This window comes from Peromyscus maniculatus, chromosome 1 (assembly GCF_049852395.1).
Source record: "Peromyscus maniculatus bairdii isolate BWxNUB_F1_BW_parent chromosome 1, HU_Pman_BW_mat_3.1, whole genome shotgun sequence".
Lineage (NCBI taxonomy): Eukaryota > Metazoa > Chordata > Mammalia > Rodentia > Cricetidae > Peromyscus > Peromyscus maniculatus.
Window position 1 is genome coordinate 202,708,978 of NC_134852.1, and position 72,089 is coordinate 202,781,066.

The following is a 72,089-nucleotide window of genomic DNA, read 5'->3' on the forward strand; positions in this document are numbered from 1 at the left end:
AAACACAATACCACAGGGTATTAGCTGACTATTGGCCATAAGGCAGAGAGCACTATGTATTACATAACTAATGGAAAACCATCAAAACCCCTTTTCTGTAACATGAACTTATCCTTGTTTTTTTTCTCCTGTTTGTTGTTTCCAAAGCCCTGTGCAGATCTGAGGTCCACACCTTGTCCTCAAGGATGATATGATTCTAGGATGATGGTACCACAAAGTAAATGCCCACATTAACCAAATGCATTTGAGGTGTTACACTTTGGAAAAACATAGTAATCTGTGCTTGGTCAATGAGGTTCTCAGGAATTCAAGCTAAAATAATGATAGTTGGAAGGCAGGACTCTTAGCAGATAGATGGGTGACCAAAGATGCTTTGAGTAGACTTTTATCCATACAAGACCTAGCCAATAGTTCAGCAATGCATCAATCGAAGTTATAGGAAAGAAGAAGCATCAAGGGGAAGAAAGGCCACAGTATAGAAAAGGTAAACTAGTAGAAGAGGAGAATGCTGGGAAACTTCACTGGTTCAACCAGGCTGCTGGGCTGGCTAATCAATGGAATGAGTTTTTACTGAAAATTTGGAATATGCAGTGAAAGTGAGAATGATGTGGTTATTTCTCTTGAAAATCCTATTGGTGAAATGGACTGTAAACAAGGAAATAGAACACTTGGTTTCTTCTAAGCTTAGATCCAATTGGTGGTTTCTTTCATTGTATACTACCTGAATAGCTTCCTGGCTTTGAGGGAAATAATATTTGAAAATCTCCTTCTTTAAACACTCCCAAAATTTCATTTAATACTTTCACTCACATGATGTCAAAGGAAATAGAAAATTCCCATCTTTCTCATGCTTAACTCTGGGCATGTGCTGGGTAAAATGGTAACAAGACTATCCTCTATACTTGGATGTCTCGCTCCTCCACCTTCTCAGAAAGGTCAGTAAAATGCGATTTTCATCAATTAAATGTGCCTTTCTCAAGATGTGACCTGGATTCTCACTCCTATGCATGCTCATGCTCTTGAATAATCACAGACCTTAAGGAAAGCACTACTGTCTTGCAATTCAGAGTATCCAAACCCAATGGAGAAATTATGTATATTATCTTTTCATTTGCTCACAAAAATATAGAAAATGGAAGAGATGTAAAATTAGCTCTGTTTAGCCAGGCGGTGGTGGTACATGCCTTTAATCCCAGCACTTGGGAGGCAGAGGCAGGCGGATCTTTGTGAGTTCGAGGCCAGCCTGGTCTACAGAGAGAGATCCAGGAAAAGTGCAAAGCTCCACAGAGAAACCCTGTCTCGAAAAACCAAAAATAAATAAATGAATGAATGAATGAATAAATAAATAAATAATAAAATTAGCTCTGTTTTAAACTCATCAAGGAAAGTTCTAGAACATGCATACATAATAACCCCCAGAAATGAAAATCAGTGTGAAAGCTCACAGCTTTCTCAAAAATGATCCACTTTTTGAAGATGGTTTTGACTGTTATTAGTTACAGGTCTTCTATTGACCTCAGCATTTGCTTTGGATCACACTCTATGCTTCCTTTTCTATAACTTCTTACATTGAATTCCAACTGTTTGCTGGAACCATTTTTCAACATATGTATCAGGAAAGTCTCTTTTAAAGGAAGTACCCATCACTGCTCTGGCTTGCTGAACTTGTCCTTCTCTGGCTTTGCAGGAGATGTGAGAAGGCTTCTGTCAACCAACCAGAACCCAAGTATGAAAACTAGAAGTGAGGCATTCACATCCCACTGAGTACATCCTGGTCACCTGAGCAGGGTGGAAGGACATGCCCACAGGTGTGGTGGTATTGTGTTCCCCAAAATATTGTGCACCGTAATAAACTTATCTGGGGTCAGAGACAGAACAGCCTCTAGATACAAAGGCTAGAAAATAGTGGCACTCACACCTTTAATCCTAGCATTCCAGAGGTAGTAATCCCTCTGGATCTCTGTGAGTTCAAGGCCACATTGGAAACAGCCAGGCATGGTGACTCATGCCTTTAATCCCAGAAAGTGAGCCTTTAATCCCAGGGAATGAGGCAGAAAGCAGAAAGATATATAAGGCATGAGGACCAGAAACTATAGGCGTTTGGCTGGTTAAGCATTCAGGCTTTCGAGAAGCAGTTCAGCTGAGATCCATTTGGATATGAGGACTCAGAGGCTTCCAGTCTGAGGAAACAGGATCAGCTAAGGAACTGGCAAGGTGAGGAAGCTGTGTCTTGTTCTGTTTCTCTGATCTTCCAGCATTCACCCCAATACCTGGCTTCAGGTTTGATTTTATTAATAAGAACTTTTAAGATTCATGCTATACATAGGTCTAATCTTTGTTATGATCCTCTGGTATAGTTCAGAGGCCATTCAATGTCCTCATGAGATCACAGGTAGCCACCACAAAGAACTATAGTCTACGTCTTTTACACTTTCTTTGGTTTCCTCTCTCCAGCATCCTGCTCTTATTCTCTGAGAACACTTTCAAAATAACAGTTGTGGTATAAGCTCTTGTGCCAGTTCTTTATATCACAGACTCAAATTCCAAAGCAGATACTCACATTATGACAAATTCCAAAATATGAGAATCATGTAAACAATGAACACGTTTAGGCACACACTATGAACCTGGCGTGTAGCCTATGCCATCCCATTTAATCTTTTTGCCAGTCCTACATTGCCTATTTCAATTCCCTTACTCCAGTTTAAACCTCTAAAGTTGTTAATAGTGGAGTTTACAAAGGTCTGACCCTTTGATATGAAGTTCATCACTTTTTCTGTTGTTATTTCTACACGGCTGGCTGAAACCCAGAAGCTCAAAAGCTCTCTGGAACTAAACTGAAAATTTCAAACCTGCAATTGTTTTAAAGATAACCACAACAGACAGATTTTGTTTGGGCCACTTTAAGCCTGCTTGTTCTGCATGTCATGCTCTGTAAAACTGTGCCCAACATCTGCTTACATAGATAAGATGAGCCCCCTGCACAATAAAACCCCAAGCCTCTGCTGACTTCTGTAGCTCTGTGAGCCAAGGACCCCTTGGAATTTCCTGGTTATCCTTCCCTTTTGTGTGCCTCTGCCCCCAATCCCAGCTTCTGACTGGTCTCTCATTATGCCTGTCCCCATCTGTCAGAGGGTAGCCTAAATAAAGCTCGCATGTTTTACTGCCACCTGGTGGTCTTATTTTTATTTTGAACTGCCTCAAAAAGCCTAGCACACCCTACATTCCCGTTCTAGCTTAACTAGGTTTCTAGTCTTGGTTAATTTGATGAAAATTCATCTTACAAAAGGAAAACAGCAAAACTTAGCACTAATAAACACAAAGCTTGTTTGATAACACAGACTTTATCAAATGCATGACTATTAAAGCTGGTCCATGATAAATGTATAATCTCATGCCAAGAAAATTCAAATAAAGTTGACAGTCATGCTGCCTTGCTAGGATTGCATTTGCTACAAACACTGAATGTTTTATATGAATGATATTCATGAAGATAGAAAGTTAAAGGGAAGGATATATTTTGATTATATAAATAGCTATCAGGCATATGTTTAATAAGTTGAAAATTACTTAATAGATAGTCATTAAATTGAGAACATTACATATATTCAGCCAATACTTCAGTGTTACTGAAGCTAAGAGACCTATACAGCAGAACCAGTAGTTAATTTCAATAATTTGAGCCCATGTTGGGCTTAAATATGAAGTATACAATTTTATTAACTTTCATGAAACTCTTTTCCTATCCAAGACTCATTTTACTCAAGGCAATAATTTAAATAAATTTAAGCTCTAAGTATTGATTTTCAACATTTCTTTTACTGTAAATTTAAATATTCTAAATATGTTTAAATACTGTTCAATTGTATAACCTTGGTTTTGCCCACTTGATTGGAATAAGAAACACCTACAGCATAGGGAGGCACATATTTTGTTGTTGTGTCTGTGAGCACTTTCCAAAGAGGCTTAATTCAAGGGGAGACTCACCCCTTAATATTAGTGGCATCATTCCAAGGTCTTGGGTCCTAGACTGAAGTAAAAAGGCAAAAATTAGCTGAACATAGGAATTTTTCTGTTTCCCAGTCCATCTATATATTAGCAAGCAATCTCACACTGCTGCTGCCACTGACAATAGTTTTTCCCACTGCCACACCCTCCACCATGATGCATTGGAGGACAAGACAAAGGAACACTTCCTCTCTTAAGTGGCTTCTCATCAGAAATTTGATCAAAGTAGCAAAAGATGTGACTAACAGACCTGCCATATGTTGTGTGACAAAACTTTTCCTGAAGAAATAAAACATGAAGTCTACTCACCCCAGAGAAGGAGCCTATGACAAACCAAAGTCAGAGTACCACCAAAGTCCAACTTAGTGAGCCAGTGAGTTTGATTGGTGTTACTTAGAGGAATGTGGGGGAGGGGTTACTGACAGTAGCTGAAGTAACTCAAAGGCAGCTGCATCACCAAAGCCGACCCCAGCATGGGTGACAGCTCTCAAAGCTGGCAACATGGATCATACTACAGAGCTTGCAGGGAGCTGTACAGGTTGGGAGTGTCCTTTCCAGGTGCCACAGTTGTTCTAAATCTCTTCCAGGCAGCTCAGCTGGTTTGTGCCGCAAGTCTTCTTTGAGGTTGGCTCCCCTCAGAGTCTTCTTTCAAGGTTAGCTCTGCTCTTCTGAGAGGGACTCTCAGATCATTTACTTACAATTTACTCTGGCAGGGAAGTAGCTAGAGAATCTGGTCAGTTTCAGGGACTTCCTGAAATTATTTTGTGTTGTTTATCGTTCTGTTTAAGGAGCTTCCTACAGGATCGAATGTTTCAATCTCCAGAGGAAACTGTTACAGAACCCAAGTCAACAAGAAAAGGGGCAAATTACTCATTGAGAATTGGAACAATTAAAATGTTGTTTTAGAGTTAGGGAGAAGTGGAGAAGATTGAAATATGTTTTAGGCCTTCACACTGAGTGGAAGTATTGCTGGAATTGCTTATTTGGTACCTGCAGTGATGAGCTTTATCTAGCAAAGGTTATTGCCAAGTCCTCTATGAGCCTTTTTGTTTGCAAAGACATCTTGTTTCTTCATTTCTCTACTCTCATATTTTACTATTTACCTTGACAAATTTTGCTTATTTACTAGTCTTACATTCTTTTTCTGTTTTACATTCAAATATATAGAGTCGGCTAACAACAAATGCTTAATCTGACATTAGATTGCATTCTAGTATCTTCTGCTATAAATGTTCTTTAAATGTTCCAAGTATCTTGTGTAGGAAGGTTTTTAATTTTTCAAATACAATTGTTTTATTATAAGTAGACGCTGAAGGGTAATTAGCCCACTTGAGCATGTGGCTCTGGCAGGCCTTGCTCTTCTCCCAAATTCTATCTGCCTTGCTAAAAACAATTAGATTCCACTCCTACAGCTAGCCCCTAAGGTCTACTTTTTTACTTGGCCAATCCCTTCTCCTGAGGCTGACTACCAAGGTCTAGCTATAAAATTATTGAAGTCCAGCAATCCAAAGCCCCCTTTAGCTCACCTAATTAACATGTTAATTTTAAATTAAAGTTTAAAGTTAAAGTTAAAATTAAATACCTCATCCTAGTACAGGGTTTCTCTTGTACCTTTTAAAACTGCCATTTTCCTATGTGGCATCTCTGTCTACTCTCTATCCAGAGGCAGTCCTTTGCCCTGCTCTGGAATAAATACCCCTGCCCTCTCTCTCTTTTCCCCTCCCCTCCTCCCTTGTCCTCTGTCTCATGTCTTTGTCTCTTATTCCCTGACCCTTGTCTTTCTGGGGAAAACAAATCTCCTTTGTGTTGAGAACTTGGTCTTGGAGGCCATGAGCCAATCAGATGCCATTGTTAGTATTAATACTGTAGCCTCATGTAATCATTCACAGCCATCCACATAAAGTAAGCATAGTAGTTTACTTCTTCTTAAGCCTTTTATCCCTACACACCACAAAGTAGATTGTATATTGATTGATTTTGTTTTACATTTAAAAGTTCTATCCCTTGAATAATTTTATGGTGATAGGTGAATGCAAAAACATTAGTAGCATAGATGGCTCAGTGGTTAAGAGCTTACACTGCTGTAGCAGAGGACTGGAGATCTGTCCCCCTCTACTGTAATCAGAAGGTTTCTCCGGTCTTGCCCGTCCCCAAGGTCCCACAGTTGCTTATAAAATAATTACTCAGAGGCTTATATTAATTACCAATTGCATGGCATATGGCAGGCTTCTTGCTAGCTAGCTCTTATAACTTAAATTAACCCATTTCTACTAATCCATGTTTTACAATGTGTTCTGTGGCTTGTTGGTCTACTGGCATGTTCTTCCTTGGGCAGTAGGCTGGCATCTCCTGCCTCTCCTTTCTTTTTTCTGTCTAGCTACTTGTATTTCTGTGTGCCTCTAAGCTGCCTTGCTATAGGCCAATGCACCTTTACTTATTAACCAATCAGAGCAACACATGTTCATAGCATACAGAAAGACATCCCACAGCACTCCACCATATCAAGATGACCACAACCTCCTATAACTTCAGCTCCAGATCATATGATAACCTCTTCTGGCCTCCACATATGACTGTGTTCCTATGCACACATCCACACATATTCACATATACACATGCAGAAAAACATATTATTAAAGTAAAATTTTAAATTATGTTTGTAACACAAGGGGGTATTGGATTTGATGGATCTGAAAACCATGTTTTCGACTATGTTAGGAAAAAAAATCACCATATTGCTTTCTTGTTGTTTAGTCTCTGAAAATTAGTTTTATCCCTCCAAACCCATATATATCATACTTAGATCCATTATTCATAGTTTGAAATCATTCATTAAAAATAGATTTCCACTCAAAATCAGAACACAACTGAATTGTTAAAATGAGCAAGAGATCTAAATAGACATTTCATTACAGAAGACACACAGATAAGAAATAAGCACACAATAAGATGTTCAAAGCTTGTCATTAGGGAAATAGAAATTAAGACAATAATGAGATTTCACTAGTTACTTATTGGAGTGGCTCAAGTCCAAATTGCCATGATACCAACTTCTGGTGACATTGCAAAGTGATAAAAAAATTTCCTATTCATTGTTGATGGGAATACAAAATAGTGCATTGTCTTTGAAAATGGTTTGATCTTCTTCAAATCAATATAATACTATTGTAACAGAATCCAGAAACTGAATTTCTAAATATATCACCAATTTACTTAAAAAATTGCATCTGTATAAATCCTACACACTAAAAGCAGATGCTGATTTATTCAAAATCACCAATAAATTGGAAGTAGCTATCCTTCAGTAGATAAACAGATTGGCAAATTATGAAACACTAATCAACAAAATATTATTGAATGATATGATTTTCAATATAATACTAAAAATTAAACAACATAAACTATCAAGCCACTAAAAGCAGGGTCAATCATAAGTACACATAACAAGTGGAGAATACCTCTCGCAGATATCATAAATTATCAGATAGACCTGTGAGAAATATGGGTAACCTCTTTTCAACTTGTTAGTCAATGGAGTCCTATAGAACCCCCTCCAAACATTACATGCTTGTAATTATTCTTAGTTATGATTCAATCATTCAGAACTTGTTTGCATGACCCTAATGTTGAAAGCAACAGATATTTGAATCATCGGATATAGAGATATAACTCTGGTATATTGACTTCATTCCTACTGGCTAGCTTTCACAGTATCAGAAATTTCTATTAAAATAACTGGGATGGGGGAAGACAGTAAAAGTCCTATCCAGCTGTGAATCCTCCAAACTGCAATAACAAGTGGGCTAGTAAGATGTAATTACCACCTAGGTACATCTAGGTCATAGATTTTAGTGAAGAATATAGTATTATTTTGATAAACAAACATAACTTTGAAATGTCCCCCAAGGTCTTATCTTTATACCCATATATTAGTGCATCTCTCAACCCTCATCAGTGACATTTCTTTTTGTCGGGGATAGTGATTAACAAAGGAACCCACATCTAATTAAAGTTCAGAGGATAAAGGACAGAGAAAGGCTCAGCTCTAAATTAGATGCCTATATCATGCTTCTTTTTTCTAAGGCACAGTGATCGTTGTGGAAGAGAAGGTATAAAGATTGTAAGAGCGAGCAGTAGTGGTCATCTGCAGTAAAACAGTATTTGATGGACAGGGAAGTGCCATTGCACCCTGATCTCACAAAAGTTGCAATTGCATGCACAAGACCTGCCCAAGCTCAAGCCAGACAAAATGCCAGGATGGATTAAGAGGGGGCTCATGATGTTTCACCCCTAGCTGAGAAGTTGTTAATGATTGATGTCTGCTGGAGGGGCCTAAGTCAATTTTCTTCAGGGATTCAGTCCTTGAAAAGTTAGCTAAATTCCAGTAGATGCACACAGGGAGCAGCACTAAGTGGCCTCAGTAAAAGGAGAGAGAAAAAAATAGGGAGACTATGACTTTAAAAGCAAATTAATAGTGGTTGGGTGGCAGAGGAGGAACTGTAGGAAAAAGAATGGGAAGTACATTTATTCAAAACACAGAAAGTGTATATAAAATTCTCAATTTTAAAAAAAAGAAAAAACGTTTACTAATCATAAAGAACAAAATTCAGCCTGAGAAGCTACATGGTGGACTATGCCACACAGCATTCTTTTTTTTTTTTTGGTTTTTCAAGACAGGGTTTCTCTGTATAGCTTTGCGCCTTTCCTGGGACTCACTTGGTAGCCCAGGCTGGCCTCGAACTCACAGAGATCCGCCTGGCTCTGCCTCCTGAGTGCTGGGATTAAAGGCGTGTGCCACCACCGCCCGGCCTCTACATAGCATTCTTAAGTGTGAAAAACTGGACATATAAAAGACATGAGAAGTTGAACGAGATTGGGCAGATTTGCCTGTGAAGAGGGGATATACATGGTGTGCTGCATGATCTTCTGTGGGGTGTATGCACAAAAGATATATAGAACCGTATAACAGTCAATGGACTTATTTGTATGTATCTTTCTTGAGTAATTTGAATGACAATGTAATCTAAGCAAGGAATGAAAACAAGTAAGTCTTTTTAAAATATGTAAAGAATTATTTATAAACAGGATGAAGGGAAAGTAATGACTAACTATGGAAATCAGTAATCTGTAAGACGTAGGGAAATTACCAATAAGAGCAATACCAACAATATGTATATTGTATGTCAATTTAGACTAAAAATCCTTCCTATATGAGTTAGCAATCCTAAACTAATATGCATGTTTATATAATTTGAATTATAGTCCTATGAAAATGTTTTAAAGTTCTAATTGTCAATATATGTGAGTGTGACCTTATCTGGAAACAGGTCACAAATACAAACAATATTTGTATATATAACCAAGTCCAAGCCATTAAAGTGTTTCCTAACCTAATGTAACTGATGCCCTTGTAAGACAAGGACAAAGGGCTGAGAGAAAGAGACACACAGAGGTAAGACAGAGAGAAATTTGAATTATGCTGCCATAAGCCAAGCCATGCCTAGTGCTGCTACAAGGTAGAGGAAATAAGGAAGGAGTCTCTCCTAATGGATGGGAGGGATTATGGCCTTGCCAGTACATGCATTTCACATTTTTACTATTCTAGACATACCTTTCTCTTGTTCCATGACAGTGGTAAACTAACATATATACATGTATCAAATTTACCCAATTTAGTAGAAAACACATGATGGAGATTGAGAAGAATTGGGAATTTCTAGAATTGAGAAATTATTTAAAAAATTAAAGCAAGTGGCATAGATTAGAGTGAACCATTTGTTGCAGTCAGGGCTTTCAATTAGAGATAGTATGAATGCATATTTAGTTCAACCTAGTCATAGACATAGATCTGTTGGTAGAGACCTACATGAAGTTTAACTACATCAATCTGTAGATATGTATTTGAATAAGAAATATATTACTAATGGAAGGAGCAGTGGTGAAAATGTGGCCTTTAAAATAAAAATTTGGGTTCTAGGTTGCTTGTTCACAATGGCAGTCATTGTCTTTCATCTTTCTCAGCAGAAGACAGAAACCTATGTATAAAAGCTTCCAGATCAGTCCTTAACTAAGTACTAGTGAGTTCTCAACTCCAGTTCTCAGTAGTTACAAAATCTTTCCTCCTTCTACTATATTAAGAAGTCATATTTTGTTCATATTGCTATTTAACTGCTGTGGTAGTTTGAGAGTAATTGACCTCCATAATCTCATATGGAGTGGTACAATTAAGAGATATGGATTTGTTGGAGTAGGTATGGCCTTGTTGGAGGGAGTATGTCACTGTGAGGGAGGGCTTTGAGGTTCCCTATGATCAGGATACCACCAGTTGATTTCCTGTTGCCTGCAAGATGTAGGACTCTCAAACTACCACTCTATCACCATGACTGCCTGTATGTCATCATGCTCCCCATCATGATGATAAATAATGGACTGTTGCTGGAGGGCTTCTCTCCAGGTTCCCCAAGCCCCGCAGTCCCACAATCCACTTATAAAATAATCACTCAGACGCTTATATCACTTATAAACTGTATGGCCATGGCAGGCTTCTTGCTAACTGTTCTTTTATCTTAAATTAACCCATTTTTATAAATCAATACCTTGCCACGTGGCTGGTGGCTTACCGGCGTCTTTACATGTTGCTTGTCCTGGTGGTGGCTGCAGTGTCTCTCTCCTCAGCCTTCCGCTTCCCCGAATTCTTTTCTCTCCTTGTCCCACCTACTTCCTGCCTGGCAACCTACTTCCTGCCTGGTCACTGGCCATCAGTGTTTTATTTATATAGAACGATATCCACAGCAATGGACTGAACTGTGAAACTGCAAGGGAGCCACCCCAATTAAATGTTTTCTTTATAAGCATTGCCATGGTCATGGTGTCTCTTCACAGCAATAGAAACCCTAAGACCTCTGGCTAGACTGAACTCCCAGCATCTTCACTATCTGAATTTTGATTCATTCCTAAATTGCCTAACATTTTATTATCACCAATTCTTCATTTATAACATGAAGATAATAATAATATTATACACTTTATAGGATTTGTTGTAAAGAACACAATGTAATTAGTGTAATAGTCCAGGCTGGCACATTAAAAATCCCAGTCAATCTTAGCCAAGATTCAATCCTCCTCTATGTCACTTCTCAGAAACTCTCTCTCTCTCTCTCTCTCTCTCTCTCTCTCTTTCTCTCTCTCTGTGTGTGTGTGTGTGTGTGTGTGTGTGTGTGTGTGTTAATGTTTTTAATGTTTAAGGAAATAACATGTTTGCATCAACTAATTATACATTTCCTTCATCACCAATTTCTTCTTGTCAGGACAGCTGGATGTTGAAAATGTGCTCAAGATGTTTTTCAGCTTGTTATGTGACTGTTTCTATTGCTAATGACTGGATACAGCGATGACTCATTTTGACTAGAGTATCTTGACAAACTGATATTTTGAGGGCCACAATTTTGGAGGATGTTTCTTGATTTAAGTTTCTTTGGTTTTCAGAAGTGACAAAGCCCACTGAATCAAGAACTCTTCTATGGTGCCTAGTTTTCTCTGTGTAGGCTCATTGTTGGCATGAGAAGAAAATTATTCCAAATGGATGATGGTTTACCCATTTGGGAGAGACACTTCATGACTTTCTGTGAAAAATCAGCCAGCTTGTCAGACAGAGAACAATCATGAAAAGGTCTCCTGTGACTCAGAATGTCCTCTCAAGCAGCTGAGCCATACCTGGTGGCCAGCCTTTGACGCAGTCTTTCTACAAGAACACTTTCCTCCTATGATCTGCTTATGCATCTTAATCTTTTGAGAATCAATGAACTAAAACCAATATTATTATTTATGTTAATTGTGCTGGTAACTGCATAAATAAAGCAATTTTAAAACATTTGTGATAATATGCATTTAAACTCTGTCTCTATCTTCACCCTTCAGTGGCAACAGCATCCACATAATTTGTGAAAGATTGAAAATAAATCTGTATCTTGTGACCACCTTATAAATGTGACTGTGAAGAGTCATAAAAGACTTGAACAAATAGAAAATACTGAATTTGCAAAGAGGAATTTCAAATAACATAGCATCCAGGAAGAGATTAAGGGTAAAAAGGCAACTAATTAGCATGAATTCCTATAACTTAGACCTGGAATACCCTTGCCACTGTCCAAGTTGAATGTGTACTTAAAAATGGGCCACAGATAATGGGGAATTCATCATTATTATTAATATATCTGCTCCAATGGCTAGCATTTTGTAGGTGGCATTTGCTTTCATGTATAATACATGAAAACTCTGCTCATGTGATGAACTTTATTGTAAACTGAAAATGATCTCAGTTTATCTCACAGAAATCCTTCAATGATGAAGGACAACTATCCCTCCTGAGATGGACAAACCTTGGAAGAGGGAAACTGATTTGTGCAAGCTAATCGATAATGATTCTTCCAGAGTCAGACAATTGGCCTTTTCTGACTTAGCATTTCAGAGAAATGCATAAATATTTTAAAACGATTTCCCAAGCTGAATTCAGTGTTCTGCCTATTGACTGTACAGCAGCATGAGTAGCATGATTTTAGCGGCATTATTTTATTAGTTAACAATTGCTCCATAACATTATCATCACAGATTTGGAAGGTAAAACACTATACATTCATTCTCACACTCAGCAACCTGGACGTGGCTAAGTAGAATTGCTTGCTTAGTAAATTCATAGCCTCATCAAAGGCTGCTCTGCATGGAGTTTGTCTTACTTGAAGCTTGAGTGGAATGTTTCTCCTCTTCTAGTTCACTCTAACAGTGGCCAGAACTCAGCTGCTCTCAAATGTAGTAACGGGGCTTAATTTGGGGGGACAGCTGAGAGGAGTCCAATCTTAGCTACTAGATGCCACTAGAGTTTTCCAGTGTGGATTTCTCTGACATGATCACTAGTTTCCTCAAATTGTGTGAGGGTAAAAGAGACTCAAACTAGACAAGAACTCTAGCTTCTTTGGCTTTATCATGTGCCAAGCACCATATAAACTTTCCAACAAACAGAGACCCCACTATTAACAATGGTGTTCCTATAAGATTATAAAGGAACTGAAAAACTATCAGCTGATGACATCTTAAAGATTATAACATTACAGGTTTCTCACATTAGCAGTGATGGTGCTGGAAACAAGTCTTCTGCTTTGCCAGTTCCATGAAAGTAGAAGAGCATACAGTCATGCAACTATGAAAACACAATTCTGCTGATGCTTCCTTACATATTTCTATGATGTATTTTATAGTTGTTACTGTAAAAAGTTTTTGTAAAAAAAAATGCTATGCTAGCAGCAGCCTCATCCATATACAAAGACTAATTTATCTCAACTAGGACTGGGTAAATTTACTCTAATATGTTCACAAAATGACAGTGTCACGCAGTGACACACTTTTATCACATTGCCTTATGTCTTGGAAGTATCCATTATACATCCTGTTACTTCCATAACCTGGATATTGGCTATAACAAAGTCTCAAGTGACACCTACAGTAAGGGGTAGATCACCAAATAAGTATGAACTTTAGGAAGCAGTAATCATTAGCAATACCAGGAGACTTGATTTTCCACAAACATTACAAATTTATATTAATAATTCACTCTATTGTGCTTCTCCAAGGAGAAGGTAAACATTTCAATTAGTACTAATATTCACAATATTAACTATTAGGTTAACCAAATCAATGCCAAACTAGAAGTTTTCATATTAACATTTAGTTCTGTCTTATACAATTATAATTTAAATTGAAATAAAAGAAGAGAAGAGTTTTATTTGCCAGTGTGTATGCAATTTCAGCACTTGAATTAGTGAGGCAAGAAAATTCTAAATTTGAGGTTTATTTAGGCTATCCAGAAAGATCATAAATATCCTTGGTTACAAGGAGAGGTCTTTCTCAAAAATGGTAACTTAAATAAGAGTGAAAAAATGAAACTAAAGAACACACAAATTCTCTGTTATGGAATAGTCTTTTTGTATACTGTAAAGACGTATCTTTTTCAAGACACCTTCTGATTGGTTTAATAAAGAGCTGAATGGCCATTAGCTAGGCAGGAAAAGGATAGAAGGGACTTCTGGGGACAGAGAGGACTCGAGAGGAAGAAAGGCAGAGTCCCATCCAGACACAGAGGAAGCAGGATGGGCAGTACAGAGTACAGGTGACCAAGCCACATAAAAGAACATAGATTTAAAAATATGGGTTAATTTAAGTTATAAGAACTAATGAGGAACAAGCCTAAGATAGGGCTGAGCTTTAATAACTTATAATAAGTCTCTGTATCATTATCTGTGAGCTGGCAGCCCAAAGGAAAGACTGACTACACATGGCATCCAATATGGGGGCTTGAATACCCAAACATAGGGCCTAAGAAAGTTAAGAAAACTCCTGGACAAGGACCCATATGTAGCTTCCTATTCCTGCAGTCCTTGGGGTGGGCTGTTTCTCATTGGCATACAGAGACATGGCTATTAGCAGCTGACTGCAGGCTGCCATGTGCCAGGAACATGCACCAGTGCCAAGTGTCTGCACTATGCAATAAGCTGAGCCATGCAGTGGCTGAAATGGCAGTTTAAGATTTGTCTTAGAAGATCAGAAAATGCTGCAGATGCTTAGTAAAGCCAGATCCAGACACAGAAAACCTCTAAAAAGGTACAGTATGTTTTTAAATGTGCTTAGACGATGAAGAAAGGAAAGAAAATGGATATAGACTCTTATAGAAAAAAAATAGTTTAAAAATAGTAAAGTCTTTAAAGAGAGAGTAAAGTAATATAAAAAAATAAGCCATGTAAGGATGGATGGGATGATTTTCCAGGCAGCCAGATATCTCTGTCATTTCTTAGTTTTAGAAGTTGCTTGCTCTGCACTTCCTGTTTACTCATAATATTATAGCCTTCTCGGATCTTTGATGGGTTGAAGACTAGATAGTTATAGTTTTCCTTAGTCATGATAGAAAATAAATCAGATACAAAACTTTAAATTCATCAAATTAAGATAAATAATATTTTCTCCAAATACGTCAAAGACAAATGAACCAGACATTGTGAATGCAATTCTTACCTCATAACTTTTCTTATTGATTATAGTTTTATTATGTTAGAGTTAAAACTTTTCCTTTTTATTTAGATGAAAAGGGGAAAATGTTGCTGAATATTCCTTTATGTGGTAATACTTTATTTGGGTTAAAACAAATATAACTTATCTGGGAATCAGAGACAGTCACTAGATTAGACACAGAGGCCAGACAGTTGTGGCACACACCCTTAATCCTATCACTTGGGAGGCAGAGATCCATCTGGATCTCTGTGAATTTAAAGCCACACTAGAAACAGATCCAGCAGTAGTGGCATGCACCTTTAATCCCAGGACTTGAGATCTCATGTCTTTGCTTGGGAAGGACATGCCTTTAATCCCAGGAAGTGATGGCAGGAAACAGAAAAGTATATAAGGCACGAGGACCAGGACCTAGAAGCTTTTTAGCTGCAGTTCAGCTGAGATCCCTTCCAAGTGAGGACTCAGAGGCTTTCAGTCTGAGGAAACAAGATCGGCTGAGGAGTTGGCAAGGTGAGGTTGGCTGTGGCTTGTTCTGTTTCTCTGCTCTTTCAGCATTCACCTTAATATCTGGCTCTTGGTTTTTCTATTAATAAGAACTTTTAAATTTTGTGTAACACCTTTATACTGTGTGAAGATATATCACTGTGATTGATTTAATGAAGAGGTGAATGTCCATTACCTAGGTAGGAAGAGATTACACAGGACTTCTGAGTCCAGAGAGAACTTAGAGAGGAAGAAAGGCAGAGTAATCAGCCATAAATGGAGGAAGCCAAAAGAGCAGTGCAGAGTAAAAGTACCCGAGCCATGTAAAAGAACATAGGTTTAAAAATATGGATTAATTTAAGCTATAAGAACTAGTTAGGAACAATCTTATGCTAAGGCTGAGTTTTCAAAATTAATAATAAGTCTCTGTGTCATTTTTTTGTGTGTGTGTGAGCTGGTGGCCCAAAGGAAATTCAGACTACAATTCTCAATGTGGAAGATTGTGATTTGCTGGAGCTTTTGTAGAATATCTCTTACAAAGTATAGTATAGTCCACATGTGTTCCAATGTGTGTATAGTTATGATCTGAGATAAATTCTATAACGAAAGGAATACCACTCTTCAATAAATATTTCAGATCATGCATGTACTGGGTATATAGATAAACACTACTTATCATCTTAGCAATACACTATTACTTTTGGACTCTCATTCAACCATTTATCCTTCATGTGTATATTCTGGATACTTTTTCTGCATTCATTTCCTTACTGATTATTACTTACTAATACCCAAAGTATCCTTTTTATAGGAAAATCACACAGCCTGTAAATAAATGCCTTATGGAAGAAATTCATGGAATATGTGCACTACTTTTGGATGAGTGATTTTCTATCCATCAAGCCAAAAATTAGTAAAGTTGGATTGGCTAAGTGTAATTCCCCTCAATGATATGTGACACCATGCTTGAGATGTAGCAGATGATCAATAAATATGTTCAAAGACAGATCAATCAGCCAACAAGAATGATGACTAGTGTTTCCCCACTATAATTGACATCTCTGATTTCTTAATTCTGTTACTCTTGTTTGCCTCCCTTTAATACACTGACCATTATCTGCACTTCTAGAGGTCAACTATTGTTCTCTTCAAATAGAATTAAGTTGAATATTTTCAATAGGAGACTACAGAAACAGAATCAAGGATGACTATAACAATACAATCTTTAAAAACATTTTTATACAGCTGGGCAGTGGTGGCACACACCTTTAATGCCAGTACTTTAGAGGAAGATTCAGGCAACTCACAGATCTCTGTGAGTTGAGGCTTATCTGGTCTACCAAGTGAGTTCCAGGACAGTCAAAGCTACACAGAGAAACTCTGTCTTGGAATTTTTTTAAGTGATTTTATTCCTTATTTGTGAAAAAAAATAATAGAATTAAGTTTCTGAAAGAGTGGATGCTTTTAGTCTCATGTTATCATATGCTTAGGACTGAATTTCTTCTTTAGCTTTAAGTACTTATTTTAAAGTTGTTTATGCATCTATTACTATTTATTTATATATTTATACAGAGCCGTTGGCCTTGCTAGTTCCTTAGAGCCTTTAACATGAGGGATATTATGTGTGTGTGTGTGTGTGTGTGTGTGTGTGTGTGTGTGTGTGTGTGATTATTGAACACTGTTGTAAATCACAACAAAACAAATATGATGCTTATGAGTAGGAAACATATAGAATTTGTACAAATATTAAATGAATACATTAGCTCTTATTTCATTCATTTTAAGAGTAATAAAGGAAGAGAGTATGTGTCTCTAATGTATACTTAAAAATCCATATATTCATAGAAAGAAACAGTAGAAAGACTCATATAAATATATTAAGTATAGCTATGCCTAAAAAACATAGCTGTCAAGATTGGGATGGATATATTGTTCAGTTTTTTATGAGTACTTCTCCCTCTGAATTAGCTTTAGCTCTCAACTGGACATTGCCCAGAGTTAGCTGAGGCAGTCTCAACTGGGTGATTGCCCCATCAGATTGCCACATGGGAATGTTTGTGTCATTTCCTTAATTATGATTGATGTGGGAGTGCCAATTCCAGTGCAGCTGTGCCACCCTTGACAGGTGGCCCTGCGTGGTATAAGAAAGTTGGGTGTGCATGAGTCAGGGAGAGAGAGTAAGATATCAGCTTCCCTTCATGGTTCCTGCCCCAACTTCTGCTTGAGTTCCTACCTTGCTTTCCCTTGGTGATGGAGTGTAACCAGAAGGATGAAATGAAATTTTCTTTCCCAAGTTACTTTCGGCCATGGTGTTTATCACAGCAACTCAAATTAAACAAGAATAAGTTTTTAATATTTTTGTTTCAATGAAACAACAAACATCTTTAACCACAATATGCAAATCCATTTTTATTAAATAAGGGATATTGACAATAAACTAATATTGGCAACAGTCCTCATGGAAGTTATATAACCAAAGACCATGGTTATAACAAAAGAAAATTGCAAACAAGAAATTCCAAACAAATTACAAACAAAATTTTGCACTACAGTTACAAATTTAAATAGTAATTGCATTAACAATTGTGGAACTGGAAGTAGCTTGGAAGGCTGCTGGAGAAGAAAAGGCATACATGGTCTTCCCTAGCAGCAGACCCTGCATGCTACAAAATGGCATGCTAGTCAAGATATGCCCACTCCTGCCAGTAGTTCATGGCTGTTACTGGGTACCTAATTACTTTCTGATTGGATAGGAGGTCTGCTTCATGGAAGGGAATTTCATGCCCAGCACTATAATCTTGGTCAAAAGTCATGAGTGGGGAGTTCATAAACTCTAGAATAGAATCTCATATTATAATTTAGTTAAATGTGTATTCTGCTAAATTGACATAAATATTTATCTTTATATCCAGAGACCCTGGCTGCTATCAACCTTGATTACAGAAGCTTCTTTTTCTAGTGAATAGAGGTCAATGGAAAGTTGCATAACTGGCCAAAGTTCTGAGTACTCAACCCTAATGGGACACCTGTATCACACACACACACACACACACACACACACACACACACACACACACACACAATCTCAGAGAACACTGCAGAAGGGGAGGTTGAAAGAAGGTAAAAGCTGGAGGGTGGGGAGCAATGTTGTGAAGTACAATCTTCTAAATATGATATGGTTACCCCACCCATGAACTCATAGCAACTGTGGTTGCCTGAACAAACTCAAGACATCCAAAATTCTGATATTGATGGAGTAGATGCTTTCTAATGGGAAAAATATTGCTAGCAGTCCACGGAGTCTGCTTAAAGGACAAAGAATTTATTAAAGAAAGAAACTCATGATACAGAATAGAAGAATTGTCACAGGATCCTGGAAGGGTGAGACATAGTCCCATGCTGTTCTTCCACCTGAGATTGTCCCAGTATCCATGTCCCACAGTGAAGTGAAGAGAGAGCCACATCTGTGCATCCCAGGTATTAAGGGTCTAAGTCACCATGCCCCAGGGGCATGTACTTCAAGGTCATGGGCAGATGTTACCTCACTAGAGGCAGTGCTTCAAGGTCATAGCTAAAATAGCTACCCACTACAGAGCTCCAGACTCCAGCCCTTGAGAAGTGATAAGAGAAGGGAGAGTTATTATTTTTGGAGGGTGTGACCAGTGGCAGATTTCCCATGCTCTGGTAGATGGCCCCATACTCATGTAAACAAGGCAGCACTAACTGGATTTATTGGGTTATCTAGATGTAACCAATCATCTTATTAAATAAGAAACACAGAACCAATGCAAAGAAGAAAGCCAAGAGATCAGAGCTAAGAGATTTACCCGCCTGCTGCAGCTAGCCAAGAGACCTCTCTGAAAGGGACCTACTTCCTGTGTGGTTGTCTTTATATAGTCTTTCTGTTCTGCCTTCTCATTGGTTGTAAACCCAAACACATGACTGCCTCATCACTGCCTGTCTGGAGAGACTCCAGGTCTTTTATGGTATTGAGATTAAAGGCATGTGTCTCCAGTGCTGGCTGTATCCTTGAATACACAGAGATCTACCTAGCTCTGTCTACCAAGTGCTGGGATTAAAGGCATGTGCCACCACCGCCACACTCTTGCTATGGCTCTAATAGCTCTGACCCTCAGGCAACTTTATTTATTAACATACAATTAAAATCACATTTCAGTACAAATAAAATACCACCATAGGGTTATCAAAAGGAAAGAAGAAAGGAAGACATGAAGTTTGAAGGGAAATTTGTTGGGACAGCGGGATAGTTAGAGGAGGGAAGTAGGGAGTAGATACAATTATATATCATCATATACCTGTATGCAATTCTCAAGAATAAAGAAAAGGCTTTTAATTACGGAAAACAAGGAGATCCATAGTGATGCAAAGATGGTTTGCATAATCTATTCACTGTTATGTCTTTGTAGTCTCAACAAGGATTTCATTTGAAATGCCATTGAAAGTATTAAATACTGGTTATAAATGGATTTTGGGTGATCTGATGTGTTCTTATCATGAACTTTCTCACTTGACTTTTTGCCCCAGTGAACTCCTCCTTCCTGTCTTTGCCACTTCTTGTTGGTTTGTTGATTAGACTTGGGTAGATGAGTGTTAAAATCAAATGGTGATATTTCATGGGTACTTTTGGATATTCCCTTTAACTTTTAATTACCATCTTGTTGAGGAAATTTGACCAAACTATCTGCATTATCCCTAGAGTGGATGTTGACATCAAAATTAGAGAGTGAAGTCATCTGCTATTTAAAAAGAGGCAGTGGCATGTAAAAATCAAACACCCTCTCTCTTACATTTGCCCAGCAAACTGGAACAAAATATCCCCCATCCTGCCCATTGAAGCATCAATAGGACACTTAATCCAAAAATAGAAAGCTCTAAAAACTTCAAGTCAAAATGATTTTAATGTCATCGCTTCTGCTCAAAGCTTCTCTGGTTAGGCTTTTTTTTATTTCATTTTATTTTTTATACTGACCAGACATTTAAATTCCCAACCCATTTCTTGTGTAATTGTTCATTCTTAGATTAAAAGAATTATTTTAAGTGTCTGCATTTTAGTAAGAGATGTTGCAATTATGGCTAGGGTTTATAATGTCCTTGTAAGTAGGTTGAGCTAGAGCAATTGAGTGTTTCCATAAGGAGACATCAGTTTAATTTCCAGAAACATTGAGAAGCCAGAGGTTTCAATGGCCTCTAGTCACATGAAAGAAAACAGTGGGAATCCTATTTACCAAGGGTGTTCATTTCAGACAGGGTCAACTAAGCCCCAAGAACCTGTTTTCTTTATTAGTACACATGTTGCCTCAATTACCCTCATTATTGTCTCAACCCTTCCTTTTACTTTGCCTGTAGGGACAGTAAGCCAATATTCAGTGCTCCAACCAAGAATAACAAGAACCCACAGGAGGCTGCATTTGACTCTTGCCAGCCAAGGGAAGAATTAGAGCAGAAATGTGAGCCAATCGCTGCTACATTTTGCCATTGAGTTTCAGGCTCTCTCCTAAAAAGAAAAAATAAATAAAAAATAAAAAAAATACCTGCATAATTCTTTCACACATAAAACCCATCATTCACTTCCAATGTCCTTTAAGACCACCACATTTTAAAAAGCACTCAACTTTTACTTTTTCTCTTTTTTCTTTTTAAATTAAGAACTTTTTTCATTCATTTTACACACCATTCAAAGATCCCCCTCTTCCTTCCTCCCGCCCCCTCCAGACTCTCTCCTCCAACCCACCCCCTACTCCCCACCCCAGAAGAAGGCAAGACCTCCCATGGGGAGGCACATCCAGTAAAGGCAAGTCCAAGCCCTTTCCCCTGCCTCAAGGTTGCACAAGGTGTCCCATCATAGGCAGTGAGCTACAAAAAAAAAAAAAAAAAAAAAAAAAAAAACCCTCACGTACTACGGATGGATTCTGATTCTACCGCCAGGGGGCACCCCAAGCAAATCAAGCTACACAATTTTCTTCCCATGCAGAATACCTAGTCCAGTCCTATGCAGGCTCCACAGCCATTGATTCAGCTTTCATGTGCTGTGGGATGTTCTGCATGGCAAATGTGTTGCTCTGATTGGTCAATAATTAAAACACTGATTGGCCCGTGGCTAGGCAGGAAGTATAGGCGGGACTAACAGAGAGGAGAAAGGAAGGCAGGAGTCACTGCAGTCACTGCCAGTCACTGCAAGGACAAGCAGCATGTAAAGATGCCAGTAAGCCATGAGCCACGTGGCAAGGTATAGATTTATAGAAATGGGTTAATTTAAGATATTAGAACAGTTAGCAAGAAGCCTGCCATGGATATACAGTTTGTAAGCAATATAAGTCTCTGTGTTTACTTGGTTGGGTCTGAGCAGCTGTGGGACTGGCGGGTGACAAAGATTTATCCTGACTGTGGGCCAGGCATGAAAACTCTAGCTACATGCATGAATTTCCACTAGTTTGGTTTGGTCATCTCTGTGGGTTTCCCCATCATGATCCTGATGCACTTGCTCATAGAATTCCTCCTCTCTCTCTCTCCTACTGGACTCCTGGTGTTTGGCTGTGGATCTCTGCATACTACTCTTGGGCATATACCCAAGGAATGCTCAATCATATCAGAGGGACACATGCTAAACTATGTTCATAGCAACAGTATTTGTAATAGCCAGAACCTGGAAACAACCTAGATTCCTCTCAACTGAAGAATGGATTAAGAAAATATGATACATACACACAATGGAGTACTACTCAGCAGAGAAAAACAATGATATCATGAAATTTGCAGGCAAATGGATGGAACTAGAAAATATCATCCTGAGTGAGGTAACCCAGACTCAGAAGGACAAACATGGTATGTACCCACTCATAAGTGGATACTAGAAGTAAAGCAAAGGATAACAAGACAACAACCTACAACTCCAGAGAAGCTAGCTAACAAGAAAGTCCCAAAGAGGGACACATGGATTGCCCTGGGAAGGGGAAATAGATGAGATCTCCATGAATGAACTGGGGGTGAGGGGTGGGCAATGGAGGGTAGGGGATGGGGGATGAGAACATAAGGGAATGGGATGGTCAAGCTGGAATAGGGATGGAGTGGGAAAGCAATGAAAGAGATACTATGATGGAGAGAGATATCATGGGGATAGAGAGAAACCCGGTGCTAGGGAAGTTGCCAGGAATCACCAAGGATGATCCCAGCTTGGACTACTAGCAATAGTGGAGAGAGTGCCTGAACTGAACTGGCTTGACCCAGTGATCAGACCAGTGAATACCCTAACTGTCATCACAGAATTTTTCTCCAATGATTGATGGAGGCACCCAACTTTTAAATAAATAATTTTCTGAACCAACTTTTATCAATAACAGGATGCCAGTTTCAGGATGGTAAAAAGTGACTGGGTCTCATCAAGACATTTATTATCCAATACTGTCCTCTAGATTTTCTCTGTTAGCTATTATCCTCTAAGGAAATCTGTGCACATCAACATCAGTTTCATTTATACATAGGAGTAACTAAAGAGCAATGATTCTCAACCTTCCTAATTGTGTGACCCTTTAATACAGTTCCTCGTGTTGGGGTGATCCCTGTATTAGTCAGCATTCTCTAGTCATGGCACTTATAGAATGGATCTCTCTCTCTATATATATATATCCTTCTCTATATCTATCTACCTATATCTTTATCTATATATCTATATATCCAAAAAATAACTTATTGGAATGATTTACAGGCTGCACTCCAACTATTGCTAGCTGTGAACAGATATTCCAAGAATCTAGTAGTTTCTCAGTCCTAAAGGCTGAGTGTTCCATCTGCTCTCCTGTATGTGCTGGAATCCAGAAGGAATAGGCTCCAATGCCAGTGAAGAAATGGATGTGCTGACAAGACAAGGGCAAGCAGGTGAAGAACAAAGTTTTCCTTCTTCCATTGTCCTTATATAGGCTTCCAGCAGATAGTGTGACCCACATTATAGGTGTACCTTCCAGCCTCAAGATCCAAATCAAAAGCCTGTGTCTTCCAGAGTCAAGATCTGGATGAAAGGCATGTTGTTTTCTTGCCTCCAGATCTGGATTATAAGTGTGCCCTTCATTTCTGGATTCTAGTTCATTCTAGATATAGTCAAGTTGACAAACAAAAAAAATCCATCACAACCCTCAACCATAAAATTACTTTATTCCTACTTCATAACTGTAATTTTGCTACTTTTATGAATTGTAGCACAAATCTTAAAAGTTTGTATTAATAAAAACAAACCCGAAGCCAGGTATTGAGATGAATGCTGGAAGATCAGAGAAGCAGAACAAGCCACAGCCTCACCTCACCAATTCCTCAGCTGATCCTGTTTCCTCAGACTGGAAGTCTCTGAGTTCTTATCCAGAATGAATCTCAGCTGAACTGCTGCTAAAAGCCTAAAAGCTTAACCAGCTCTAGTTCCTGGTCTTCAAGCCTTAAATACCTTTCTGCTTTCTGCCATCACTTCCTGGGATTAAAGGCATGAGTCACCATGCCTGGCTGTTTCCAGTGTAGCCTTAAACTCACAGAAATCCAGACTGATCTCTGCCTTTGGAATATTAAGATTAAAGGTTTGAGTGCCACCATTTTCTGGCTTCTGTATCTAGTGGCTGTTCTGTTCTCTGACCCCAGATAAGTTTATTAGGGTGCACAATATTTTGGGGAACACACTATCACCACAATGAATTTAATGTAAATATCTGATACGCAAGATATCTGATATGCAACCCATGTTTGAGGTTGCCACCAACAGATTACTGATGGATTTGGGGTAAGCTATAAAGATATGGAATATTTTAAGTCTGATTCGTTTGCATTTTGTTTTTCAAGACATGGTTTATATGTGTAGCCCTGGCTGTCCTGGAACTCCCTGTACAAACCAGGTTGGCCACAAACTCAGACAATGGTCTGATTCTTCATCCCAAGTTCTTGGGAGTAAATGTGTGTAGCTAGTTTACCATTCTGTCCTTCCACTCTAGAGAACATAATTCTAGCAAAGAAAGAGCTCACATAAAACTATTAATTAAGAGACAAACTTTAAATAACAAACCTGAAAGATTTTGGAAGAAGTTTATATGTCAAAGGAGAGAAAAAAGGTATTTCTGTCTGTGTCAAACACCTAGGAAAGGAATCAGGAAAAAGTCAGAGGGATAGGTAAGGAGTTGGAGAATAGATCAGAAGAAAAGTGGGTAAGCTAAAATAAGAGCAAAATATTCAAAATTGTAAACAAACGAATAAAAGAAAAACAATTCTTGTTGTCCCTCAAATATGTGATTTAAAATTATAACAGTGACAAGCCTGAATACAGTGGTATAAACTACTAGGGAACACCAAGGGAACCATTGCTGGAGCAAGGACAATATAAGTAACAGTGTGATAAACAAAACCAAAGTACCTTGTAATGCATTTCTAAAAACCACTATTAATAAAAACTGAAAATGTGAGGTGTCTTTAAATACCACATAAGGATCTACAAATAATCATCTTTGCTTGGTCATATTAAACCAAAAACTGAAGATATTTATGACCTCACTCCCTCATAAGATCTAAAGTTCCCAAAGGTTGTAGAAACATACAGAGCAATGTTCTTTGTCAAGAAATGAGAATCACGGAATAAAAATTAAGAAAAGACTCCCAGTGCTCCACCAGGGGCCCAGCCGTGGATGTCTGCATTCAGATTCCTCAGTCCTTAGATGGGGTTTATGGCATAACTATCAGGATATCTGGCCATCCCATCACCAGAGTAGGTCAGTTCCTGCCGTCTCGCGACCATTGCCAGCAGTCTTTTGCGGGGGTATCTTTGTGGATCTCCGTGGGCTTCCCTAGCTCTCTGCTTCCTCACCTTCTCACCTTCTCATGTGGTCTTCATTTACCATGGTCTCCTATTCCTTGTTCTCCCTCTCTTTTCTTGATCCAGCTAGGGTCTCCCACTCTCTTTCCCTCGACCGCCGCCCTTCATTGTTGCCACTCATGACCAGGCTGTTCATGTAGATCTCATCCATTTCTCCGTGTCTTTCCTGTTGTACTTAATGACAACAGCCTAGAGTAAGACAAGCTCACTAAGCTCTGCTCTCATGTAGGTACCCACATACATGGAAGGCCTTGCTTAGACAGCACAAAGCATGCTGTGAGCCATTTCCCTTATTGCCCCCAGGAAGAGTATGTTTCTACAGTGTTCACAGCCTCAATGTTTGTGAGTAATTCAAGAGATATTTCTTCTTAATGTGTTTGCTATCTATGGTAGAACTTATGATTTGGACTGTCCACAAATATGTCCTTGGGTCTTTGCAGTGCAAGCTGGAATTGGAAAAGGGAGAAGAGGGTGTCAATATAAGAAACACAGTTCTCATCCTGGGAGAGGCTAATTCTCTTTCTCTCTTTGTTAGTTGCATGTAGTTTGTCTAGGGTTGTTCCTGTTAAACATTCCCCCTTCCATGTTGGCATAACTGCTGGAGATGTCTTTCTGTATGCTGTGAATGTGTGGTGCTCTGATTTGGTTGATAAATAAAATGCCAAATGGCCAATAGCCAGGCAGGATAAGCAGAGAGGAGAATTCTAGGAACAGGAAGGTTGAGTAGGGAGTCACCAGCCAGACACAGAGGAAGCAATATGTGAAGGCAGAACTGAGAAAAGGTACCAAGCCATGTGGCTAAACAAAAAGAATTATGGGTTAGTTTAAATGTAAGAGCTAGTCAGTGGTAGGCCTGAGCTAATGGCAGAGCAGTTTTAATTAATATAAGCTTGTGTGTTTACTTGGGTCCAAGTGGCTGCAGGACTGGCAGGTGAGAAAGATTTGTCCTGATCATGGGCCAGGTAGGACACAGGAAAACTTCAGCTACACCTAACTATTGATATTTCCATCTTACTTATGAGAGATGTATTTCTATTTTAATTTAACACATGTTTTCTTTAAAATCCACCTTTCACCTCAAAGGAAATAAGAGATAGATAATTCTGAAGGAATAAACCATGTCCTGAGAACATTGATATGGATTATTCCAAATACTACTTTTCAACATGCTAACAATTTTATAAGGTATTTATAGTAACTGAACAAAAAAAAATGACAAATCAAGACATTGTTCAAGTCCATTGGTGAAAATTTCATGTTGGCAGTGCTGTGGGATGGTCTGTATGTCAAATTCCTCTGATTGGTCAATAAATAAAACACTGATTGGCCAGTGGCCAGGCAGGAAGTAGGTAGGACAAGGAGAGAGGAGAATTCTGGGAAGCAGAAGGCAGAGGCAGAGAGACAATGCCAGCCACCGCCATGACAAGCAGCATGTGAAGATTCTGGTAAGCCACCAGTCACGTGGCAAGGTATAGATTTGTGGAAATTGATAAATTTAAGCTATAAGAAGAGTTAGCAAGAAGCCTGCCACGGCCATACAGTTTGTAAGCAATATATGTCTCTGTGTTTACTTGGTTGGGTCTGAGTGGCTGTGGGACTGGCGGGTGACAGAGATTTGTCCTGACTGTGGGCCAGGCAGGAAACCTCTAGCTACAGGTCAGGTTACAGCAAAGTGTGGGATCCTCTACTTCAAACTCAGATGCTGTGTGCTGATATTCTTAGCTTCTGAATTGGTGGGATATATGGTTCTATTTGTAAATTCCAAAGGAATTTACCTAATAGCCACAAGGATGTAAATATAAGATAGGTATGACCAGTAAATGTCTGCTAAGGAGCTAAGCCAAAGATTTATTGGCTCCCAAACTGTGGCACTTCAACTCCCCATCCATCATTGAAATTCTAATCCATTATCTAGCCCTGTAAAATGATTAGTGTAGGTACAGTGTTTTCTTTCTGATAACTTCAGTTAATAAGAGATCCTGGAAGCATGCTGATAATTGGCCACCTATCCTTGTACCTGGAGCTCCACAAATGATAGACTTTGGTCTAACTTCCTCTGGAGTATATAAATTACTTCTGATACAAGTACTTCAGTGTATTCCCATGCTGTCAAATGACAGATCCCTCAATACTTTTCCAAATCTCTGAGTGGGAAGCTCCTGTAAAGACAGAGAAATACAAAATACAAATGAACCTGGGAAAAATCCAACAACTGCAGATAAGGTGGTGGGAATTCCCAGAGGGGTTATGTAGTGATATTTTGTGTACCCTAATAAACTTTCCTGGGGATCAGAGGACAGAACCAGCCACTAAATTAGAAATAGAGGCCAGACAGTGGTGGCACACACCCTTAATCCTATCACTTGGGAGGCAGAGACCCATCTGGATCTCTGTGAGTTCAAGGTCACACTGGGCTACATGAGAGAAACAGGTCAGGCAGTGGTGGCACACACCTTTAATCCCAGTACTAGGAAGCACACACACCTTTAATCCCAGTAAGTGATGTCTGGACAGAGAAAGTTATATAAGACCTGAGGAAACAGGAACTCACTCTCTTTAGACTGAGGATTTCATAAAGGTAAGAACTAGAACTAGTAGCTGTCTGTTCTACTTCTCTGATCTTTCAGCTTTCACCCCAATATCTGGCTCTGAGTGTTTTTTTTTATTATAAGACCTTTTAAGATTTATGTTATAGGTAATGTGACACGCAATGACTAGAACACCTTAATCCTGAGCTACACATTTTAAAAGCAGTTAAAAGATGTATAGGAATCAGTAAGGATTTTTAACATAACACATGAGGAGTGCAATCAAATGTTGAGTATGAAACTCAAAAGAGACATAAAAAAAGGAAAGAAATTTGTCATGAAAACTTAATTATGGGAAATATGGTTCATAAGATACAGAAAGGCATCTTTACTGGATGTTTTGGTGCTGACTGAACACAAGCACACCTCTGTATCTTCTATTACTAGATAATTATAAGAGTCACATGTTAACATGACCCCTCAGAGGCTGTCCTGCCTGTTTACAATATGGCATTGGAGAAGTTTGGAACTCAACAGCTTTCTTCCAAATTTTTATTCTCCAACTTCAAGGCCCTTCCAGATAAACATCTGTGCTTCATATCATGTGTTGGGCACATTGTTACCAAACTGTTATCAAATGGTTTCTACCATCTCTTGTCTGCTGAGGTAATACTTGATTAAACCCTTTAAAAAAAAAAAAAAAGAAGTTCAGCTATATCACCATTTCCATTGTTTGATCCCTAAAGGAAAAAAAAAAAAAGTCTAGGCAAGAAATCTTTCAGAATTAATAGCACAATGGAATTTCTGAGAGTTGTTATAATTTGGCATCTTGAGAAATACGTATCAGAAGTGTGTATGCATTATGTACAATGCCATGACATATTCTTGTACGCAGGTATCCGGGATAGTGTTTATTCTCAATTTGACACAACCAAGAGCTGCTTAGGAAGAGGGGTCTCCACTGAGGGATTGCCCAGATCAGAATGGTCATGGCCATGTCTGTGAGGAATCCTCCTGACTGTTGATTAATATATAAGAGCCAGAGTACTGTGGGCATTGCTGTTCCTGGGAGTTGGTCTTTTTTTATAAGAAAGTTGACTGAGCATGGTGTAGAGAGAGGAGGCCAGTAAGCAGTCTTTCTCCATGGTTTGTGCTCCAAGTTCCTTCTCTGGCTTCCCTCGGTGATAGACTGTTATCTGGAAGTACATCTGAAAAATTCCATCTATCCTCTAAGTTGCCTTTGGCCATCCTGTTTATCACAGCAATAGAAAGCAAACTAACATACCAGGTATCTGGATTGTACTCTGACTTTGTCTCCTTAGTGTATACATACAAGAGTGTATACCTCACCCTTTACAGGCCATCAATGACAGGATCTCTAAAACAACTGTTACCCACTTCCACTAGATGACATCATATGCAGACTCATCAATAAACCATATGCCTGACTTTTCTTATTCTGTTAAGTAGCCAAAGTAAACTGTCTTTGAAACCATATCTATGTGCTAATGGAGAGGTCAAATGAAATTCCTTCCAACCTATATAAGTGGGGGGTATCTAAGCCAAAATGAATTTTAAATTAAGACTTTATCTCATTTCCAAGAGTTCTCATTATTATGCAAATTTGGTAATCTAAACTCTTCTTGATCCCCCTAAAATTATCTGAAATCTAAAAATCTTTTTTTTTCTTATGCACCAAATAAGGGATAAGCAACCAGCATTTAAGTGTCAATCCATCAACTCCATACAATATTGATATTGTATTTACAGGAAAAGTTGATTCTTTTTTCCAGTCACTTTATTTATGTATTAATTTGTTTATTTTGGGGAAGGGAGGATGAGCCACAGTGTGCATGTAGAGGTTAGAGAGCATCTCTCCAGAGTTGGTTCTCTCTTTCTCCCATGATGTGGGTCCTGGGTTGGAGCTTGGGTTGTCAAAGTTGGCAGCAGGCACCATCACCTGCTGAGCAATCTCTCCAGCACAGACCTTTAAATTTGATGAACATATTAATAGCTGTTTTTCTCTTCTGGATTTATATTCATTCAACATTTATTAGTATCATTGATTTCTTAATGAAACAATTATATAGCAAGTCTTTTATTTTTCCATTTCCCATAACTAATGATTTTTACTTGAATAAATGAAAAATGCAACCCTAATGAATTCTGAAAATTCTTTCTGAAGTTATAATAGCTTATAACATCTAAAATTTGAATAGCAAGTGTACCATATCACTAAGGATTGTTTTTACTTTTGCAATAGGGAGAATAGTTTTTGCATTTTTCTTGAAGAAATGTTCTTAGCAGGTCAAATCATCAAGACCTTTTACTGTATTTTCTGGTAAGAACAATCTGAATATAGTTTCCTTCTTGCAATCTATAAATACATAAAAAGGAAATAAAACATAGACAGCTCCACACCAGAGTAAAAAGTAAAGGAAGGTCAAGTGAAGGAACCTCCCTCATCTTCAGATTGTTCTCCTCACAACTCATATGTCTTTATTTCAACATCTGGAAGATATCACTGATTCTGAACTGCATCCACCAATCAGTTATGCAGGTCTTCTCTCAGTAACCCATTGAGTTTCTATGAAGCACTTGTTATCCTATTCATTGCTTGAAACAACCAGAATTTAAAAACTGTCAGCATAACATAAAAATACATAATATTTAGATTCTCATGGGATCCAGTTTTCTACTGATTTGTTTTTAGTGAAAAAAAAAAAAAACTTAACCTAGTCAAGACTCTTTGTCCAGTCAAAGAAGTTAAACTTAAGAGAGGTTTATTTAAAGGAACAAATACATGTAGGCAACCCCACTTTAAGAATAGAACATTGAGAAATCATACTATCTACTTTCATGTAGGTGTGCAGGCTTGAGTTTATGCTTTTCTTTAATACAGACTTACACCCCCAAATCCCTACTGTAATGCTATTTCCTTTTCTTCTACCTTATTATCAAAATTCTTGTAGCTTTATTTTTCTCAGAAGTTAGTTTCTTGACCTAATTTATATGATGTTTGGTTTCCCTGTCATCTACTGTCTGACTCTGATGCCTATTTTTGCCTTAAATTGTTATCTTGTAATTTAATTTAGTAGTCCATTAATGCAGACCAACTCTAAGCTGGCTCCCTATCCATATATCAATCAATAGTAGCCACTGAAGAGAGAATCAAAGAAAAATTGTATAGAGATCACTGAATACTAATCTGAAAAAATAATTTAAAGCATACTTCCAGAGGACACACTGATACAAAGCATGATGGCATTATTGTTGTTTAGGAAATATCTCTATTGGCAGAATTAACCATTTATCACATATAGAAAATGTTTCTGTAGAAAACATGACAGTCTCCCTGGCCCATCCCAGTTGAAAAATAGACAATTAAGTTTGTGTTCTCTAAACCTGGACCCAGAGGGAATAAGCAGTTAATAAGAAAATTCATATGTGATTAACATTTTACAAATTCCACCCCAATTTCAGTTGCCATATGGCAGGATGTAGTGTCAATCCTTCTGTATCCTGGCACTATACATTCCTCATGGCTTAAGTGCATGAAAAGTGTGTCTGGTAAAGGAAGTAGTCAAGAAATCGCAGAATTATAAGCATCTTATTCAAGCGAAATAGTACTATATTGATTTGTAATCAAAGTAATGACCAGTCACACACAAAAGATAATTTAAAAGGCATTATAAATATCATTATAAAGTATGCAAATCATTTTCTGGCACATACATTGCATTATGTTCTCAATAAGGACAATAGTATATCCAAAGTAGTTAAATACAATTTTTAGGAATGAAAATAAATGTAGGCATTATAACAGATTTTAACTCCCAAAGATTCATAGTATATAATTAGGTATATAGTATATTCATTATATTTGAAAAATCATGCTAAAAAAATTCACAAGGTACCAGTTGTGAAGAATAAACCATATCTGAAATGTTCATGCATTAAAAGAAAATATAATGGAAAAAGGGGGTACAAACATTATTGTGTAATCATTTTGGGGTACAAACATTATTGTGTAATCATTTTGTGCTAGTGATTATGTGGTTTAGAACAGTACTTCACATGAAAGCCAATAGTATAGAAGAGAATATTTCTGCATGAAGAGAATGATTACAGGAAAGATGTGTTGCAAGTTAATGCAATATGCATGTTAGTGAGCTTGTGGGAATATTAGGGCAATGGGTTGGAGATATTGAACATTTAATCTATGAAACATTTAGAAGTAATGTATGTTTCCCTTAAGAAACTAAGGAGTGGATGCAAATTTTATCATAAGCCACTATATAACCATTCCCATGGGAAAGTAATTGAGAAGAAATTCAAGAATTTGTTCCTGTGATGTTGTAACAAACTCAAGGAAGGATATTAATCACTCTTTCTGTGTAGTTTGTTTAGAAAGTTGTCCATAGGATTAGACAAACCCCCACTATTGCACTCTAATTTGAAAGAGAGAGGCAAGAAGGGAACCCTGGTTGAGACAGAGTCCTCAATAAGTAAGTCTTTACTATTATAGTCAGTAAAATCTTCTCCAATGTGAGGATGAAGAGCAAGGGGGAGTGAATTAGAGACAAAACCAGAAGATGCCATGAAGGATCTTGATGAAGCAGGGGTCCTGTCTAAAATAGCTATGAGAGAGACAAGATGAAGAATCTCATGATGTTCAAGCAGTAGGTAGCAGACATACCAAGGCTTTGGTGCTATTTCTCGAGGTAGATTCACATAACTTCCATTTCCAGTTTGTTTTTAACTACCAGAGACTCCCTTAGTAAGCTTCAAAAAAAGCATACATCAATTCTCCATCTATTTCCTGAACCACATATCTGAAAAATAAGAGAAATTAAAGAGAATATAAAAAAATGTGTATATATTAAGGACCATATAAACTTCTACTCAAACAATTACAAATATTTAGATAGGAACAAAACTCTGTATCTTTCACCTCACAACAGACTACAAAGTGACCATTAAATAATTAATCTGCTCCATAATTCAGATTTGGAGATGCATCTTATATCTAATAGACTAATTCACATATTCTTCTGAAATAAAATGAAGCATTGTGTGTTTCAGAAGCAACTGGAACAAATTTCTTCTACCATATATCTTACACCAATAGTTTCTCTGCCAGGAATAAAGGCTTTCTTATCACTTCAATCTGTACAACATAATAAATGATTTCTGGGGTTAGTTCATAAAGGAAAAAAAAATTCCCATTGGATATTTTGGGACATTAGGTAATTGAAACCATATTCTCATCAAAAGTACATATGGGCTGTCCTGAAGCAATAGCCCTGACTGAGGTTAGCAGTTGAGGGCTGGCATCAAATTCTCATTACAATAACAAGCCATCTTAGGGCCAAATCTTCTAAGTTATACACAGTAGCAACTCCTCAAAAAGCAGAAACAAACTGTCCTTACTGTAATTCAGGCTGAACTGTAGAGTTAGGAGAAGATGATTGTGGCATTCAGCAACAATTTTTTTTGTGCAGTCTGTGGAATTAATAGACAATTAATAAGCCTAACAGTTGTCAAATTTATACACATTAAATAGATATCCTCATCTTTATTATGATACTTAGAAGTTAAAAGAAAATATGTAAAAATAGCCCTATTATCCAATAATAAGCCTAAAAATGGAGAGAGCTAAAGTGCACTACAATTTACCTCTGAACTACTGGCTACTGATAGACTTTGTGAGAGGGAAAACTGCTGCATTTAGTTATATGCTCACTGCTGATCCCACAGGGTTCCAATAGATAACTACAAACTCCTATTCACACAGAGATCCCTGGTTAATCTCAGATGGGACACAAAAACAAAATAAATTGTAATGAATATAACAAAAGTTTGTCGAGAGATACGGTATTGACAAGAATGGTAGAGAGCAATTGAGAGTGGTCAGTAAGAGTCATGTATGTGTGGAAATTGTCTAAAAATAATAATTTTCTAAAATTTGAAAGTTAGAAGAGGGGGATGAAAATATGATCATACACTGAACATCAAAAGATTCGAAGTATAGATATTTTCTTCTTTTCAGCTATATCAGATTTTGTTTCATACACATACAGTCTTTGTTGCTCAGTGTATAGATTTTAATATTATGTATGTGTGCATGTGTGTTTCTCTCTCTCTCTTTCTCTCTCTCTCTCTCTCTCTCTCTCTCTCTCTCTGTTACATTATGTACCATCTGTTTTTTAATTGTTGTACATATTACATTTATGTAAAAGGTAGTTATTGGTCTGTTAATGTTCAATTATACTATTTTATTATTGATTTGTTTGTGTTTTGATGGGGCTGTTTTGTTTTCCTAGTTTTTCTGCTATCACTTTCCTGTGGCTTAATGAAACTTTTTATAATTCTATTTTTATTATAATTCTACTTTATATAATTTTGTTATACTTTTCTCTAGGCTCTAAAATATTTATATGAATAACTTACCACAATCTTCTGGTATTAACATAATAGCACTTAAAGTCATCTGTTTGTCCCTCACCACCGATAAATATGATTGTCTAAGTATTTCTCTTAAATATATTAAGTACCACCAGATGCTAGCCTAATTTTAATCCTACTACTGATTTTAATTTTAATCTGAAAGACAGAATGGCAGAACTACCTCTATTATTGTGTATTTTGATGATCTTCCCATTGTGAGTGTCCAAGCCTTCTGTTATTCTTTTCCTTATTTTTAAAACATTTCTAGTTGTCACTGTGGTTAGCACTGGTTAATCAGCGGTTTTTCAGCTTGATCAGATTAGCAATGCCAAGGACATTAGTGAGCCTCACAGCTTGGTGTGTCTGTGAATGTGTTCAGAGAGGCTTAAATTAGACCAGGGACACCATCCCTGGATGTGGATGGCACCACCTTATGGGCTGGGGTCCCAGACTGCATAGAAGCGGAAAAGGAAAGGCGACCTGAGTGGCTGCATCCATCTCTCCGTGCTTCCTGGTCTGCCTGGATGTGAGTCAGAGCCCCTGTTTCTTGACATTACAGCCAAATGCCATTCCCTGCTCTGATGAACAGTGTCGTCAATCTGAGTGAAACAAGCCCTGCCTCCTTTATGCTGTTTCTTGTCCAATATTTGATCATAGCGGTAAGTAAAACAACTATACCAAAAGAAGACTAATTTGAAAGAAATAGATGAGGTATTAGATATAAGGTCCTTGCTTTGTTATGAAGAACCAAAGCACCCCCATTTTCAAGCAAGCCCCTCACCCCATCTTGAAACAGGTCTGAGTTTCAAAACTCTCAGAGCTGCTGACATAGGTCCCAGGATAAAGTCAGGATGTTTGAAGAGTCATCTGGTAACAACTGGTTTACCATAGAATGCCCCAATGCCAGAGATGGTCAAAGTACAAAGGATGTTTGAAGGACTATCTGGTAGCAATTGATTAACCACAGAATGCCCCAGTGCTGGAGGTAATCTATAAAGTTTGACAAACAACCAGTTAAAACTACAAAGTAAGATAACACAGAAATTCTGAAAAGCCCCTAAAACTTGAGCCAATCAGAACTGTACTCGTACTAGCATCCCTTAATGATGTAACCTTGTGGGTTTTGCCTTTAAAACCTGAGCTTGCAGAGGGGCGGGCACCTCCTCCAGCCTCTACTGTGTTGGATGGCTTGATGAGGTCCCTGCTGCGTGGCTTGAACTGCTTCAATAAACCTTGCTCTTGCATTTTGGTGAGTTCGTGTCTCTGGTGGTCTCTTGGGGTCTCATGCCCAGGGAACAACATTTACACCTGGCTATGTGTCTTGTGTGGGCTCTGAAACTGATTTGTGTGAATAGAGGGACTACTATGCTATATGATTTACACATAAGAAAAGACCTAGAATGCTTCAATCAGAGCTTATCACCTCCACTATTCTATTGATTTATCCAGTCTTCTGTTTTTAATTTTACCAGTTACATTTTTCCGGTCTGTATTTCCATTAGTTTTTCAATAGCTTCTATCTCCATCCTGGCATTTTCCTATTTTGTGACTTAGTTCAAAGACTTTGTAACTATTTGCTAAATCATTATGGTGATTACTTTAAATTATTTTATTAGAAAATGCTAATATCTGATTGATATAAATATTTAAATTTAAAGATTTGCATGTCTTATTCACAGTTTTTACTTTCTTGGTTCTTATAAGTGATTTCGATTTTATCTTGGACTCATGATTTTGAGACTGTGGGTCTCATTTAACATTTTTTATTTGTCATAGAATCTCCCTGATGAGATGCTATGTAAGCACTGAGTACACATATTTATGCTCCTACATGGCCCTCTAATGCTATCTTATTTAAGTAGAGTGCTGAAGCACATAGCCTCATCTCAGGTAGGTGAGGTAGACATTCATGTTTCACTCTCAGTCTTGCTGATTTCATTTTGGTGGAAGTGAGATAACTTACACGATTACATTGTCTCCAGAAGGGACAGGAAATTGAGGTTCCTGATAGGTTCCACAAACAGCCACCAAAAAGGGGGGGGGAAGAACTGAGAATTGATTAGAGCTGCTTTATTGCTTCAGGGTAAAAGAAGCAGCCAAATTTTATTTTGATCTCCACTCATCAAGTGTTCCTCAAGGATGACAGATAAAGATAGGTTAGGAGCCTTGGAGTGGTAATTAACCTGTATCCCTATTTCCTTGAACCTAGTGATGCTATTAGGTTGAGGGCTCAAGTATCCATTAGGCCCTACTCACACAGTCATGATGAAACACAGTGCCAAATTAATGTTACTTTTAATGCCTTGTTCAAGATTATTCTGATGGGAAAAGGTAAAAATAATGTAGGGTGCTAAAAAGCACCAATTCATATGCCTTGTTTAGTTTTATTGATATGAGTAGAGGAGGAAAATGAGCTATCTGTGATTCCATCTGACAGTATGAAGGCAGGAGAGAAGCCCAGGGGGAATCATTGGATCTTGAACTGTCTTGCTAAGTTCCACTGCCAGGTAGTAATCCAGATTCATATTTCTGCTAGCTGTCTGTTGAGACATTACAGGGAGAAACTGGTAAGGGGATTGGATTATCAAAATATTGCCCGATTTCACTGGGCAGGAAATGGAGGAGCAGCTGCCATCCCAGTTTGCCTGACTACAGAGGGTCGCCTGCTTTCCCAAGGTTGGAGATTGAAGGTAAACAACATGCCCAGGCCACAGTGAAAGGACAGTGCTAGGTGCACTTACCCTACTGCTGTTCAGCCACCGAAAGCAGTTATTATTAAAATGGTTCCGTTTACAGAAGATGTTTCCTTTGAACATTTTTTGTCTGTCATTATTGGTGGTTCTGAGTTCAAGTCTTCTGATGTGACATGTCAGGGTGTGGAAACTTAGGAACACTCCTCCATGCCACTTACTAGGCATTTACCTCCAGGCCCCACTCATGAGTCCTTGCCATATGAAATTCTCCAAAAATGCCACTTGCTTTCTCTTCCATCTCTAGGATGGGAAAAAACCACAGAGACAGCTAACCAGAGCTAGTGGGGGCTCACAGACTCTTGACTGATGGTTGGGGAAACCTGCATGGGACTGAACTAGGCCTTCTGAATGTGAGTGACAGTTGTGAGGCTTGATCTGTTTGTGGGGCCCCTGGCAGGGGGACCAGGACTTATCCCAGGTGAATGAACTGGGTTTTTTTTTTTTGGAGCCCATTAGCTATGGTGGGATACCTTGCTCAGCTCTGATGCAGGGGTGGGGGATGGGAGGGGTGGGGGGTGGGTGGGTTGGCCCTTCCTCAACTTGGTATGCCAGACTTTGTTGACTACCCAAGGGAAGCCTTATGCCCTCTGAGGAGTGGATGGGAGGTAAGATGAGGGGAGGTTGTATAGGCAGGAGAAGGGGAGGGAGGGGGAACTAGGAATGTTATGTAAAATGAAAAAAAATTAAATAAAAAAGTCACTCGCTTTGTTGCAGACAGCTAGAGAATGAGAGACACCAGGAAGAAGTACATCAGCACAAAATGGCACACCATCATGAAACCACACAATCATATACACCTTGCCACTGGGCCATATTTATTTATTTTTTTAAAAGTAGAAGCAGATAGATGTCCTCCTCACACTCAAGAGATCACATGGGGCATGAGTAACAGGATTAAAGCATCGCAAAGGCCACCTAATGTCCATCTGTCACAGGCTGGCATAATAATTTATTTATTTTATAAGTTGAATTACTGGTGGTTCCCTCAAGGACGCTGACATTAGCTAATTTACCTCAATGGAAAAGTAAGGTTGAACACATTTTCTTCTTATGGCATGCAAAGTTTTGGGAGAAAACAGAGCAATTATAAAGAAAAGAGAATATTGGTTTGGTAAGTTATCTTATAAATTTATCTGCATATTTACATTATTGAATACAAAAAAGAAACTATGAAAAGTGAAATATTTAATAGCTTAGGTAGTTTATAAGTTTTTCTGAAGTTCTACTCCACTGTTAGCTCTGAGCATATCTGTCAATGTACTTGATTTCCTTCAGATGAGGGAGAAAACCTCTGACATTTCAGATGCACCACCCTAATCAAACCTCCATTCTCTGGAATGATTTCAAAGAATGTATTACAGGCCCAAGAAAAACCACGTCTAACATTTCAAGCACAATAGATGGATCAAAATGTACAGATAGAGGGGGGAAACAAGAGGCTGGAAGTATTAGATCTGACATCTTTAAGTTCCTCTCTGTGAAAGCAGGAGACTGTCCATATATACTTCAGAGCAAATGAAAGTATAAATCCACTTAGATGCAACAACTTTTTGAGTGACACATTTCCATTCTTGCCATATGTTAAGGCCAAACTCAAAACTCTCCTGGGAAGGCAGAAACATTGCATGTGAAATATTTTGTTAACCAGATGATGATTTTTCAACTAGCTTTGGGCTTCAAATTGTTGTGCCTCTGTAATTGTACTGAAGGTTTTTGGCTAAGGACTAATTCATTAAATCTATGACTGTAAATGGAAAAAGCCTCTTGATTCTTTTAGAACAATGTCACTTTCTCCAATATGAGAAAACAGATACATTTGTGTCTAGCATTTTCATTTATGTCTAAAGAACACTGACTTATATCAACCTCTCTGCAATGATATTGGTGAATGTATATAAAAATAAAAATACCTTGGTGCCTGTTTTGGAGATTCTGAGATAGCGTGTTAAGCTGCTCCAGAACTATGAGTTTTAAGAAATCTTTCCTGGATATTATAGCATAGACTTAGAAACTTCTGGACATTAAGTACATTTCACATCATTGTTCTATATATCTCCCATCAGTCGTATGGGAATTAGGGAGAAATGCAATCATGAGAGCTTGAATCTTAAGATAACAATATTTTAGGAAGTAATGTCATTGTTTCTTGTAGCACAGGGAGAATCAGGCTGGGACATATTTGCATAAACTTGCAGCTATCTTACCTCCTGTGTTCAGGGCTTTTCTTTATTTATCTATTTTATATCTGCAACCGTTAACCTGTTTTCAATCTCATTTTTATGGAGGAATATGTTATGTGATCTTCTATTTCCTCCATGACTCCTATTTCATAGTGAAGACCTGAGTCCTGGTCCTATCTCCGAGTATTCTAGCTAAGTTTATCTTCTACTATCCCTTATAGCATAAATACTGAAATCACCACTGGAAAATTTGACACTGGTTGAATCAAGTTTCACAATAGTAGTATCATAGGGGCCACAGACACCATGGTCTCTGTGTGGGGACCCACAGAGACTCCATAGTGTGGCCTTATTCCATCTTGACTGAAGTCAGAGAGTCTGAGCTTGTTTTGCCCCACAAAACTGCGTAATGGGATGTTTTGGCATAAGGCATGGTTAGCAGGTGTCTTATACTTCAAAGCCTAATTACAGGATGCTTTGCCACAAGGTGTGGCTACTAGATGTTTTGAGAATTAACAAAGTGTTTACACTTGCCTATACTTTGTACCTTGAACCATCGTGTCCTCGAGAAGGGGAGGTATTTTGCCTCTTCCCTTGCTGGTACATAAAAACTCATGAGAAATAAACTCAGAATGACTATGGTATTGACTCAGAGACACCCCCAAAAAAACCTATTCTGTGTCTCTGTCTTTTTCTTTTATGTCTATGTCTCTACTTTTCATATCTATTATTTCTTAATTCACACTCTCCTATACCAAGATATATCCAAACTCAGTATCTCTGGCAGGGAAATGAGTTCCTGATATATAAATGTTAGAAGAAAATAAATAAAATGCTAAGATCCCTTAAATTATGGAGGTATTTATCCTGTGATGGTTGGAGTGATGACTGTGATGATGCTTGAGTGGCTTTATTTTCAGATCCCCTCAGTGGTTCCTCATTCTCTTTCCTAGGATCTCAAGTGTGACCTCCAAAGGCAGTTATCCAAGAAGTTCTATTTTTAGCTAATTCATCTGCAGTAGGCAGAAAAATAGTCCCCACCTGAAAGATGTGAATATCTTAATTCTAGGAGCTATAAATATTTTTGCTTAGTATGGCACTTTGATTATACGGTTAAGTTGAAGAAGTTAGGAAAATCTGTCTGGGTGAGTTGCATATATCCAATCTATCCCTTAGAAAAAGGGGCCCAGACTGGTGGTATAAAGGGAAGGACTATCTCTCCTAGTGCTTGCATTAGAAACAAAGCTGAGGTTGAGGTAGAACTGGCCTCTGGAAGCTGCAAAAGAGAGCAAAGTACTTTTCCTCTTGGGGCCTCAGGCGAGATGCAATGACCTGTCAGTTGTTTCATTTTGGCCCCATGAAGTCTTCCCACCTTCAGAATGGAGAAAGCATAAATTTGTGTTGTTTTGCGACATCACATTTGAGGTCATTTATCATGGCAGTAATAGAAAACCAATACACCATCCAGGAAAACACACATCATTTCCTTTGAAGCCTCTTCTCCAGTTGAACTGGTTCCAGGCCATCTCTCCACTCCCAAATATATTTGCTGTCTAGAGCTTTGTTGCTTTCTGAACAGTTTTATCACTGTGGCTTGTCCCTTTCTTTCCATCCAGGTGATCCTGCATTCATTTAATGCATAGACAAAATGGTCCCTTATTCACAGCATACCACAAGTCGCATATATACTGCGTGAAATTTTACAGCACTGTACTCGCTATTTATTTCATCTTTATAAATATATTTCATTTTTTTTTACAATTTAACTCTTTAAATGATATATTTTTTACTGGCAAATACAACTTGATTACTGAAAAACACTGAAAATTCTTCTTGATACTTGATATAAAGTACAAATATAAGTTTAAAAGACTAACAAAAATTAGTATGCTTACAATCAATTGAAACACCAGGCCCAAAGAACAGTGGTAGCTAATGTGTTTATTCCCAACAAGGCTGTGTTCCTAGTCATTGGGTCTATATCTTTGTGAGTACATTTACTGAAGGTATAGAGGCTGTATTTTTAAAAATTGCAGTGACATAAGCATGAAAGTAATGTTAGACAAATGCATAAATGAATTAGAATCTTAAATGAACTCGCTGTTACTGCAGTGAAAAGACAAATATTCACATATTTATACCCTTTTAGAGTTGGAGGAAATTGTCATCCAAACCTTCATTTCACAGAAATCAAAACTAGGTTACAGGGAAATGATTTCATGTATCACACTAAGAGTTTATAGGAACAAAGATATGAAGATTATATAAAGCAATGTTTTAAACTTCATCATATTTTAGCACTGGGGAAAAAAGTAGAAACAAACAAAAAAAATTATAAAAACTCCAGAAGATCTGAAGTCATTTACAAACTAAAAAAAAAAATATTGTTAATGATGAGTAGGGGGAAATCAGTTACATATGTATTTCCCTTTCTTTCAGCATATTTAATGACAATAATGTAGCTATTCATAGGCACTAAAATGAGAAATATCTTCTATGTTAACCTTTTGTTTCTGAGGAAAATTATTAATATAAGACTGATAAAACATGTAGAGAAGGGTCTTTGGTACACTATGAAAAAATAAGTTTTTTGTGTTTGCAATATGGGTTACAGAAATGAAAATACAATGAGGTCTGAATTCTTAAGCAAGTCACCTAACCTATGCACTGTGGTATTTATTTGCTTTATTATAAATATAAAGTCAAACAATTTCCTTGTGTCAGTATGCTTTGGACTGGTTTGAAATTCATCAACATAATATATCATCATAAACATAAGAGGAAGTGTGGACTATAAACTCATGCTGAGAATGACTGACACTTCTACACCTACTCCTTCCTGGAGAGGATGTGGAGCAAGGGGAACACTCATGTATTGCTGGTGGGACTCCAAACTTGTACAGCCATTTTGGAAGTCACTGCGGCAGTTTATCAGAAAACAGTCTACAAGAGCCAGCTATATCACTCTTGGGCATATACCCAAAGGATACGGAATCACACCACAAGAATACTTGCTCAAATATGTTCATGTGCTCTTTCTTTGTAATAGCCAGAACCTGGAAACAACCTAGATGTCCCTTAACCAAGGAATGGAGAAGGAAAATGTGGTACATTACACAGTGGAATATTATTCAGCTGATACAAACAAGGACACCAGGAAATTTGAAGGCAAATGGATGGAACTAGAAAAAAAATCATCATGAGTGAGGTAACCCAGACTGAGAAAGATATGGTCTCACTCATGAGTGGACATTCAATATAAAATAAAGAATAACTATGCCACAAACCACAGACCCAGGTAGACTAGGTAACAAGGAAGGTTCATGGGGCGGGGAATGCCCAGATCTCCCTGGAAAGAGAAGATAGAAGAGATTTTTTGAGTGGACTGAATGTGGGTAGGGATGGAAACATGAGTGTTTAGTTTGGGGGTGGTGAGAGGGGAATGTTGAAAGACACTACTAGGAAGGTGGGACATTTTAGGGTCAGGTAGAAACCCAGCACAAGGGAATCACTCAGGAATCTACAAGGATGACCCAAGCTAAGACTCCTAGCAATAGCAAATACCTAACCTGAACTGGCAAGCTCCTGTGATGAGAGAAGACTTCAAGTGGAGGGAGTAGAAAACCAACCCAGTCACATAACTTTCAACCTACAGTCTGCCCTGCCTATGGGATGTGCTGGTTTAAGGAAGGCTGATAGAACTGGGCAAAAAGAGGAAGTGATATAGCTGGGCAGAGAGAGGAAGTGAGATGGCAGGGACATATAGACATAGACATGAGTATAGAGGAAGTAGCTCTCTCTTAGGCTGAGTTTTTCCTATCGCTGGTTTCTTTCTGTGTCTGTGATCTTTCAGTTTTTACTCCAATATCTGGCTCTGAGTTTCTTTCTTTCTTTCTTTCTTTCTTTCTTTCTTTCTTTCTTTCTTTCTTTCTTTCTTTCTTTCTTTCTTTCTTTCTTTCTTCTTTCTTTCTTTCTCTTATTATTTTTTAATTTTATAATTTAATTTAATTTTACATACCAGCCACAGATTCCCTTGTTCTCTCCCCTCCCACTTCCTCACTCCCCACCTTCCTCCCAGTTCACCCCTCATTCCCATCTCCTCCAGGGCAAAGACTCCCTTGAGGATTGAATTCAACCTGGTAGATTCAGTCCAGGCAGGTCCAGTCCCCTCCTCCCCGGCTGAGCCAAGTGTCCCTGTATAAGCCCCAGGTTTCAAACAGCCAACGCATGCACTGAGTACAGGACCCAGTCCCACTGCCTGGATGCCTCACAAACAGATCAAGCTAATCTGCTGTGGATATCATTCTATATAAATAAAACACTGATGGCCAGTGACCAGGCAGGAAGTATGTTACCAGACAGGAAGTAGGTGGGACAAGGAGAGAGGAGAATTCTGGGAAGTGGAAGGCTGAGAGAGAGACACTGCAGCCACCGCCAGGACAAGCAGCATGTGAAGACGCTGGGAAGCTACCAGCCACGTGGCAAGGTATAGATTTATAAAAATGGGTTAATTTAAGATAAAAGAACAGTTAGCAAGAAGCCTGCCACGGCCATACAGTTTATAAGTGATATAAGCGTCTGAGTGATTATTTTATAAATGGATTGTGGGACTGCAGGGCTTGGGGAACCTGGAGAGAAGCCCTCCAGCAACAAATGGCGCCCAACGGCTCGAGTTTCTACCTTAAACCTGACAATATTTAATAACCAATTCTAAACAGAGCCAAAAACAGGTTCCTGCTTCTTGTCTCATAGGGGCAGCTAGACGCTGCAAAACGCAGGTTTGAACACCGGCGGGTTCCTGGTGTGTGTGTTTGACCAGCAGTATGGCGGAAATGAGGCGTCTGCCAGCGGCACATTACGCTGTGTGGTAGATTTATTCTTTACTAGTATTAAAAAAAAAAGGTTTCTGGGCTACACGCTGCTTTGATAAAAGCGTAGACCTACTATTTCTGAGACTTGATTCCCAGAGCTGGTGGAAAACGTACCACCGCCATGTTGGGAAGCTGAAGTGGGCGGAGCCAGCAGTCACAGCGCCGTTTCAGTCTTAGAATGGTACAGTTTAAAGCAATAGGCTGAGGTAATATAAAAAATAAGCCACATAAAGATGGCTACCACACAGAGAATCTGGATTATGTTGTCTTTGATATTCGTAACTGAAGAAAAACATTTGATTGCAAAAGCTGTTGAGTTATGCCAAAATGTATATTTTAAAGGTAACTTGACTTCAAAATTTGGATTTAAGGATATGTTGCTTTGGAAAAGAGGTTCTGCTTTTGTTTCCACAGAAAGCCAGAGGCTGTGGATTTGTTCCAGATTAAGATACATCAGGTTTCACCAGCCAAGACTCCCTGAAAGGTCTCCGATGACACCATGGCCCAGATGATCCAACATCCAGAGCGGTTTCAAGGCAACTGGTTCACACAATACAGCCTCACAGACTACCCCATAGGCCTAAAGTTTTCTTTGCATCCCCATAAGATACATCGCCCCCCTCCAGCAGGAAGTAGTAAGAGATTCTACGCCCAAATTCCCAAATATACCAAGTTGGCTTTAGAGGTGGAATTGGCTCACTCCCCCTCTAAACCCAGACATATTGCTTTAAAAAAAATGGTTAAGAGATTCTTGTGTCCCAAATCAGAAGAGCCCTCTGGTGTGGGACAGAGAAAAACCAATATTTTTATTTAAAACAGGTTGATTATAAATGTGATCTCTTTCTAAAAAAGAAAAGGGGATATGAAATAGATATATAGGAGGATATAGAGATGATAAGATAAAAGGATAGATTAATCAACCTACTTTTAAAGAACAACTTGTTTAAAATGTTTTACATTGGTATAGATTTTAGTTTATGCTTAAAATGTTTTACATTGGTATAAATTTTAGTTTATTGATACAAACTTGAAATTAATTTTGTTGTACTGTATATATATATTTCTATTCTTGTTTGAGGTTTTATGTTTATGTAACTCATTTAAAATTGTAATGGATAATTAAAAATAGGTTAATAATTAGTCATTTATGATAATCATATTTGTAACCATGTTAGTTAAGTCTTCTAGGTATACATAGATATATTTCAGATAGATAGGTAATCTTCAAACACTTCATAGACCTAGAGAATATGGCATTTAAATAACTTAGAATTCTGTTGACATGAGACACAATTGCTCCTGGCTGCACCAATTTGATCCCGAGAGAATGTTGGGCTTCTAAGACATTTCCATTTGGAAGTTTGTCTTCTTGGCACAAAATGGCCTACTGGGCAAAGAACTGCCCTTGCCTTGACGGCTGACAGTACGAATGCAATGCTGTCCTTCCTGGACAAGCGGGACACAAGGAAAGCGACCACTGTACTCTGCCAAGACAGGGTAAGATGGTCTTTCAGAATTCCTGCTTCTGAAAATGGTCTGTCAGATACTCTAGGCCTGTAGCCAATTTGAATGCACCAATAATGCTGAGAAACATTAGGTGACTGTCCAGGCTGCCAGCTGTCTTGGTCTACTCTTGCAAGATTCCCGAAAGTTGCTTGCATCCATCTACCATTTCTCAGGTACCATTATCTTCCTTCTCAGGTCTTTGATGTGGTTAAAGACTAGATAGTTATAATTTCCTCAGTTATGATAAAAGATAAGTTAGATATAAAACCTTAAACTCACAAATATAAGATAGATAGGACATCTTCTTTAATATTGTAACTGTAATTCTTGCTTGATAATTGTTTTGTTATATGTAATTTTACTATGTTAAAGTTAAAACCTTCCTTTTTAAAAGAAGAAGAAAAGGGGAAGTGCTGTGGATATTACTCTATGTAAATAAAACACTGATGGCCAGTGACCAGGCAGGAAGTATAGGCGGGACAAAGAGAGAGGAGAATTGGGGAAACAGGAAGAAGGAGGGAGAGACACTGCAGCCACCGCCAGGACAAGCAGCATGTAGAGACTCTGGTAAGCCACCAGCCACGTGGCAAGGTATAGATTTATAAAAATGGGTTAATTTAAGATAAAAGAACAGTTAGCAAGAAGCCTGCCACGGCCATACAGTTTATAAGTGATATAAGCGTCTGAGTGATTATTTTATAAGTGGATTGTGGGACTGCGGGGCTTGGGGAACCTGGAGAGAAGCCCTCCAGCAACAAATGGCGCCACTAATCAGCTGTCTCACTAATCCAGAAGGCCTGATCCAGTTGGGAGCTCCTCAGCTATTGGTTCATAGTTCATGTGTTTCCATTCATTTGGCTAGTTGTCCCTGTGCTTTATCCAACCTTGGTCCCAACAATTCTCACTCATACAAACCCTCTTCTTTCTCGACAATTGGACTCCTGGAGCTCCACCTGGGGCCTGGCCGTGGATCTCTGCATCTGGTTCCCTCAGTCATTGGATGGGTTTTGTAGCACGACAATAACCACATGATCATCTCACTAGATGCAGAAAAGGCATTTGACAAAATCCAACACCCCTTCATGATAAAGGTCTTGGAGTGATCAGGAATACAGGGAACATACCTAAACATAATAAAGGCAATTTACAGCAAGCCAACAGTCAACATCAAATTAAATGGAGAGAAACTCAAAGCGATTCCAGAATGAGGCGAGGCTGTCCACTCTCCCCATACTTATTCAATATAGTACTTGAAGTTCTAGCCAGAGCAATAAGACAACATAAGAAGATTAAGGGGTACAAATTGGAAAGGAAGAAGTCAAGCTTTCCCTATTTGCAGATGACATGATAGTATACTTGAGTGACCCCAAAGATTCAACCAAGGAACTGATACAGCTTATAAACACCTTCAGCAACATAGCAGGATACAAGATCGCTCAAAAAAATCAGTAGCCCTCCTATATACAATTGACACACGGGCTGAGAAGGAAATCAAAGATACATCACCCTTTACAATAGCCACAAATGATATAAAATACCTTGGGGTAACACTAACCAAGCAAGTGAAGGACCTATATGACAAGAGCTTTAAATCCCTGAAAAAAGAAATTGAAGATGTCACAAAATGGAAAGGTCTCCCATGCTTGTGGATAGGCAGGATTAACATAGTTAAAAATGGCAATCTTACCAAAAGCAATCTACAGATTCAATGCGATCCCCATCAAAACACTAACACAATTATTTATTTATTTATTCATTTATTTATTTTTGATTTTTTTTAATTAATAAGACCATTTAGCAATTTCTCTTACAGATGGCCTAGATCTAGAGGGATTGGCCAACCAATGACCAGACTAGAGTAAAACCTGTGCCAAGATAGTAAACCCACCCCTGACACTGCCTGAAGAACCAGGATCCACAGACTGGATGACCCAGAGACCTAAGACAGAACCAAACATGACTGGAGGGAAAAAATGTCAATGTAATGATGCCTAATGATATTCTGCTATACACACAGATTGGTGCTTAGCTCAGTTGTCATTAGAGAGGCTTCATCCAGCAACTGATGGAAACAGATGCAGACCCACAGCCAAACATTATTAGGTGGAGCTCAGGGAATCCTGCAGAAGAAAGGGAGAAGGATAGTAGGGGCCAGAAGGGTCAAAGACATGGCAAGAAAACTCACAGAATCAAATAACTTGGTCTCCAAGGGGGCTCTCAGAGACTGATCTGACAACCAGGGAGCCTGCATGAGACTGACCTGGGCACTGTGCATATATGTCACTGTTGTGTAGCTTGTTCCCCTTGTGGGACACCTAACAGACAGAACAGGGTCTATCTATGACTCTTTTACTGACTTTTGGGATTCTGTTCCTCATACTGGCTCACCTTACCCAGCTTTAACAATGGGGAGGTACTTAGTCTTATAGCAACTTGATATGCCATGCTTAAATAAATAAATAAATTAATAATTAATAAATAAATTAATAAATAAGTAAATAAATAAATAAATAGAAACTCAAATAAAATAAATCATAGTGTGAAGTTGTGGCAGTTGGAAAATTAGAGCCCCTATTGCCAGCTCACAGGATTAAGATCAAAGGGGAAGGATAATTGCATCCTATAATACAATTAAACATATATTGTAAGTCATGAAATTAAAATTTGATAATATTTAAATCAATCACTTTTCCCCTATTTTCTTTAAACAAATTTCACTGAATGTTTATCACATGCCAAGAACTGTATGTAGCAGGTACTAGAGATATAAGGACAAATGAAATTCAGCTTCACACTCAAGAACTTCAAAAAAGATAGGTAAGATTAGATCCTACCTAAGAATATATTTCCACCCTATTTTATTAACTGTTTAATTAATAAACAGTTGGATTCTAAAATCCCCAATGCCATCCCAATACTGCATGACTACAGTTTCTCTCTTTGAAGGTAAGCACAATGTTCATATTTTCTGCAAGTCAGCTCAAATCAACATTTGCATAGATAATTGTAGAAGAGAGACAGGGCTTGAAAGTAGGATCTCTTCTAGGATGGTTACATTGTTACCGTTTGACCATGTGTATGTAATACAGAACAAAAGTAAACTAGACACAGTGAATCATACAGAGACCTATCAACTCCCCGTGCATAGTCTAGGCAGAGTCACAATGATGCACTAAAGGACATACATCCTTAAAAACATATTTCCTTGAGAATAGTAAACAAATGAAGGATTACCCACTACTGAAATCGTCAAGTAGGATTTACGACTTGGAATCACATTTTACTTTCCTTTCATTCTACAATGCACTTGCAGGTTACACTCTAAAGATAAAGATTTCTGGATTATCTCTTATCAAAAGCATAAGAAAAGACCTTTAAAGAATTTTCCATTATTTTACAGTTGAGATTGATATGTGTTGGGTAACATTATTTTAAAGTGTGTTGCATTTTTTCCTACTGTTTTTGTTAACAATTAAAAGCTGTGTTTTATTAAATAAAATTCACCTGTGAGCAGGAGGCTGAGTCAGCAAGTAGCTGACAGGAAGTGGCAGGAAGGGTTTTTAAGTGAGGGCTGAGAGCAGGACACCAGGATTTTTGGAAGATGCCAGCAAGGGGAGAGGCTATTCAGTACTCTCTGAAGGAGCAGAATTCCACCTACACCATTGAATCCTGAGTTCTTTAGATTTAGATCAAATTTCCCGTAGTAGCTTTGAAAGAGTCGATGCTAGAGGGAACAGACTCTCCTCAGGCTGTGGCCCTTGTGATCTAACTGCTGCTGGTAGCAGGGAGTTGCAATCTCTGACTAGGATAGAGGGTGCTTAAGGGGCAGCTACTGTAGATAATAAAAAAACAGATAACAACAGATATGTGTTGAGATTGCATTTATCCCTATTACCCTCTGGTGCTCCTCTTTCTTTCTCTCTGATGTCAGTGACTATAACCATAGAGAAGATGTCATTGATTCTCCAGCAACTACTGACAGTCAATAGCTATTTAGGAGAAAATGAGGCCTCAAGGGCATGCCTGCCATTACTGGTGGAAAGTTAAACACTCCAGTCTTGTACAGGTATCCATAGTTATAATGTGTTCATCGCTGCATTAGATATCATATATGGATGGCATCATTTCACAGCAATCTTCCCTATTGCCCAGATCTTCAACTTCATGATGTCCCCTGGGCCTTGGTGGTGGTGATAATTATGTGATACAGTTGTTCTTTTTAAGGAAGAGTACTCATCAGTCACTATCCTCAGCACTTTGACCAGATGTGCCTCTGCATTAACTCTATGTATAAAGGAGCTTCTCTGCCTCAGGCTAAGAACCACACTGGTCAATGGGTATAAATACAAAAATCTAGAAGGCAGTTTGACAATATGATCATGTTTAGAAACATAAGTAATGTGTTGTTCCCTTGGACTTATGCCCTCCTAGCCATAGGCTTTTGATAAGGTTTATTTTATCAGGTGTATATTCCCTCTAAGGGAGAGGGCCTAGAATTAAACCACAGAGGTATTGATTATCTTGCAAATAGGCATGCCAATATGACCTTGCTGTATCAGTGTTGTAGCATACATTACAAAGGAAAAGACTTAATGACACTAAACATAAAGTTATCGTTTTAAATCATTGTCAAGTAAAGGCACTAATAAAGCAACAGCATTAAGACCAACTTATACCTAGTACTGTCCTAGTATTTCATTAGCAAAGTCACATAATTTTAACACTAAAAATACTAAGCTAAGAATAACTGAAGAATAAACTTTGGAAAAGAATAATAACCTCAATGTATAGGTATTGAGGTACTGCAGCCTTTGCTACAGACATCAAAAATAGTCTCACAGCTTTGTAGTAGTCCAAAGATTAATATTTAGAGAAAATTACTCCGGAGACTTTCTACTTGCACAATAATATCAATAACAAGGATTCTCCAACCTGTTGACATTAGCATATCAGCCTATGTTTGGGAAAGGGAACTGTCCTTCAGATTGCATGCACTTGCAGCATTTATTGAATTATTCACATCTTGAAACCTCCTAAATTTCTTCAAATCCTACCTCCCAAACTGTTAGTCTAAGCTAACAGGGTTGGAAAGCAGGAGGATGCATACAGAAGCATGTGTACAGTATAGGGTCCATGAAAACAGTAATAAAATAGAAACGTAGGAATAAGATAGGAATATAGTATTATGATCAATCCACGTGAGTCTATTAAATTGGTAACTGCAGTGGGATGTCTTTCTGTACACTGTGAATATGTGTTGCTATGATTGGTAAATAAAGAAGCTCCTCTGGCCTATAGTGATAAAGGTTATAGCCAGGCAGGAAATCAAAGAAAGAGACAGGAAGAAGAAAGGCAGAGGCAGAGAGACACCAGCTTGCTATCAAGGAGCAACATGCCAGCAGACTGAAAAAGCCACAGAACATGTGGTAAAACATAGATTAATAAAAATGGGTTAAGATATAAGAGCTAGTTAGCAAGAGGACTGCTGTAGACCATACAGTTTGTAAATAATATTAAGCCTTTGAGTGATTATTTTATAAGCAGTTGCGGGACCATGGGGCTGGTAGTACTGGAGCAAATGCACCTCGCAGGCAGGGAGAAGGGGCATGTGATCCTTCTCCCTTCCCTTATAAGAGGTCATGAACAATGGTGGCCCTATAGCCATGGACAGAGCAAATACCACTACAATATAAGAATAAGCTTAATTAGTTTAGTGAGCAAGAAGGGATTAACCTTTAACTGGGCCCTTCTGTGTTTTATAATGGGCAGCTCTGTCAACAACCCAAATGTTAGTTTTCTTTTACTCAAGATTGCCCTTTGTAGCCCTGGGGTTATCAATTCTTCAATAACCCCCTACCACTCACTAACAAAACCAAAGTTAATTTTTAATGAGTTCTACATGACAGCCTGCCTTGTATTGTTTCATATTTCCTGCTATGGGAACCCAGTTATGTCAGGAGAAGTTGCCAGTTTGGGCAAATATCAATTAATTGAGTCAGAATGGGCTGCAGGGATATACAAATATTGTCTAGCTAAAACCTTGTTAATGGCAAGTTGTAAAGCCTAAAAACAATTTATCTCTAAAAGTTTAACTTCAAAATTGTAAAAATTCCTTTGTCCATATATAATACTTACCTCATACTATAAAAAGGGACTTATAACACCCCTCCAGCTGCCACAGCCTCAGAATCCCAAACATTGGCTATGGTCTCAGCTCACTGATAATCTTTTATACCCAACAATGATATTTCCATTCTTCCAGGGTTTTTGTTTTTTGAATAAAGTCTGCTTCTTGTTTAATTGACTTTGGTGGTTTGTCCCTCATTATTGTGTGACCCTGGACCCAACATACAGGAGCATGTGTACCAGAGTGTGTTTATAGGAGCATGCATACTGTCTAAGGGAGATATGTGATAGGATATTTGCCTTCAAGTTCCATTAGAAACTTTTCAGTTATCAGAGACATTTTGTCAACATTTAGATATTTTCCTTAGAGGAAATAGTAAAGCACATCATATTAATTACTTAACAGATGAATTTTCTCAGAATAATAAACTTGAAATCAAGTAGGAAAAAAGATATGTTATATCAAATCGTTAATACCTTCTTACTATATTGTGGATATGGCTTGAGTATATCTCATGATTTATATGCTTGAAGATTGTTCTTCATTGTAGTAATGTTGAATTGACAGAATGTTTAAGGAGTAGAACCTAGTAGGAAATAATTGAGTCATGACTGTCTTCATAAAGAAATTAATACTAATCTCTTGGAATAGATTAGATCTCACAGGGGTGTGTTAGTTCACAAGGGAGGTGGAGATTATAAAAAGAATAAGCCTGGGCCCTCTGTATTCTCTTGGCCTCCTTGCTCATACATATGTATGAAGTTTATTTAATTTTTTTTTACTTCTATGTCATGTTGTGACAGAGTTATGAGGCTCTTGCCAGGATATTGCACTGAGTTTTGGAGTTTCCATTCACTAGAAATGTGATTACAATAAAACTCATCTTCATTGGGATAATCATTTGGTACACTGCATGAAGACATATCTGTTTAATGTCAATTGCCTAAGGCATCTTCTTATTAGTTTAATAAAGAGCTGAATGACCACAGTTAGGCAGAAGAGAATAGATGGACTTCTGGGAATAGATGGAAACTCTGAGAAAGAATCTGAGGTGTGAAAGATTTGCCAGCTAGACTTGGAGGAAGTCAGACATATGGTACTGAGGAGAGGTAATGAGCCACATGGCAGAATGTAGATTAATATAAACAAGTTAATTTAATTTTTAAGAGCTAGTTGGGAACAAGCCTAAGATAAGGCCAAGCTTTCATACTTAATAGAAAGTCTCTGTGTCATTATTCAGGAGCTGGTGGTCCAAAGAAAGACCTGTTACACAACTTCAATTATTTTGCCTTATCAACACAAATATACTAGGAAATTGTGGGGAGAAATAATAATAAAGGAAAACTGCCACTTTAAGGAAGATTTACAGTCAGAGCAAACCTCTCAAGTATTCACCAGTTAGTTTCTCAGATGACACATCATCTGGTCATTAACTTTTCACTTTAACTTCATGCATAATTAAAATAATGAAGCTTATGATCAGTTACTTGCAGAAATGGTCTAGACTCTCAAATAAAATACTAACCTAGGAGCTGCTTCTATTTCAAAATAAGAAAAAAAAATAGAATCTATTCCGAAAAGTTTCAGCAATCCACACAGTTATATGCTAGCAGACAGGTGCAGAAAAAGAAAAGGGTGGGACACTGAAAAGAAGGAAGACAATCTGGAAAACAGCTCTAACCATGAGGCTTTCTGTAGCGAGGGTATGAGCAAAAGCATTTTTATAAGCACAGCTCAGTTTGTCTCTCTGTTATTGGAAACTGATCACCAAGGGTATACTTTTCATTGAGAAGATCCCTAAATAAAACAATATTCAAAACAATTGTGCAAATTCAGTAAAACATAAAATTGAGAATAGCAAAAAGCAAAGTGGTAGAATTACAACTGAACTACAGAGAACGATGATATTGAGATGGGAAAAGCACCAAAATAAGAGCTCAAAAGTTCCCTGTCAAGAGTGACTAGTGACCATGAAGAGGAAGATTTAAAAACTAAAGTAACGAACTTAGTCCTAGGCATGGAAAGGAGAGCCTGCATCTGAGAAAGTCAAAATCATTAATAAAAATCAGCAAAATTAATGAAACAGTGAAATAGAAGATAAATTTAGCAGGAAAATTCAGATATTGAGGAAAAAATAAATAGAATGTTGTAAATGAAAAACAAAGTAGAAAACACCACCAGTGGACTCATTAAAGCAGGAACATCAAAGATGGAGAATAAAGGCTTAGGTTTATTGTTTTCAAAGATTCAACAGTTTTGTAGCTGATGTGGAACTCAACAATTTTGTCACAGGACACCCATAATTTGATAATAAAAGATAGAAGTCAATTTTTCAAGCAAACAGAAGCCAAGAAAATAAACAAAGAAAAGAAACCCAAGCATTTGTACCTATTCTGACATTTTGTAAAGTAGACTTCAAGCCAAAATTAGTCGAATGCTAATAAAGAAAAAAAAGTTAAATATGACAAGATTCAAAAGTTTTTCTCTGATTGATATTAAACATAAGAATTAATGGGCTAAAAAAAAGAGATAAGAGTAAAAACAAATGGCGTAGTGAAACTATACAAATACTAGATGAAAATCTTCCTAAACCCACAGAAAGAAATGGACATGCAAGCACAGGGGAATATAGAACCCCAAACAGACATTAGGAGAGATGAATCACTCAACGAGATACTATAGTCAAAATATTAAAAAGACAAAACAGATCACCCATAATAAAACTCAAAGAAAAAAAAGTGTCAGTGTCACTGAATTCACAACAGCAAACACATCAAAACTATTAAATTAGTCATCAGCAACTAGAGTGGACAGGAAAGCACCAAACAATACATTTTAAACATGAAAAATAAGTAAGGTGTCAGGTAAGATTGCTATATCCAACAAAGCTACCTTTTAAATGGACCTATTTAAAAGAATATTTCAAAAAAAAAAAACTACAACATAAAAAATAAGGCAGTCCAAGATCTCCAAAATAGTACAGCAGAAGATGCAGAAAGCAAGAAGAAATACAGTCTCCATTAACAGCACAGGAAATAATAAACTTCCTACAGGGCTATATGAACAAAGGAAATCAAGGAAGGAGTTCATAATATCTAACACAGAAAACAGCAAAAAAAATAATAACACAAATAGAAAAGAAAACTAAACAAATAGTAATCCCATTAAACAGAAAAAGAAATTTCTCTCAGTAAGAGTATTAAATATAAATATCACAACACACCATTAAAAAGAGATAAACTAGATTAAAAAGTAACATTATATATTGTGTACAAGAAACACACCTCACTGACAAAGATACCCACAAAACCAAAGTGAATGAATGAAAGCTAATTTACCAAGCAAACTAGAAGCTCAAACACACTGATACACTTATCCTGACATTTTATATAATTGACATAAGGTCAAAATTACTATATGCTAATAAAGGAAACAAGCAATCATGAGGATATAACAATTCATATATATATATATATATATATATATATATATATATATATATAAAGCAAAACATGTATATTCAGTGTTGAAGTTAGCAATTTAATAAAATAAACACTAATGGATATAAAAGGTTAAATAGTTTTTAATTTAGCTACACTGTTTGATTTCACTACTTCACTTTGATGTCTAGGTAGATCATTCAAACTAAAAATAAAAGAAAGTTCAAAAAGAAGCTACAACGTAAATCAAATTGACTTGACAAATATCTATAGAATATCTCATATAGCAGTTACAGAATGCAGATTCTTCTCTGTGGCCCATAAAATGTTGTCTAAAATATATTAAATTTAAATCACAAAACAAGTCTTCACATGAGTAAAAAATAAATAGCATGTTTTATTGTTTTGTATAAGATAATAAAATGAGTGTAACTAAAGACTACCAGAACAGTACTGAGGCAAAAGAGCAAAGCTTTATTGAGGCATGAACTGGCAGTCTGTCTCCAAGAGATGGGAAAGCAGCCCAGCCAAAAGTGAGTTTGGCTATTTTATAGTGTGGTTTAAGCTGGGAGAGAGAGTGGTGCCAGAGCATTAGGGGGGAAAGGAACTGCTGCAGGCAACAGGAACTGATGTAAGCAATTTTTTTACGTGGGGATTTCTGGTTGCTAAGATACTAGGATTATGTAGCCAAGCTACCCTGCTGAGATAAGGCTCAGATTTCTGAATAGTGCAGAACCTTCAGTTTCTATTTCCTTGAAGGGGCGGCTGGTTCTTATATGGGTTGTCCATCTTGGTGTCTTGGAGGACTTTGTGTTGGCCAGGGATTTGGAGCAGCCTACCAACTAGAAATCAAAGACAAGGGAAATTAAACTAATATCTAGAGAATGAAATATAAAATTGTGAATGAAACATGGCAGGCTATCAAGGAAATAAGGGAAGAAATGTTTCAACTTCCTAGAATCAAATGAAAATAAAATCAAACCTTGACAAAATTTTGGAATACATTAATGCCATTCTGAGAGTAAAGTTTATGAGTGCTTATATTAAAAGTGTCAGAACCAGGCAGATCTCTGTGAGTTCAAGGCTAGCCTGGTCTACAGAGTGAGATCCAGCACAGACACCCAAACCGCATGAAGAAACTGTATGTCTTGAAAAAAATAAATAAATAAATAAACTAATAAAGACATCAAACAATTAAACTAATGCCAGGACAGGTACCAAAATCACATGGAGAAACCCTGTCTCAAATAAATAAATAAATAAATAAATAAATAAATAAATAAATAAATAAATAAATAAATAAAATAAAATAAACAAACTAAGAAATATATCAAAGAAATAAACTAATTCCACGTGGCTGACATAGTGTTAAAAGAATGGGAAGAGCTAAACCCCAAACAGTAGATGACAAGGTACAACAAATATTGAGGCTCAAAATGACCACGACAACAAAATCTGTACTGCTTATCAGGACGCATTTTAATCATGTTTCTCTTATTAAACAAATGTTTTTCAAGAGGTATTTATTTTAATTATTTAAAATACTTATATTTTAAACATGAAAGCTAAAACACACAAAATCATGACATCAAAAGTTGGTTATTTGGAAAAATAAATAAAATTGACATGTCTTTACCAATCTAACCGAAAAAGAGAATACCAAAATTACAAAAATCAGATATGAAAAACAGGAATATTACAAAATATTTCAAACTTAACCAGAAGATCTTAAACAATACTTTGAAACATGTTTCAGAAACTTGAGGATATATGGGGAAGTGGATAAATTCCTAGACATGTGCAAGATCTTGTCTACAGCAGCGGGAGGTTGAAAACTCTCATGTCTGTGGCTCAAGAAACAGAGAAAGATGGTTAGATGGATCTCTCTTTTTCCCAGATGGATTTGTCCTTTTCCCAAACCATCAGTTCTAGAACCTAACACCACAGGATGGTTCAGGACTTTCCTAGGGAAGCTTAGAAGCAGTACTCCTAAGAGAAGGCATAAATGATTAATAAAAATTATCCATCAAATCCAATATCCCCAAACTGTGCCAATATTAAAAGGCCACCAAGTATGTAATAGAAGGAGATCCAAACCAAAATTGGCATGGTGGCCATCATCTGGCCTAGTTTTGTTGGTTCTTTGTCAAACAGCTGTGCTGGCTTTATGACTTTTGCCATTCCCATCAGATATGGTTGTGCCAAAATTCTATGACTATTTCTCAAAGACTCATGTCCAACTCACATTATGAAATGCAGTTAGTTTATTTCTGAAATTCCTCAAGTTTTTAAGCATTGTAGTACTGTTCCAAAGTCCAATTTCTCTCCTTAGACATAGGTCAATATTTTAACTGTGAGCTCTTAATAAGAAGAAGGAGGAGGAGGAGGAGGAGGAGGAGGAGGAGGAGGAGGAGGAGGAGGAGGAGGAGGAGGAGGAGAAGAAGAAGAAGAAGAAGAAGAAGAAGAAGAAGAAGAAGAAGAAGAAAAAGAAGAAGAAACAAACTACAGAGTTCAAGTATACAACATCACAGAGTAAATACCCCCCTTCAAAAACAGAGGAAAAGGTTCATATTATTGAAAGATCAGGAGACAGCAGGCAGGACAGACACCAAACCTAACACTGTGCAAATCATCACAGTCATGACCGCTTCATGTGTGCTCCAGCAAACTTGTATAGCCCACTCCTCCACTCTACTGCTAATAACAATAAGCAGTAATCTTGGGCCAGTCCCACTTTGTACTTTCAGCTTTGCTGCACAAATATTGCATATTTCTGACAGTTCTAGCACCCTAGTGTCTCTATTACAACTTAGACTTTACCTTTAATGTTCTGTAGATAACCACAAGTGAGATCCATGTCGGAGATATGACACTTCTACACCTTGTCTGACCTCAATGCCATTCTGCAACCCTCATAGAAGCCTCCATGATGCCCTCACTCTTGCCTTTTGCACGCCCTAAAATCTCATACCACATAGGCAACTGCAAGTGTTAGCTCCATTTCTAGACTTAGCTTGGAACAAAGCAAATGCACCCTCCCTGTGCCTTCATGGATGAGCCTGAGAAATGGCTTTCTTTATCAACCCTGCTGGAACACGAGGACTTGGAAGATGCCTTTGTTCAGGCACTTCATTTCTAGCCAAAATTATTTTCTAAATAGTTTACATGGTTACACACTGGAGCTCTGTAGTGGTATTTGCTCCACATGTGACCTTGGGCTAACTACCCAAAGGAGACAGTGCTTCCTGCCATTGTATGTGACCTCTTATAAGGAAAGGGAGAAGGGTCACATGTCTCTTCTCCATGCTGCTGTCTGTGAGATGGGTTTTCTCCTGGTCATATCAGAGGACAATTTCTGTTGTCTACTTGATTCTGTAATCATGAGTGTATTTCCTGAATTTATATCTGAATAAATTCTGTTATCCATTTAATAGACTCACATGGATTGATTGTAATAGAGCTCTCAATGGATAAAGTACTGATTATTGTGGCATATTTCCTATTGTTCCATATTAAATCTTTGGTTTGTTCTTAATGGTGCTAATCTCTAGCAATTACAAAAGTTTAGTATGCACCTACTTTGCAGCTGTAAACACACCGAGACTCCTTTTCTCACCAATCTGCACAGTTTCATATATTTCAGGACTATCTTTCTGTAAATCTAAGAACAGTAACCATGTCAAAGTCTACATGTTATTGTGTCTTAAAATTCCATCTGCCCAAAATTAGTCAATAGCTTTGAATTCAGCCTCACCCAAAATTTCAGAACACATTCAGAATCTTTACCAAAATATAGAAGTATAACAGTAGTGTAACTCCTGATAAAGTCCTTTGTTCCCTTCTATAACCTTATGAGCAACCTTTACTACCGTGTGTGTGTGTGTTTGTGATTATTATTAATTATTTTTGGTGGTGTGGTGTAAGTTTAAATGTTTCCTATAGGATAATGTGTTTGAACACTTCATCCCCAGCTGGTAATAGATTGGGAAGGCTATGATATCTTTATGAGGTGAGCTTTGACAGGGAAAGTGGGTCACTAGGCATTGGGTTTGAGGTTTATAGCCTTTTCACATTTTCTTTCTATTGTTTGCTTCCTAGTCTGTCAAAATGCACACAGGAGTGGCATATCAGCTGCATACTCCTTCAATGTTGAATCCACCTGCTGCCACATCTTTCCCTATATGTAATTTTATATTATATATTACTCCCACAAACAAATTCCAAAGGCTTACAAATTATATAGTAAGATAGTTAGAGAAATGACCTTACTTCTGTTGTCAATTTTTATATTAGTTATTTTTCTCTTGTATTGAATAAATACTTCAGAAAAAGCAACATGAAGGAAACAATATTCATTTCAGTTAATGCCCTAGGGATGAAGCATGTCATGGTGATAGGATTAGCTCTGTTCCATAGTGACAAGAGAATGTTGTTCACAGTTTAGCAACCAGAAGCAGAGAAAGGAAAAAGGCAGTATTTGACTGGCTTTCTTTTTTTTATTATCTGGTTTTGTATTTTTATTTATTTATCTATATTTGTTTATTATTATTATTATTATTATTATTATTATTAAGACAATTTTTTCATTCATTTTACACACCAATCAATGATCCGCCTTTTCCCTCCTCCCCCTACTCAGCCTCCAGCTCCCAACCCATCCTCCATTCCCACCCACAAGAAGTCCCACCCACAAGAAGGCAAGGCCTCCCATAGGGAGGCACATTCAGTAGAGGCAAGTCCAAGCCCCTTCCCCTGCTCAAGCCTGCCAGAAGTGTCCTTTCATAGGTAGTGGGCTCCACAAAGCCTGCCCATGCGCCAGAAATGGATTCTGATACTACCGCCAGGGGGCCTCCTAAGCAGATCAAGCTACACAACTGTCTTTCTCGCCATGCAGAGAGCCTAGTCCAGGCCGTGAAAACTCCACAGCAATTGACAGGCTTTCTCAGTTGTCACTTTGCTCAATCTGCTACACTAGAGTATGGATGGTGCCACTCTCATTCATGGCAAGTCAGCATGTCTCTTCAATTAATTCTCTCCAGAAAAGTTCCAATAGACACATACTAGGCACACCTAGAGGTGTGCTGCATGGCAGGCTAGGTGTTTCCTAATCCAACCAAGTTGACTGCTGAGATTAACCATCACAGATCATAACAAGCAATGAAACTGAGAGGAGTAGTGTCTCAGAAAAAGAAAGGCCACGACTGGACTGGATTCAACACTAAATTCTACCAAGTGCTTAATGAAGAGCTAACATCAATGCTTAAAATGTTGTTCCACAAAATAGAAAAGGAAGACTGCCACATTCATCATATAAAATCAGAATTACCACACTAAATTGAGTAAAGTTGTAATAATCAAAAGAAAATTATGGACCATTGTCCCTGATTAACACAGACACAAAAATTCTCAACAAAATATTTACAAACTGAATTAACATATTAAGTTAGTAACCATAGTGACAAAAACAATATGCTAATGACACAAAAACAGACATGTAAATATAGTATATGAGAGAACCCAGAATTAAACACCAGAAGTTACAGCCAATTGATTTTTTATAAGAATGTCAAAAACTACACTGTATGAAAAGCATCCTTTTCAGAAATGGTGCTGAGAAATCTGGATACATACATGCAGACAAATAAAATCATTCCAAAAACTCAGGATCTCCAGAAAAATGTTTCGAAATACACCAAAGACTTTAAGCCTCAGAACTTCAAAAACAATAGAGAAAAACCCTTCAAGATACAGGTGCAGAAATAAAAATTTGAAAAGGACCCCAGTATTACAGGAAATGATCTCAAGAATTGACAAGAAAGTAAAAACTATCACTACCACAAAGAAAACTATCAGGATATGAAAGAGACAGCATACAGAGAGTAGGAAATGATTTGCCAATTATATAACAGACAGCAGTTAATAGTTAGGTTTATTTGCAAAAATTATGCTTACAACACAAATATTTCAGTCAGCCTAATGAACTGAATAAACAGTTTATAAGGGACAAATCACAAATGCCCAAATAAATATTTGAATAAGTGTTCAACATCCTTAGCTATCATGCAGACTAAAATTATCTTGAGATCCTATCTTGATATAGTCAGAACAACTAGCATTAAGGACAAAATGACAATAAATCCTGGTGAGGACATGGGGAAAAGGAAGCTGTTCCTGGCTAGCTGGTAGAATGTGAACTTACACAGCCACTGTGGGAGTCACTATGATTATTCTTCGATGTAATATTTGTCCTGCCTGCAAGATGTCCTGGGGTAATGGTGGCTTAGAATCTGTGAATGTAGCTAACCAATAAATAGTCCAACTTAAAGCCCACATCAAGAGAGGGAGCTTACCCCTGGCACTACGTGGATTGTCAGGAACCAGAGGCAGAACAACCCAGAGACCTAGGACAAAACCAAACACAACTGGGAAAAAAAAAAGTCAATGAAATGGTTCCTAATGATGATTTTACTATAATCATAGATTGGAGCCTAGCCCAATCATTATCAGAGAGACTTCATTCAGCAGCTGAAGGGAGCAGATGCAGAAGCCCATAGCCAATCATTAGGCAAACATTAGTTTTTGTGGAACTCAAAACACTGGGAGTGCTAAGGGATCCCTTCTCTCCTACTGCATTGCCCTGTCCAGCCTTGATGTAAGTGTCTGTGTCTGGTCTTATTGTAACTTGATATCATATTTCATTGATATTCCTGAGAGGCCTGCTCTTTTCTGAAGGGAATGGATGAAGAGTGGATCTGGGAGAGAGGGGAGGGGAGGGAAGTAAAAGGAGTGGAGGGAGGGGAAACTGGGGTTGGGATGTAATGTATGAGAGAAGAATAAACAATAAATAAATAAATAAATAAATAAATAAATAAATAAATAAATAAATAAATACCATTAGAAAAGAGAACTGGTTTTTTGTTTTTGTTTTTTTGTTTTTTTTTTTGAGCTGAGGACTGAATCTGGGGCCTTGTACTTGCTAGGCAAGTGCTCTCCCACTGAGCTAAATCTGCCCCCCACCCCCCAAAAAAGGAAAGAGAACTTTATAGACGTGTAACACATAACAAAGATACCTGCACATTTATGTTGCTTGGCATGCTTTTGACTACAACTAAGACACACATACACAATGGGATTCTATATAGCTTTATTTTTATTTATTTATTTATTTATTTATTTATTTATTTATTTATTTATTTATTTTTAATTTTTGATTGCTTAGAGACAGGGCTTCTCTGTGTATCCCTGGCTGTCATGGAACTCAATCTGTAGACTAGGTTGGCATCATCAAATACAGAGATCTGCCTTCCTCCACCTCCTGTGTGCTGGGATTGAAGATATGTGCCACTACTGCCCTGCAGAGAGTCTATATAGCTTTAAAGAATGAAATCATGTTATTCACAGGAATATGGTTAAATATGGAGAGCTGATGCATAGAGTGAAATAAACCTTGCTCACAAAGACCAACTCTCCACATTTCTTTCATATGAAGAATCTATATTAAATTTGTGTGTGCTTGAGTGTGTATACGTGTAAAGGGGATTATGAGGGTAAGAAGAAGTATCTGATGATTATTTGCTACACAAAGATTTCTCCTAGGAAGCCCAATTCTCTTACTGTAATACTGCACTTTATGTAGAGTTATACGGACAGAGCAAATGGCTTTTTGTAAGTATTCATTTCCTTAAAAAATATGAATCTCTCTATCTGAAGTCCCTGTCAATTACTATTTTCTTCAAACTAAGATCTAACTATGTTTGCAATGTAAGACAGCACTAACTGGATTTAGCCACCAAGCTCACCACACTGGTCCTAGTCACACAACACTGACTTTCTCAAAAGTCTCATTTAGATTTAAAACTTGAAATCCTGGCCACTGCTTGAAATTAAATAAGACTTGAGCTACATAACTTTTTCCATGCTCAGTGTGTGTACTAATTAGCTGTCTTTCCAACAACAGAACATCCGTGACCCATGCTACCCTTTTGATGTAGTGGTAAACCTGAGAATCTTTTAAGGTCTAGTATTAACTAGAATTTACTATCCCAATTCTTCATTTATGGTGCTTTCTGTTTTGCATATAAATCACACTTATTATTTCAATAGCTTGACTCATTAATTAGTATTCATTAGCTCAATGCCTTGTGCTCAAAGCCCTTGAATAACTTGTCCTTTCCACAGTGAAGAAAATTCCTTGGCATTTCTAACCCAGAAAGAAGAAGCCCGGCTTTCTTTCAGAAAGTAAGTTCTTTACATGATTGTATAGCTTCCAAAATCATTGCAGTTCCTTTTACATCCATGTTTGATAGAGATGGTCTTGTGTGATTCAAGGCTATCTTACCTTAAGTACACTGGTTTGACTTCCTTGAGTATCTTATACAGGTGACACTATATTTGGTTTAATGGGATAGGTAACAATTGATTCTCCTAAATATATTTATTTAATGTTACTGTACCTATACCTCTCCTCTTTCTATGAAGTTGGGAAATAGGGTCCCTACTTTTAGGCAAGTCCATGTATGAATGGATTTATCCTTAGAAATAATCCAGGAAAAAAATCTTTTTTTTTTTTGGACCATGAGGCACATGGCTGCATGATCCAAAGTCCTTTTCTCTCTCAGTATGAGAAGGATGCCTAGATGGTGGATTTCTTCCTTTGAAATTCAGAAAGAGATAAACTTGATATGTCAGCAATTAGGATGGTGGCTGCTTCTGGGGAAAAGTTAAGGTTGGTATGTGCATAGGCCTCCTAGAATGACATGCCATTTTGTCCCCACAACTGCATGGTCCTTACCTAGATGTATCTACTGGGCAGTCATTCACTGAGCCCTAGACTTAGAGAATATGAACTTCTCTTCAGTATAGTTGTGATATTAATTATAAATTTTTTCTAAAATATACATAATAAGACATATGCCTACCTACAATAAATTCAATTGATTATCAAGCAGAATACCCAAATACTCAAATACAGGTCCATATTTAAAGTTGAAAGTAGTGATTTTGCTACATTTTGTTTCTTGCTCATTCTTCTCTGCTCTGCCTTGTGTCTAGTAGGCTTACAATCACAAATTGCATCTTAGCTCTTTCATCTTCCCCCTTCTTTTGGATTTGGGCAATGGAAAAGGAAGAGACTGGATGTAACTTCTCTTACTCTGCTCTTTGCCAGCGTTTCCTTGGGTGTTCATGCCTATGACAATGGCTTTCACTGGCCTTCATTGCTTTTGTCTCTTATTCCTTTGGTCCTTGTGACATATGAGGAGCTCAGCTTTTGGTTACAAATATGTGCTGTTTTTCAGATCTCATCTTAACCTTAGACATTTTGCAAAACAAGTGCATGGTAATTCTAAATCATGTTACAATTTAGAACTCAAGCAGCCTAGCTTATCATATTCCTGCTTAGGTCCATAGTCCTAGCCCTAGTACCCTCATACCTAGGTGCTTTTTAGAGACCATGAGACAAGATCTTTACTAGGTGTCTCTGCAGACAATACTTGATAAAAGGAAGAGAATAAAAAAATGGAAACACATTTTCCTACTCTGTCTCAATACTCAATATGAAGTATACTTTTTACTGTTAGTGCTTATTTCCAGTTACACTTTCCTTTGTATCCCAAACCTACTACCTGGGTCCTTAACCTATAAGTTTTCACATTTGACCTCACCTGCCTAACTCTTGATCAATATGTTTTCCATGGCAATAATAAATAAATAAACAAACAAATAAATAAATAAAAACAAGGGAACCACTAATGCATCTGGTTTCATACTCTTGCCTTTATTAATGTAATAAATATATGATAAAAAGCTTATTTCTCTCATTTAGCAGAGTTCCTGAAGCCACCTTTTCTGCTGGAAATGCTGAAAACATTACTATCTGCTAGCAGTTAGAAGTCTCCAAAATTCTGTCTCATATCTATAAGCTGATCACTTACCTGCAATTGCTTCTGCTGTTGACCACACTTTCTGAGAGCCTTAATGACAAATTACTTCAGTGGTTCTCATACAGAAGTGATGTTGAACAACACTGATCTAAATCTTATATGGCATTAGAAAGAATGAACATGTGACTTCTGTATTAGTTTCCTGTAGTCCCTGTAACAAAATAGTTGCAAAGTTCACAGCTTAAATAATATAAGTTCATTGTATCACAATTCTAGAGGTTAAAAGTCTGAACTTCAAGGGATCAGCAAGGGAAAGTAATAAGGAAGGATTGATTCCAAGCCACTTCCCTAACTTCTGGAAGATCTGTGGCTTGTGATGTGTTAACTGTAGTATGACTATAGCATCTCTGATTGTATGTCATTTCCATGGTTCTCCTTTACACAGGAACACCAGGCATAGTGATTTGCCTCACCTGAATCTAGGATTAAATCAGCAATTACTCTACTTCAAATAAGGTAACATTCTGAGTTACTGGGGTTAAGACTTCAACATAAAATACTGAAGGAACAAATACATCAACCTAAAACAACCTGGAGAAGGATTTCCTAATAAACTTCGAGTCTTCTAAGTTATTGCTGGTACTGTGATCTTTTCTTGACAAATGTTCTTCCTGACTTTCAGCAGATCTGTTGCTCAGGTGGTTCTGATACTGCTCCAAGATTCTAGGTGGAAAGTGATTTAATCAGTCCAAGGATGAGAAGATAATGCAGGAGAAGCCAGTAAGAGTAATGCCAGCAAACATTGAAGCCATCTGGACAGAGTATTATGAAAATTACATAAAATTAGAGCTGACACTACCCCTTTAAATGCAACAAACCTGCATAATAAATAAATAGAGAGGACCCTAAGGAAAATGGACTCAAGAACTGTAGATAAACAACACCATAATGACATTTAAGCTCAAGGATAATGAACTCCTCTTTTGACTTCTAGTTACAAAAGACAATGAGAATCCTCTAGATTTAAACTAAGCTTAGTTCCTGACACCAATAAAAAACATAATGCTCAAACACGTATGCCCCATGAGACAAATAAGTGCATATTTTAGTACACAACTTCCTAAAATTTAATGGACATTAAAATAACCTGAAAAGGTTCCTCTTCTCAAGACTTCTGGATGAGAAGTCTGTTATGTCACTTCTAGCAGATTGGCTGGGCTGCGAGTCTAGAAACCATACCTTAACAATGACTCTTTGAATTCACTTAAATGGCAGTTTGATAGTAAAAGAATTCCAGCAAGAAGGATTGAGAAATATATCACTTGTGTTGCTCCTATCACTTTAAATATGATGTCTGATCCAATGGAAATGTTTTTTGGTCTCTCGGGCATCTTATAAGTATTTTTTTTTTCTTTTTCATTGATGTCCAAAACAAAGCCAGGTCCCAAGCTACAGGGCATAGTCTAATTACCATGTAAATGACTAAATCTGTTGGTTGTCTTTTTTCACTATCAGAAGTCATTTGTACATTTCTTTTAGAGAAGTAGTTCAACGTTACTAGATTGATGGAATTGTCTGTGGCAGAACTCAAGCTACGACAAATCCCTTGAGGCTAAAAGAATTTATTGTTACCTGGTATCAAATAACACAAAACTAGAATTGCATGCTGCCTGTTCATGTATGATGGATCAATTTTGAGACAAGGCACTCACCTAGGACCTCTATAATATAAAACCTCTCCTACAGGGATATTCATTGCAACAGAAATATCCTTTGAGCTTTAATAAAATCCAGGTGTTTGATCAGTCAGTAAATATATTTCTGCACTCAAATAGTCAATCTATCAAGAATGATAGAGAAGAGAATACAAAAGACAAAGGTTCCAGATTTTCTGGGCTGGAGAGATGACTCCACAGTTAGGAGCACTGGATAGTCTTGCAGAAAACCTGGGTTAGGTTCCTAGCACCCACATGGTGTCTCAACCAGCTATAACTCTAGTTCCAGGTGGCATTCAATGTCAGTGTCATCCTTCGGCTTTCAAGGGCACTGCACACATGTAGTACACATACATACATTCAGACAAAATAAAAAGAAACAAATCTTTTAAAGTAATTCACAAAGCTCTAGATTCTCAGAATCAGTGTTCAGTGGCATGATATAAGAGGTTTGTATTCAAGAAGCATAATACTGATCTAGGAATATAGAGACCCAGATTTTACTTCTGACATTTACATTCTGTTATGAACCACCTGGAAACTAATTTAACTTCTTAGAGTTTTCCTGTAAAGACAATGACTTAGAATACTTTCATTTCAGTTTCCCATATTCTCTGTATGTATAGTTATGAATCCAGCTGGAAAGGTGATGCTCTGACTTGGAATTTGACTAAGTAAAAGGAAATCAGGGAAGAGACTTGAGAGAAAACCAAACCTGTTTTGGACTCAGACACTATTGGCCGTGAATCCTGGCTCTGACACATCATAGCTACAGAGTCCTGGATAGCTTTACTAAATCACTATGAGTTACAAATTCTTCATCAGGAAAACTGAAGCAAAAATACTTACCTGGAGGGTTCTTTGGAGGATTAGAGCTAATATATGCAAAGCACCATGCAGCAGTTCTCAATCAAGGCTGGAATAAATTGCTTGATGTTTAAAGCATTTCTACAAGGAGATGTAGAGCAGATTTAAATGACAAGTAAAAATAAAAGCTCTAAGCACCAGGACCCACCTAACAGAATTCCCTCAGCCAAGTAAATACCCAACTTATGCTGGGTTTTGACCCACAGTTGGTTCCTAGTTTCTGCTGCTCTATTGCCCTGAATTAGTCAAAATTTCCAACTCTGGCTTTCCCTGGCTTGGTTTTTCCTTCCCTGTTATGACACCTGCTCATCACCTTGGCTGCTCTGCTTTTTTCAGCTTCAGACACATTCAAGGAAGAAAGAATATTAATTTTAGTTCATATTTTGATGTCCACCTCATGGTTTGGTTATTCTCTTCCAGAAATAAAATGTTCTGCATAATTCCAGCATGTGCATAATGAAAAGGGAGCGTATAGCTAGCATTCCTTAGACCAATGAAACAACATAAATACAGCTTATGAATTCCTTAGTATCACTGTGAACTGAAGAGCCCAAGTCACTGGCAATACAGCAGCAGCAGCAGCTAACTAGAAAAATCAAGACAAGAAACAAAAGGAGTTTAAAGCAAAGGAACTACTTCCAACTGAAGATAACATTTGGAGCAACTCTCTATTTCTAAACTTAATGGTGAGAAACAGAGACATAGGTCTCATGGGAAAGGATTATCAACTATAATAAATAATAGGAAACAGGCATTCTCTCACACTGGTAACTCAGACAAGGACACACTTAGCAGAACAACTCTAAAGCCGGGAAGGCTGTAAACATTCACATATACAAGTCACTCAGGAATCACCAAACCTAATGTTGCATTCTTGATAGCTATAAACAAATTAGATTTATTCAGCAGGGCAGTCCAAATATCTAAGCCACTCCTAAATCGGCCTAGAGGTAGGAATGTGATCTTAATGATGTATGACAAGACTAGCATTTCAAAATAATTTCAATTACTGGATATATTAAAAAGCCACTTTGCAGCTGTTAGAAAAATCTACAAACAGACTTTAAATACATCTAATGCAGAGCAGGCTTTAACTTCCTCACTGCAATTATAATTTCCTTCTAACCTGTAGAAACCTGGTGGGGGGCAGATCCAGGGATAAGGACAAAGTACTACCAGGAAAATTGAGATAAATGGAAAAAAAAACTAAAGTCTGTTCAAATGTGCTGGATTCTTCTTTATCAGTATTATTATGGATCCAAAAGAAAGGGCCTCATTACACACGTTGTAGATTACAACAAAATTACAACTTAGCACAAAACCCTTGTTTTGGGGGAAATTAGAAGATTGCCATGAAGGTCCCTATAGAGAATTGTAACCAGGTTTCCCAGCCAGACTTTGAAGGCTTCTGTGAACTGATCCAGCCCACATACAATCTCTGTGTTGGTTTGAATAAGAATGACCCTTATAGGCTCATATATTTGAATAAGTACTCATCAGGAAGTGGCATTATTTGAAAGGATTAGAAGAACTGGAAAATGTCGCCTTGTTGGAGCAGATATGACCTTGTTGGGTCATTGCAGGTGGGCTTTGTGATTCCAAAAACCCATGCCAGAGGCAGTCTCTCTGTCCCTCTGCTTGTGGATCAGGATGTAGCTACTTCTCCAGTATCATACCGGCCTGTCATCAGACTCTCTCCCATGATGATAATGGACTAAGCCTCTGAAACTATAGGAAATCTCCCAATTAAATGCTTTCTTTTTTAAGAGTAGCCTTGGTTGTGGTATCTCTTCACAGCAACAGAACAGTAACTAAGATCACCTCCCAAAGCACATAAGGCATCCACAAATATGTTTTCTATGCACTAATACACTTCTTAAATGTGAGAAGTGTGAGGAAGCTATATAACTTCACAAATTCTCAATTCTGCAGACTATAAAGCAGAAATAAACCTTTTAATTTAGTGTTTTATTTCTATAAACATCACATTCTTAAAATCACTAACTGGGCACATTGTGGTGATATTTTATTTGTGATGAAATGTGATATTTTATTTGTATGTTAATAAATAAAGTTGTCTGGAGATCAGAGGTCAAATAGCCATTAAGCAGAAGTCTGGTGGTAGTACACACCCTTAATTCAATCACATGGCAGGCAGAGTCTCTGTGTGGTCAAGGACACAGCCAAACTTGATGACAGGAGCCTTTAATCCCAGTACCAACTATAGAGACCTAGAAGTCTGTATAGACAGGCAGTGATGAGGAAATCATGCGGCTGGGCTTAGAGACAATGAGAAAGCAGAACAAAAAGGCAATTAAAAATAAAAGTCAGACAGGAAGTAGCTCTCTCTGGGGAAGCAATGGTGGAGAGGTGGTAAGATAAGGTAGGTGTGGCTCTCTGATCTCTTTGGCTACTACCTTTGTATTTGGCTCTGTGTTTCTTATTTACTAAGACTGTTTAGAATTTTATTTACAGCACATCATAATAAGAGTAGTTGGTGTTTTGAGTAACATCGTTTGTTCCAGCTGCACAAAAGTTTTGCCATTTGCCACTAAATAGACTAAGCCTTATGAGTTTCTCTAACTTCATGAAGCTTATATTTCCCTTAAGGTCTAACTAAAATGCCTCTCATATGGATATCCCAAGCCATTATTTATCCTTTTTCTCAACTATTTAATTTAATTAATTAATTAATTTAATTAATTTAAAAGAGTAAATAGGGGGTGGGGTACTGGGGAGGCAAGGGGGAACAGGAGAAGGGGAGGGAGGGAGAACAGTGGTTGATATGTAAAATGGAAAAAAGTAAGTTAAAAGAAAATTTTTTTAAATCTCCTATTTTGAAAAATGGCATCAATCTATTTCCTCATTTATCTATGTTATATTGGCAACCCTAGAAGTTATTATTATCAACCAAAGTAAAAGTTTTGATGATATAAGGTTGTTTTTTTAAACATCATGATGATTATTTGAAGCCCAGTGTCATAATCTACACAAATTAAAATTCAGAGGTAATCCCTAATAGTACAACCATAGTTCATGAGCATTTATTTTATGTTCAGTGCTCTCAAAAATATGGTGTGAAATGTCTCCATGCTCTCAGAACAACTGTAAACACAACAGAGGAGTCAATACAAGTTAACATAAGTTATGACATCAATATAAGCAAACAGTAAATCTACTTTCTTTCAATTCAATTTATAAGGTAACACAAAAAAGAGGACATACACACACCATACAAACACAATGTGAGAAAATAGGACAATATACCCTAGATTAAAAATGTCTTCCAGAATATCTTTACCAGCAAATAACAAAAGATTTGGGGATAGTTTCTGAAAATACCTCTTGCCTTCAAAGAACCTGAACATTTATCAGACATTTCAAACAAGTTAATAATTTTAAGACTATGTACTTAACCTGATGTCCTACCATGTGCTTAGCCTGCATAAGTTTAATCTGCGATTAAGAGAAAAATGTCATCAATCTTATGATGCCTTGGATATCCCAAGTAGTTGACTTTTAAAACTTAAGCTAAATGCATAGATTTAATCTTGTTATTTACACTTCCATGTTGTTGATCCAGAATAATGTATGTATATGGGGTCATAGTCATTTTCTAAAAATAGGCAATAGTTAGAAATCAACCTTAAACAAATTAAATATTTCTTAAATGTTGAGAGAACCAGGTGGATATAGGTTGATGATATTTGTTTGCAATACTGAGTGCTATTCTGGGTCAGCTGGGGACAGTAAAGTAACTTCTGTAAAGCTCAATTAAAATTTTCTTTGAAAATTTTCTCATTTTTCTCATACCCCATTTTCTGTGCAGTTTAATAAATACAAAGCATAGCCCTTTGTTATGATACACTGGCAACAGAGAGAGAAAACCAGACAGGTACAATAAATAGGCAACACTAATAGGACAGTAATCAAAGACTACAGACAGATAGGAAGACAGACTATATGAGCAGGGAGAAGAGTGGGAAATTCTAACTTGGGCTTGTTCCTGGTCAAAGTATTTCAGGAGGCAGTCCCTTTTTTTCTTTTTTTAAATATGATATCAGTGCATTTTGGTGCACCCTCTGAGACTTTTTTAATGTGTTCAGAGATGGGCATACAATTCAGAATGAAAACTTACTGGTTCTCATAAAATAAAACACTGTAATTGGGGTAAACTGAATGCTATAATCTGTCATTCTCTGTTTTCTGGATCATTCATATTCATCCTGCCCATCCTTGAGGTAGGAATATTTTCTGTAACAGATGCAAACTTCAATTCTGTCACAATTAAGAGAAGAAAACAGAGTGGTCTTCTCTGTCTTAGTAACCCTAACGGATGTTTATTTTATTTTATTGATGCTGATTTCATGCC